This window comes from Typopeltis vanoorti, chromosome 1 (genome assembly GCF_054136105.1).
Source record: "Typopeltis vanoorti isolate ZY-2024b chromosome 1, IOZ_Tvanoo_1.0, whole genome shotgun sequence".
NCBI classification, from domain to species: domain Eukaryota; kingdom Metazoa; phylum Arthropoda; class Arachnida; order Uropygi; family Thelyphonidae; genus Typopeltis; species Typopeltis vanoorti.
Genome location: NC_143549.1, coordinates 182,316,729 through 182,388,817, shown reverse-complemented (window position 1 = coordinate 182,388,817; position 72,089 = coordinate 182,316,729). Strand labels below are relative to the sequence as shown.

Here is a 72,089-nt window from a genome sequence, read left to right as displayed (position 1 = left end):
AATGCTATTTATAGTTATTTTAATCAAATATTCAGTGCTTAATTTTGGATTTCTAGACTAATATATCGTGATTTGCAGATGCTGATCAGTTTGAGGACATGCTGTGATGAATTCCCAGAACATCTTGTAAGTTATTGTTCTTGACATGAATATTGTTATAAATGTTTCTGGACAACAATAAGATTTAACAATGACCTGGAATTTTGCCATCTGTAATAACATATAACTAACGAGAATGGGAATGGAAAATTATATAACAAAAAAAAAAAAAAAAATGTTTAATTTTTAATAATTACTAGTTTCAGAAAAGAGGAACTTATATCAGTTGTTATAGCTCTTTATTTATAGTATATCATAAGCATGCAGAAATGAAAAGTAGATTTTTTTTAATGTTCTAATGAGATTTGATATTAAGAAAATAATTGGAAAGGAAAACTATACAGCAACCTCTCTCTCTCAAAAAAATATTCATTTACGCTTGCTTAGTTGAAGAGTAAACAAAGGAGAAAAACGATTAGCATTTTTGTGGGTAAGATAATTTGAAGTTTTTTTTTTTTCCCACAAGAGAAATCAATCTTCAGGCCTCATGTAATGAAATATGCTTGATTTTGTAATTATTAAATTATTTTTAAAGCTACTCAGAAACATTAGCCATTTCAAGTGAAATTACTAAAAATGCAACAGAAGTCACAATTTTGCAACATGCATTATCCTTTCATCTCAAACATATATTAAAAGGATTATCTGAAAAAAATATTTTTCCAAAAGACAAAATTTTATTTTGTAAAAATTCATCAGTTAGAAATGCAATTTAATATTGTGAGTATATTTCAACACTTATTATAGAAACCGTAGAATTTTCCAATCTCAAAAAACAGAGCCAAAAAGTAAAATTTGTTCTTTTTCTATTGTCTGATGTGGAATCATACCTCCATGACCTAGCAAAACTTAAATCATGCAATGATATTTAAACTCAATTACAACTAATATATATATATATATATATATACATACATACATACAGTCTTGTCATAAATACTGTTACAACTTCTGCACTGCTCACAGAATTTTACAAGCCCAGTTCCATAAGTGGCACTGTGCACAGCCAACCATTGCACATTTATCAGCAGAGAGAGAGGTCTAGCTCTGTATAGCTTAACATGCAGTGGGGAGATTATGAGAACTATGTAGTTGTAATAACACTTCACAAGGTTGGAATGCAGCCATCTGTTATTTTCAACATGCTAAAAATACTTGGGATCAGTAGGATGTTTGTATATCAGATTATTAACTGTTATGACAATACAAAAATGCACCTGACTGTCAAAGAACATGCCGACCATGCTACGTTAGGATGCAGTAGCTTGCGAGGGACTGTGAAGACGCCTCGGCCATAATCCTGTGAGATACAGAGTGATGTTGCGAGAGTCTATTGTCGTTCTACTGGACACTTCCTAACACCACAACTTATGCAGCAGAGGATCATAAAATCAAAGGCACTCCTCTGGGAGGTACAAGAACAACAGACAGAGAGATATCCTCTTCACAGGTGAGAAAATGTACCATTGAAGAGTCATTTAACTGCCTAAATATATCCCTTGAATGGTTGCACAGCACCCAAGATGGTCATTACCCCACATCAATGATGGTTTGGTGTGTGTCTGTGGGGGGTGTCCAAGTTGCAAACTTGGACATCCCTCCAAATTTGCAACTGTCAAAACCTCTCCCAAGGTGTATCAAGACACCGTGCTCAAACCCGTGGTATGGCCCTGAACAACATCTTGTTTCATGGTAGACATCACAAGGTGAAGACCACACAACAGTGGTTGGAGGTGAATCTGCCCAACCATATTGGACTTCAAATTGTGGTAAAGCTTGAGAGAGTAGCCAGCAAGAAAAGACACCCAAACATTACCAGCCTGAAGGTGAATTTGGAGTAAGCAGTGGCAGCATTTCCAATGGATGATGTGCATGCTATCGATATGTGGCCTCACAGCCTTCAGGGCATGCGTGAAGGCAAAAGGGGGCATTTCAAACATCGAGTGCTGCTATATGCATGTTATACACATGGTTTGTACGTGCTAAAAGTTGTAACAACATTTATGGTTAGACCAAGTGTGTGTGTGTGTTGAATGAAGAATTTGTGAACCAGTATCTCAAATAAGTATTTTTAACTTGGCATTTATAAATATCAACCACATTATATTAGGAATAGGATGAAAGGCAGACAAAATTTTGCATGCATCACACAAAATTGTATGATATAAAATTACACAGATTATCAGAATGTGTCACACACACCAGTGCGATTGTTAAATAGGCATACTGTAAACAGAATTAGAGAAAATAGTACATAATTTTAACCACTTGAGTGTGCTCTTTCAAATGAGAGAATGTGCACTGCAATGACCATTAGTTTTATTAGATGCTGTTAGTAGCTCATGTGAAAAATAGAACAAGTGGTAATAAAATTTTATTTTAAATTGGACAAATGCACCTCAATTAAACCCTTAATTGCATGTGGTATATTTGATGCAAGCCTTCATTCAAGTTCGATTTCTGACAAAACCAATGATGGATTTTTGTTGCTCTTTCAAACAGCTGAGTTTCTTGCTGCCCCCATGCTGAAACAGTCAAGTGGTGGCCGTCAGCACAATCAGTTGTGCAGTAAGAAGTGATTTGACGTTCTGACCCCATGCAACTATTTATGTATTTTTTGAGTGATATTTTTTTTTCAATTTTGTACTTTTATGCACATTTTCTTGTTCTAGTAACAACATGTATTGACACCGAATTTGCCATTACCAAATTAAATTGAAGCATTTTTGTGCTGTTTAATTTATAATATTGTGATTTATGTCTATTTTTTTATGCATTTTTGTGGGTATTTATATTATTTTCTTGCAGCATACAAAATGTCATGTAAAAACTTGACAGAGGAAGAGGTAGAACCCAAATTGGTTAGAGGAAGTTCAGAGAATGAATTGGATGATAAATATTGGGTATTCATGAGAGTGAGACTGAGCAAGAAGTGGAGATAGAGGCTTGAGCTGCTATGGAAAAAATAAGTGTATCTGATGTAAAAAAGTACAGCATAGGTCAAACACATGTAGGGCAAGTTATATTATTTCAGAAACATATGGACCATGAAATATGGCTAAAACTACAAATTGCTTAGAAACCTTTGAATGCATTTTTGATGAAGTGTTTGACCTACTAGTTATAAATACAAACTTACATTTAGTATGTGTTGAATTTTTTCTTGACAATTATTCATAAGACTATTACACTTTTTTTATAATCTTTGTCAAGTAGCTTTATTTTATCCTCCTACATGTTTCGCCAATCTTTTTCTATTGGCATCTTCAGGGAATACAAACTAGTAAGCTAAAATGAAGGTTACAGACTAGGTTATAACTGATAATTCTAATTCATACAAAAATTGGTATTGTGCGTGTCTCGTTAACGTGATTTATTCGTTATGGCTCATTACGTAATTGTTATGAAAGTTCATTTCTTTGATGTTTAATGATCTGATAAAAGTTTTCCAAATTTCTGGTAAAATTAGACCTGGATTCTTGTTTAGGTTTTCAGTTTTACGGGCGACTGTAGCTGCTTCTTTAAAAGTTCTTGAATGGTAGTTATCTTCTATGTATGGCATAAGGCTCTTATCCCACTCAATATGATGGTTAATAGAGGCAAAGTGGCATGAAAGGCCTGAAATGTCTTGTCTGTTATTTCTGACATATCCTATGTGTTCTTTCTTTCTCGTTTCAAAGCTTCTTCACGTCTCTGATACTTATATTAAAAACTCAAAACATTTTATAGATAAAATAAAAAACATCCCTATTTTTGAAGAAGATATACTAGCAAGCCTGGACATCACATCTCTGTTTACTAACATTCCAGTGTTTGAAGTCATCAACATCTTAGACAACTTATTCCCAAATAACATCACTACTTTGTTCAATCACTGTTTAACTTCTATTTTATTTGGCAAAAAACGATCTACAAACAACTCACTGGATTAGCTATGGGCAGCCCCCTATCACCTGCTTGTGCTGACTTATTCATGGAAGATCTAGAGAAAAAAATCTTAACCCAGATCATTCCAAAACCGAAAATTTGGTACAGATATGTAGATGACATCTTTATCATTTGGGATCATACGAAAGAAGAACTAATGAATTACCTCAACCAAATCAATAGTTTCCACAATACCATCAAATTCACATTAGAAATGGAAAAAGATAAAAAACTGCCATTCCTTGACATTTTAATAAAGAAACAATCCAATAATAGTATCAACCTATCTGTATACTGAAAACCTACAAATACTGGACGTTACCTCCATTTCAACTCAGCTCATCACATAGCTCAGAAACTTAGCATTATCCATAGTCTCAAGAAAAGAGCTATACAGTATACGACAGACAAGGATGACCTACTAACGGAATTAACCACAATATCCAGAGAACTTTCTTTAAATGGTTACCCAAAAACTCTATAACAAGATTCTCTTTACTGATATACCACATCAACAACGTGATGACGTCCAATACATCAGTACAATTACAATCCCTTTTGTCAGCAACCTTTCCAAAAAATTAGCTAACCTTTTAAAACCACATAAGATCAGAGTGGCATTCAAACCAATCAACACTATTCGGAAATTTTTAAGATCACCGAAAGATCCTCACCCATTCTACAAGTACTCTGGAGTATGTAATATACCTTGCTCATGTGGTATTAGTTACGTAGGTCAGACCTCTAGAAGCTTTGAAACGAGAAAGAAAGAAAGAACACATAGGATATGTCAGAAATAACAGACAAGACATTTCAGGCCTTTCATGCCACTTTGCCTCTACTAACCATCATATTGAGTGGGATAAAAGCCTTATGCTATAAGGTTCTTATCCCACGCATAGAAGATAACTACCATTCAAGAACCTTTAAAGAAGCAGCTACAGTCGCCCGTAAAACTGAAAACCTAAACAAGAATCCAGGTCTAATTTTACCAGAAATTTGGAAAACTTTTATCAGATCATTAAACATCAAAGAAATGAACTTTCATAACAATTACGTAATGAGCCATAACGAATAAATCACGTTAACGAGACACGCACATTGTCACGCACAATACCATTTTTTGTATGAATTAGAATTATCAGTTATAACCTAGTCTGTAACCTTCATTTTAGCTTACTAGTTTGTATTCCCTGAAGATGCCAATAGAAAAAGATTGGCGAAACATGTAGGAGGATAAAATAAAGCTACTTGACAAAGATTATAAAAAAAAGTGTAATAGTCTTACATTTAGTATATTCATAGAAAATTTAGAAGAGAACATGATGCCAAAGTTGTAACCAAAGAAGAAATTGAAAACATTTGTTGGGTTATTGTTGCTGTCAGGAGTTCTAAGAGCTTTCCATATAAATTATAAAGATCTGTGGGCTATTGATGGTACAGGGGTCGAACTGTTTCATATGACCATGTCACAACAACAACGATTCTTATTTATTTTGAGAGTTCAGTGGTTTGACAATATCCATGACCGAGAATCACGAAAAGGACATGACAGGCTGGCGCCAATTTGCAAACTGGTTACACTACTTTCAGAAAATTATATTGCCCATCTGAGTTTTTGACAATTGATGAACAATTAGTTGCTTTTCATGGCAGATGTGTTTTTTTGCTAGTATCTGCCAAATAAGCTGAACAAATATGAGCTAAAAGTTTTTGCTATTGTGGATGTAAAAATGAATTATCTTTTTACATTTGAAATTTATGTCAGCACTCAACATGATTGACTTTTTCAAGATGGAAAATTTGGCAGAAGCAATAGTCAAGAGACTGATTACACCCATCACTGGCACTGGGCAAAACATCAAAGCTGATAACTGGTATGCTGGCATTATCTTTGCTCAGAGACCACAACCTGGCTTTGGTGGATACACTACACAAAAATAAAAAAGAAATACCATTCCAGTTTCAAACCAATAAAACACGAGAACCACACAGCATTTTATTTGGTTTCACCAGAGAATTGACTATGAGGTCTTATGTGCTCAAAAAGTCTAAAGCTGTAATTCTCATTTCTTCCATGCACAATGCCCATGAAATTGATGAAAAATGTCCTAAAAATAAGCCTGAAATAATAAAATATGTATGACATATAACCCTGGAAGATGCACTAATTATACAGAACATCTGCAATAAATGCATATGTTCTGTATAATTTTGGACTACCTAAGAGTTCTAACATGAGCAGATGGAACTTTCTAAAGAAATTATCTGTGAAATTGATCAGGCCATTTCAAAATAAGCATTTAGATATTCCACAAGTACTAAGGAAATGTTAAGAAACAGTTACTTGGTTATTCCAGAAACTCCACCACCAGAAGAACCAAGCACTTCTGGATATTACTGGGACTGCAGTGTAATATGTCCAAGATTGAAGGATCGTAAAATAAGGTCAAAGTGTGAAAAATGTCTGAGCATTTGATCCAATGAGCATTCTTCAGTAAGATGGAATTATTGTATGGAAAATTAAGACTGAATAAAAATGTTAATTAATATAAAAATAAAGCAATATTAATGTTTGTTTATTTCATTTTACTCACTAATCAACCTTATAATAAATAAAAACATTTCATGAAAAATTAAAGAAATATAACTTTAATTTTGGGGTCAAATAGGCCACATGTGACTAATTATGTGACAAAAAAGTGTGACTAATTAAGGATTAATGATTTTGAGATGGTAAGGATTAAACAGAAGACAATACATGGCCAGGAATGCCTGTTTCTGTTCAGACCAACAAAAATGGGATAAAGTCTGTGCGAGCTTGCCAACAGTGATCATCGAATCACCACTCAGATGACTGCAGAGAAATTAAATGTTGGAAAGGAAGCAGCACAAGAAATTTTTCTGACAAATACAGGGAAAAGAAAGATCTGTTTGTGACTTGTACCACATTCTTTCACCTCTGAACAGAGAGCATCATGTCGCCTGCTGTGAAAATTATGCTGAAATGGTTGACCAAGATTATATAATTTGAGCCTCAGAACAGGGAAGATTCTGCAGGAATGGAAAGAATGTATGATAATCCCACTGTACAAGGGTGGTGTAAAGACCAATGTAGCCCATCATCAAACAATCAATATCTCAGGAGTAGTGGTGGTGGTGGTGAAGATTTTGGAAAAGTTGGTTACGGCTCACATTCAGAAATAGGTTGACAGAATCTCTACTTTGCAATGAGCAGCATGGATTTACCAAGAGAAAAATCATGTTTTAGCAACTTGCTCACATTCTCTAATAATGTTACCATTAAGTTAGACAAGGGGAATAGATACACCATGATACTGTTGGATTTGGCTAAGACTTTTGACAGAAATACAGCATGGAAGAGTATTGCATAAACTGGAGAATATGGAATTAGATTATAAAATATGAGTGTGGGTAAGAGGGTGGCTGATATATCAAAAAGTGGTGTATGGGGGACGTGAGTCTGCTAGATTCAAGGTAATCAGTGGTGTACCACAAGGATCAGTGCTTGGTCCACTGTTATTCAATCTGTACATTAATGACATGGAGAAGGATTTGACAGGTGACATATAGCTAAATATTTGCTTATGATGCAGTACTTGCAGAATGATTTGAATAGGCCAGATTTGTGGGCATGGATGTCAGTAAATGTAAGTTAGGCACTTTGGCATGATCAGATATCCATTGTTGTATTATAATGATGGAATTATGCTTGAAGAAACTGATCAGGCTAGGGATCTTGGAGTGTTAGCAGATAGGATGTTGAAGTTCAGGGCCATGTAGCAATAATTGAAATGCTGAACTGAACCTTGACATGTAAAGATAAGGGAGTCATTATGTCTCTTTACAAGGCTTTGATAAGACCTCACGTGGACCACTGTGCACAGCTGGTCTCCTGGTTTCCACTGTGATTGTGATACAGTGGAGAATGTTAAAAATGATATCAGGATTGTGGAATACTGATTATGCTGAAGACGGATTGAGAATTTATAAACTGCAGACACTATCAAACAAGAGAAAGAGGGATGATATGATTGAAATTTACAAACTTCTGAAAGGATCATATAAGATTTCAGTTGATGGAATTTTTCATTTTATGGAGGGTAGGGAAAGGATGAGAGGGCATCCTTGGAAGTTGAGAATGAATGCCACCAAGAAGGGAGCAAGATCTAGATTTTTCTCTCATAGAGTGGTGCATGATTGGAATGGATTGCCATTGAATGCTGTGTGCAAGTAGCATGAATGATTTCAAGAACAAGTATGATAGCAGGTGCATGTAATATATGGTTTAATAATCCTTGATAAACCCCTGACTATCCAGAGATCTGTCTTAATAATAATAAAAAGATTGTACCATTTTGGATAGAATTATGAATGGTGAGGAATTCTGGTTCTTCCAATATAACTTGGAAGCAGAATGGCAAAGCATGGTAGAGCAAATTCTGACATCTCCAAGACAGCAAAAGTTTGAATGCAGAAGTGTCTGAGGTCAAAAAAATGACATTTTCTTTGACATTTGTGAAATTGCTCCTAAGGAATTTGATCTGAAAGGCCAAACAGTTAACAGTCAGTACTATCTTGGTGTCATGTAATGTGTGAATTAATGCATGAGAGGGAAGCAATAATGAAAAGCTGACTGTTGCTGTACTATAATGCACCTGCACATTGTGCATTATGTCAAAAAGTTTTTCACCTAAAAATCCACTAAAGTGCTTGCACATCTTCCACATTTGGCACTAGAACTTTTTTTCTTCTTCTGAAATTGAAAATAAAATTCAAAGGACACTGGTTTGACTCAGTGAAAGGTCCAGAAATGTGCGACTGCTGTGCTTAACAATATGCCTTTAGACAAATACTAATGGCACTTTAAAAATTTGTACAAACAATGGAAATGTACTGGAAGATCATCTTCCTGTAGTTGTACTTTATTTTTATATTAATTTTGTCTCATTATTAAACAGACACTATATACTCCCCCCCCTTCCTTCACTGTACTGTCTAATACTATTAGCATTAGTAGTATTAGACAGTAAATACTATTAGCACTTGTATCACCTTTCACAACAATAAAAAACCCGAGAAGGGAAAAAAACTGAAATGTTAGTGAAAATGATGACTGCAAATTCAAAAAGAATAATTCTTTTTTAAATAATGTTAGATACTTCTAATATTATAAAAGCAGTCTTTGAATTAGTAAAATTAATCAATATATGGTCATTAGAAAAACAAATTATCGAATTCCTTTCTGATCTCTTCATTTTTACATATATGTTCATCACAATATCCAAAAATGAATTTAAAATTTGAGAATTATTATTATTATTCGTGACACCTCCAAGGAGTCCGAAGACTCATCGCGGGAGGACACCTACAACTGTCTGAATGATTTTAAATAATTTTGTTCCAATTTCTTGGTTTTTCATTCCACAAAATATAGAACTGGAGCAAAATATTACCATAGTATGCTATGTTTTTTATGTTTGGAACATTAATTCTGAAAATATATATATATATATATATAGAAAGAGAGAGAGAGAGAGAGAAATATTCCATTCCTCTGAACTTTTGATTTCTATATCACGTTTTGCCAAATACAATAAACAAAGCTATCATCGTTATAAAATATGCTCTAGAGATAATGCTTGTGAATACACTACAGTCAACTCTCACTAGAGAAAACACCATTATAGCAAATTCACTCAATATAAACTACTAAAAAGCTCCCAAGCTAGACAACATCATTCTATAGGAAATTCAACACAAACTTTTCTGTTTATAACAAACTATTTCTGTGGTCTTTAAATTCTCTATATACATAGGGTAAGAATCAATCGAATGATAAGGTTTTTAAAAGATATATCAGGCAAAAGAAATAAATTATTTAAATCTGTACATAAAATTATACACAAACAATATAAAGACAATGGTTAAAATCATACATGAATTTTTTTTGTGGAAGATCCAACATTAAAAGGTTTGAACTGGTGCAGAATATTTTCAATGCATGTAGTGACTAGCTTAAATTCAGGAATTTTCAAATCTTCAGACATTAACTGCAAATTAAAATGCCCACAATTATATATAAAAATTCTAAGGAATTTCAAGTTTTGAGTAATAACGTTCTAACAATATTTTAATGAAAAAATTTAAATACAGATGTGTTTAGAATTTTGTTTCATTTAGCACAGTATCACCTGTATTTATTTATTTAGCATAGGCGATTTATCAGCAGTTAGTTTCTTCATATGAGATAGAACTTAAGATCTTTGCAATCAAAGGATATCTTTCAAATATAAATGTTAGTGGTTGCCAGCATGTTGTGCAAATATAAATGAAATAATATGATGACATACATATGTGAATGGTCTGAAGGAAGAATTAAGATGCTTGCAAATGACAGAAATGCTGGAAAAGGGTAACTTAATCAGAATAATATTGTGAACAGATGAAAGAGAAATATAATCCCATGTTATTAAATGTAAGATTTTACACCTTCAACAGATAAAGCCTGCAGACTAGCCTTGTGGAGCATACTGCACAAAGTCAATGAAGCAAGGGTTTGAAAAGAGCTGAGAGTAGACAAGGAATTGAAGTTCATCAAGGATTACTACAGTAATGAGGACAGTTTGATTTGAAAAGAAAGAAGAAAGTGATTCTGCCACTGTATAAAGCACTCATCAGAAACAATTGTGCACTACCCAAAGTGACGTGATTTTTTGTGATGAAGAAAATGGATACAATTAAAAGATGAATAAATAAACTAATATCAATACTACAGGACATTAGTTAAGAGGACAGCTGCATTTATGACTTGGATAACTATATACTGCATCTGTTGTGCTATATCAATCAACTGCTGACACAGGCATTTATCATAGGTATTAATGGTGAAGTGAACAGTTATGCAATCACCTCTATACTATATCAAGCATTGTTATTACAAACTACTGAAAAGTCCTGAACAAAGTCCCATACTCATAACAATGCTATTTTAGAGGAAATTCTCTAGAGCAAAATACATACATATATATCGTTGCTTTATATCTCTGGAAAGACCTCTCTTTAATATAACTGGCCAAAATTCTGTTTAGTGATGCTTTCTTGCTATCAAATAATCAATGTGATGTGAACAAGAACTTTACATCCTGAGTTGCACTTTCCTCCCCCTATGGATATATGTAGCACAGCACAAGATGGATATTGGGTCATATTCCTTATTCAAATATATTAAATATGGTGAGTAACTGCATAAATAACTTGGAAGTGTGATATTTAGTGAAATAAAATGTCAATTAATTGCAAGGTGATAAGTTTAGAGACAAAATGGATTTTTATCACCTTCAGCTGAAATATAAATTACGCTTTTGCCACCTTGAGCTAAAGGTGGCAAAAGTGACTCAGAAGATGGGATTACTATATTCAATTGTCACAACAATTTTAAGCCAATCAAAGAAGATAAACGCATTGGTTAATAACTAGCTATGTTATTACTTAAAAAAATGTGCTCAGTAACAAGATAGAGAAAATGGAGAAATACCTGGAATGATGATGTAAGGATAACATTACATACCAGTTATTCAAATGGCAATTCAAAGCTTTTTTTAGAGAAACAAAAAGAGGGATCGACAAAAAATTTCGTTGTTTTTATGGATGGGTCACATAATTTTTTAAAAAAAAAAAAAAAACATTCTAAAATTCATAGTACCATATTACTCGAACATAACTCACCCTCGCGTATATCTCGCACCCCGATTTTACTTTATAAAAAAATAAATTAAAGTTTTGCATATATACCTCACACATGTAAAAAGTTCAAAACTTTAATAATGAATGTTGTTATGGCCGTTTCAGATATTTTGGAATTCGGTTGAAGAGAATCAGCATTTCAACCCAACAATCGTCGGCTTGCCTTGATTGTTGAGTCACGTGATCTTTTGTTAATACCGAACCAATCATATACATGTCTTCACAGCTGTGCTCTCTCTCTCTCTCTCTACTGGTCTACCATTGCTGTCTGTTTTGGACTCTGCTTTCACTTCTCATTAGTCATTCATGAAGGATTGTTCAGAATGTATTTCAAGTCTTGTAAATCTGGTAATTCTTGCTTGAAATATGGAAAAATGTTCAAATTACAGTGCAGGTTTTAAACTCAAAGTTATTGATTTTTCAGAAAAATAAGACAATTGAGCAGCAGTGCATGAGTTTAATGTGCAATATTGGTGTAAACAGAAATGATAAAAGGACAAGAAATAGTGAAATTGTTCAATTTAATTGCAGAAGCATGGTCGCTAAAGATTCAAATATATTGCGTGAGGAAAGTAAGTGGCTGATTGCATAAATAACATTGATAATTAAAATTTAAATGCATTCCTTTTATAAATAATGTGAGCAATTATAAATTATAATGAATACTGAGGATTTAATTATAAACGTCAATGTTTTTTTCTGAAAAACTTTAGTTTACGAAAATCCCCACATATATCTTGCACCAAGTTTTTTTAACTTTAATTTTGGGGATAAAAAAGCATGGGTTCTATTTGTGTAAATATAGTATTCAGTTAATATTGTCTATTAGTGGTGATGGACAGGCAGCAACAGATCTTCCTGGGTAATAATTGAGTGAGGTCATTACTCTCTAAATTTGGTATTCAGCATTAACAAATCAAGACTATTTTGGAAACATCTGCTATCTAAATTTTTCATTTCACAAGAAATGAAATGAGCACCTGGTTTCAAGGTAGTGAAGGATCATTTCACTTTATTTGTGTGGAAATGCACCTAGAGATTTGAAACTTATGAATCCTTGTTTATTGCTTAGATACTTGGTAGGCCACAAAATGTTTCTGCGAATCTTATTTACCAGTGATATCGCAACACAACAGAAAGGCTTAGTTAACAATGGACCTATTATTGACTGGTTTATTAATCATTTTGCTCCTGTTATAAAGCATTATTGTTAACAAAACAACTTAGAATCTATGGCTTTAATGCTGTTAAATAATGCTCAAAGTCATTCACAAAATCTTGGTCCAGTTAAAACATGCTTCCCAGGCAGAAATTACGTTTTTGTTGACTTTGTTGTAGTTAGGAAATTCATTCATGATGAATTCTTTTAACATTTTTCAGGAGAACATTCTTATTACTGAATTACTGCTTCAAGTCTGCTGAAATTTCAGCACAATCACACACTTGTGTCTGAAGGAAAAGGAATGCTTTTCCTTCAGACACAAGGCTGTATTGCATGGTTGATTCGATCAAATTTGGATAATTTCTTGGTTTCCATGAAACTTTTCAACTCACTCAGAACAAAAAAACAAGAGAAAGCAGAGCGGGAAAGAAGAAGAAAAGACACTACAGCAATATCTCAAATAGCATGGTTAATGCATGCCAAAAATATTGGGTACTAACTGAAATTTCACTGAGTGGCATTATTAATGCCACTCAGTTTCAATATAATGCATTCCAAACATTTCTGGTAGCCATTTATGTTTCTTAGGTCCTTTACAATTCCTTTTCTTACTCATAATTGTGTACAAAGAGATAAAAAGTTGCGCATAACCACATCTTTGCTGCTGTAATACTGGACCAGGGCTAGGTATATATCAATGTAATAAACAAGAACAAAAATACTCAAGAAATTTTTGTAATGCTCAGAAATGCAATGTGCCTTAATGAATAACTTTAAGATAAATGTAATCAACACACCAATTACAAAAATGTGCTATAATGCATTTTACATTAATTACAAGTCATGTTATACTGAAACCTGAGCTGTTTGGAACAGCATTATGTAAGGTAGTACTGTAATTTATTTCATTAATAAATTCATCTAAGTTGCAGCAAAGAAATACAGGTGTCCCAGATGGAATGTAAGGCTCTAGCCTTTTAAGTCTTCCAAGCAGCTGTTTTTCAAGCCCAAACATCTCCTACTTTGCTTGGCTAACTCTTTTTAAACAGAGGATGTGTTTAAGTATATAGCACCAAGCATTAAAACAAACTTCTTGAACGGCAGGCAATTTCAAGAAGAGCATGGACAAATTTCAAAAATAAAAACCTGGATAATATCATATTTGCAAATACTGTTTGAGGAAATGAGGTAGTAACTGCCACAGAGGAGAATATTTTCAGAAAACTAAACAAAATCATGGGAAATGAAACCCAAACAAATGAAAATGTTTTGGGAGAAATCTGAAGAAAAGAGCTAATAATAATTGCTAACACATGCTTGAATTTATACTCCAGTCTACAACAAACTATTATTACTACCAGACTCCAGCAAAGAAAAAAAAAGTTGTGCATACATACAAAGGATACGAAATAGGAAGTATTGTCTAGTTCAGAACAGGATATGAATATCACATCAAGTGAAAAGTATAAATATTATTAGGAAAAAGTGACTGTTTAATAACGAGACTCAAATTGTAAAACTGAAAGAAAACATCCAAATTCTGAAGTATCTCCAACACATTTAGAAGTACTCTAGAATTTATGCAAAATATAGTTGTGCAGTAAATAAGAAAGTTTTTCACTTGCATGAATAATAACAAATGGAAGTCATAATAAAACATTATAGACAAATTATTGTAACATTTTATAGGAAATATTTGTGAGAGCATTTTCGTTCATTTGTTAAACTTGGAAATTCATATCTGCTGATTTAAAAGCAGCAACACTCTTTCAGCATATGATTTTTTTAGACATGCCTTTAATTTATTTTTGAAAGGCTGCATCTAAAAAATTCCAAAAAGTTTTTTTTTTTTTCCATTACAGCTATGTATGCTTTTCATAGGTTATTGGAATATTTTATGAATTAGCTAGTTTTAATACAAAAATTTTAAATTATAACTCAACAAGTTCAGAGTTGCAACAGTTTAGATTGTTTTTTACCTGCTGTGTAGTATTAACGTGAAAATTTGAAAAATGCCAAGCAAGATAGGTTGATACCAGAATAGGTTTGATTTGTTCAAATTCTTAAGAAGTCTCGTTTGAATCAGAAGTTTTGAATTTGTTGTTACTTTAATTTATTATTATTGTCATGTTTAAAACTTAGAGGTTGTAAAACAAGAGCAGAGTGGTTTGTTTGCAAGTGTTAAGCATGAATACAACACCAAAAGCATACAACAGTAAGGATTGTATGCTTTCATTGGTTATTTGTGTGTGTAGTGGGGAATACGTTCTAATGGGTAGCTGTTAGGCTGGGACCAAGTTCAAAGTTCACTTGACAAGCAACTTCCTATTCACAACACCTTAAATATTCAAGTTTCCTAGATTACCCTTAAAAGAATACCCCCAAACTTAAGCTGCTTGAGGTACCATTGTATGCTGCTGATGTTCTCAGCTGATTTGTTTGCTTGCAGGATAAAAGTCCAGAGTTATCTAGGATTTAAAAACCTCATCTTCTATGAGACAGGCTAACTTACCTTCAGCTGAAAAGAATTGAACCCAGGTGTTTTCTGCCCAAGTCAAAATTCTGCTTTCAAAACTGCTATAGAGATATCTGCAATGCACTTTCATTGCTTTAGATGTGAAAGAGGAGACTAAGATCAGAATGGGCACTTAATAATTGATGCATGTTTTATACAGTTAATTTGACTTGTGGAATCAGGAAGGTCAGTCTATAGTTTCTGGGATGTCAGTGATTTGGAGAGAACCAACAGATCACATAACAAGTCATTACTTGTGTTAACTCTTATATCTGGATTTCTCATGAAAAAAGGATATCTTGCCACAACTTGAAATCTGCCATCTGACTAGTGATATCAATCAGACGTATTTAAGAACCTGCTCCATAATTGCAATACCTGGATTTTGTACTTGATGAATGATAAATATGCAGTTGCCAACAAACTTCACCTAACTGAACAGAAAAAAATTAAAGGATTTTGTTAGATATTTGAGTTTATCTGAAAACGGTCGCTCTCTAGCTCCAGGTGAGACAATAAATGGAATTTGCTTTCATCCATGATATAGATGGATTTTTTTTTAGTAAAGTGAATTAATTTATGAGCCAAAAAAACTGATACTTGTTTGTGAGAAGACATCCATACTTCTCATGCATGCAATAAGTATGAAGGAGACCTTTGAAAATATGTATTTTAACAGACACAACGAAGCATAAGGACTACCACTGGAATATTTGCAGTGATTTTAATGTAATTGCATTACTGACAGATATTAAGGATTTACAAAATACGTTGCTTTACAATGACAATATTATGTCAAGAAAATATGACCTTTCTGAAGAGTTCAATTTTACACCAAATGAGAGAACATAAAACACATGCCTTTCAGTGACCACCAAGAATATATTTCTACATCATGTATATTAAATTTAGAGGATCTCAAGAAAAACTGTTAAAGCAGTGAACAAAAATGAATCTGCATTTCAGTATCTAACTACAAGATTTTCAAAAATTAATAAAGTTATATTTATTGCACCTCAGATTAGGAAAGTATTAAAAAGAGAAAGAATATGAAAAAGAGTCACTAAACAGAACTGGAATCCTAGCAATTGTTCAGAAACAATGTTCAAGTGATTATGAGCAACAATAAAGCTGAAAATGATAAAGAACTGATTGATCAAATTATAACCAGGTATATCCACATTTTTTTTTTGGGGGGGGGGGGGGGGAGATAGAAAGCAGAACGTCATTGAAGATAAAATCCTTATCAAGGTAAATGGTTCTAGTAGAACAATGGTAATGAAGCAACATTTTTAAATGTATGTGTATTTTTTAACAATTTATTTTCTTATTTATTGTAATATAATAAAATATGATGCAGTTCCAAAAAGTTGTTTACATTCATTTTACAAGGTAATTGTCTAACTGACATTTATTATTATCATCTTCAAATCTGAACAATACTTTGCCAGACTTATGTCCTGGCATATTTGCAACAAATAACCCTAATATGCTGAGTAAAAAAAAAAAAAAGTTCCATTTTAAAATTCTACTCCCTAAAATACATAGGACTCAGTAGCAAAATTGTTGACCAGTGTATTTATAATACTGTAAATTCAACATATACAATTTATTTGCATCTAGTTTTAAAATGAAAAGGTAAGCTTTATCTATTATAATACCAAGGCCATATTATAACTAGATGACAATGGTGATTTAAAAAAAAAAATCAAAACTTTATCATTAAATCCTACACATCATTATATAATATGATTTAATGAAAATGTTAAGATAAAATCCATCTAACTGGTTGACTTGCTTTTACCTTTCTGACAAAACAAAGTGGGCTAACAAGTATCCATCTGTTTTATCAATGTCCTGTTTGTATACTGTCAGTAGAATCCAACAGCTATACTGCAGCTCCCTACCCCCACTAAACTATTTAATGTTAATATATATGCCAGGTATCCAACATATACACTCTTAATTAAAATATGGGAAAGGTTGTTTGGACTCAAAAATCCAGACCGGAATACTTACATGACTTTACACTTGGCAGTGATGCAAGCTATAATGAAATCTGGCATTTGCCAATATTGTCTATATTTTTAATCTTCCCACTCAATGAGATACTGCACTTTTCCACTAAGAGTTATTCGTTTTGCCAGAACATTACATTTTTTCCCATTTGCATTGCAGTGTCTAGTACCAATGTAGGAGTTAACTGATGATTTAAGATCATTAAGAGGACTATTTCTTTTTCTACAATGAATTCTGTTTCCTAATTTCTCTTTACTTAGTTCTGTGGAGAGATTGTTCCTTTCTGAAATATTTTCTGATTCACTACCTGTATCCAAGCTACCTTCGCTTGTCTGCTCATTAGGCAACATGCCTCTAAGATTCCGACGCTTCCCACGATATCTTCTTCGGATCTCTCCATTTTTGGAAATTCTGATGTCCATAGCACTGAGTTTCTTTTTAAGTGAGCACGACTGCTGTGTGTTTTTCTGATTATAGTCAATATTCCAGAACGGATGGTTTAGTCCCTCGAAATTTACAGGATGTGGAATGATAGAATCTAGAGTACTATGAGAAGTATCTGTATTTCCTATGAATTCTGATTTCAGTGCTGGCCTTAAGGTTGGCATTACTGAATTTTCACGATGTAAATGACTTTCACTATCTTGTGACTTTCTTGTTCTACCCTAAAAAAATAAAAAATAAAATAAAAAAATAAGTGTTTTTGAAAAATTTTATTCACATACATGTGTATATTACTGAAATAATATGTTGTTAGACATTTTTTGAATTGAGAGATCCATCCTGGCAAATTTGAAATTGGACAATGAGACTGATTTGTGCTTATGCTCCATGGAAAGTAGGGAAGAAGAGGAATTTGGGTAATTAGAGAGGATAACTAATAAAGTAATAATAAAATCATGAAAGCTTGATCTAGTTGGAGACATATCAAACTAGGAAAATTTAATCCCAGACAGAGGTTTGGGAAATTTTAAAGAAAAGGGCATGACTAATAATAGATGATGTTTTATTAATGCTATTCTGGTTGAAGATACATCTTTCATATTGAAACGAATTTAAATTTGAGCACTTATTCAGAGTGTCGAAGTGCTATTATATCACCCTAACTTGAACTGGAAGGACTATGTTCCCTTAACTAAAATTTGGGAAAGTCTAATCCTTGTTAACAATAAACTTTTTTTAAACATGTGTATATGTATTAACCTCATATATACTACACTATATCACTTTAGCATAGAGCTGTCATCTCTTTTGAAACCTACTGTTATTCTACCTTTATGAATTGTCACTTCAAGGTTCCAGATTAAAATATTTAGCCACAAATTGTTTTTCAGTCACAAGTGCTGTTCAAAAAATTTGTTTAAACCTTGCACGCACACAAATCCTACTGATTGTTAGATAGTAAAGTATTAGTTCTAAGATACAAGAGTGTAGAGGGGATCTGGAGACATACAGGCTGAAACAAGGAACACAAATGACTTTAAATTTAGATTATACCAATGATATTAAGAGAAAAACAAGGTTGCAGCTTATCCAAATTTATATTTAATACATACATACATACATACACAGATGATATACAATCATGGGAAAAAAAGGTTACTACTCACATTATGCTGATGATAGCAAGAACAAGGGACACAAGGAAAAACTTCAAAATTTGTTTTTTTAAACCTTAGCAATATTGCAGTAATATGAAAATTTCAATATCTACAACAATTTTTTATGACATAGATATGGATAATTTTAGGATATGGGTTGATCACCTGGAAACCCTGTTCTAGAAAAAGGCTAACAATAGCCTTTCAAGTCACTTTGGCTTCCAAATAAGTAAGATGTGATCTCACAAAATGCAATGAAATTCATCTACCAACTAAATCCATTTACAAACATCCATACTCGCAGTGGGATTCAAATCTGCAACCTAACAGAGTGGAAATGTGCAATCCATTCAGTCAATCAGGATGGGCAAAAGTAAGTTTTCATAAAAACTAAGTTGGAACTAAAACAATTGATAATTGTGTCCTTGAAGAAGTTCTACTATTTAGGACACTGAAAATATACGTGGACTAATAAGAACTTTATCATAATCAAATTCTTGACATGTAACTGCAAAAGTGTGTACAGGATATTATTATAGCATATATGAAAAAGTTACATCAGTACTAACTTCCTATCAACAATTTTCTTTCAAATTAACATGTAATCTATGAAGCCTCCAATATTATCAGATGTTACATTTCTGTCTTCTAAGGCACTTTCTTATATCAATCTACCAAGATCTTGGTAGATTGATATAAGAAAGAAAGATCTTGGTAGATTGATATAAGAAAGAAAGATCTTGGTCTTCCTCTGAGTCTTTTTCCTGCCAACCTAGAAAGAAATACTTGTCTTACTAACCTTCCCTTCTGTTTAAGTGACAATAAAACACCTGAGATTAGCTCTGTGAACACATTCCTGAATGCTAACAGTGTCAATAATAGCACCGGCCTGGTTGGCAGAGTGGTTAGTGTATCTGCTTTCCAGCCAAAAGGCTATAGGGTTTGAATCCCACTGTGGGAATGGATGTTTGTGATTGTCTGTGAAAATACTGGTAGTGGTGGCAGGCAGTAGATGATGTTGGTGTAGTTGCGATTCGTTGTAGTTAGTAGATTGAGTGGTGGAGACAGAGTTGTAGAGTAGGTGCCCTCCCTTGATGAGTCTTTGGACTCCATGGAGGTGTCACGTAATAATAATAATTTCCTAACTAATATCCTCATTTTTCAATAAGATATGATATTGCCATTGATGCTATCTTTTCACTTTCCCCTAATCTTTCTCAGAACTCTCATATTTGCGGCCTCTAATCTTTCATCAAAGCTGGTTTTCTAAGCCAGCTCTCAAATCATTAAGTTGAAATTGATTTAAATGCTGTCTCGTATGCACTAGTGGAGTGTTTTGACTAATTTCTCTCACTCTTGTTCCATATACATTTATTCAGTTGACTTCCTACCATACTAGCTTTACTAATTCTGTTGTCTATTTCCACATTTAATTTGCCATCTTCACTAAAAGTTGTGCCTAAATAGCTGAAATGTTTTACTCATTCTATAGGTTCTCTATTCAAGATGCAGTTGATGGTTTCAATGTTTCTGCTTATTTTCATATCAATTTACTACAGCAGTTACTCAGTTTAGTCAGAGAATCCCAGAGATTTATATTAGATTAATTTAGGAATATAACATTATCAGTATAAAATAAAGAGCTGAGATTAACATCTCCAATTTTGATATCAAGTTTAATGCCACTTTTCTTCACAATGTAATCCATATAGATGATTAATAACAGTGCAGATAATGTGTAATTTCTTATCTCACAAGGAATGACAGATTTCACAACAAACCATCTTCCTGTACCTCACTGAATTCTAATTGCTGACTTTACAAGTCAAATATAGACTATATATATTGCTCAATATAATGTCCATTCACACCACAGAACTGTCACATTTGAATAGCTTTTCTGCTGGCACCTTGCCATATTATGCCTTTTCCAGATCTACAAAATTTAAATACAGATCTATGTTATATTTCCGTGATTTCTGAACTATTTGTTTTAAAGTGAAAATCTGATCCTGACAAACCGTTATTTGACCTGAATCCAGCTTGTTCTTCTCCAAGCTTCCCTTTCACAATTTTCTTAACCTTTTTTCAAATATACTTGCATAAATCTTACCTGGAACAGTGAATAGAGAAATTTCTTTGTAATTCATGTTCAGTTTTATTTCCTTTTTTACACCATGAGACCTCTATTCAAATCATCTGGAATTTGATCCTCTTACCCAGGCCTCAGAATTATGCAGTGTGTAGCCACTGTAAAACTTTTATACTCCATATTTGAGCATTTCTTGTTGAATATCATGTACTCAAGCTGTCTTTCCACATTTCAGATTTTTGATGGCTTTTTCTATCATAGTGCTGTCGCTGCTTGTTTCATTTAGCAAACCTTTCAAAATAATTATTCCAGACAACTAGAATATCTTTATCTTCATTCCTTTTATAGTATCCTTTCCTCCATTTCTAAGATTTTTCAATAGCTGCAAGAATATTTTGCCACTTTCTTGATATTTATTATGTTCTTACCAATTCTTCTTGCGACTTATTTAGCTTTCTTATTGTTTTCTAGTTCTCTGAGCACAAGCTGACTTATTTGCCATGAACTTTTGGTATGCGTTCTTCTTTTCCTTGACTGCCTCTAACTTTCTGAGTTTATTTACCATGGAGTTCTGATTTTTCTGCTTTGCAGACAACCTCATGACATGCCTTTCTGGGTGTATTAATTAATGTTTTCTTCAGAGTCTGACCCTGAAACTCTAATCTTTGGTTCTAGTTTTCAAACTTTCAGTTTTTCCTAAATAATAATGTTTGTGTATTTGAATCTGCTTTCCCTATTATCTGCATACTCTTGTATTCTGGACCAGTGAGACATATTTCTTGCATCTTCACTCCATGTGAAAGTGGCTCGTTTGATTTGTTTTAAAACTTTCTTACACACTCCTCTTTTCAATATGTATTGAAATTAATTAATATGTATTAATAGTTTTGCACTTTTCTCTGAATTTTCACAAAACAGACTAGGAAACCATTACCAGACATATAGAAATGTTTTGCTATTCTTTTTTCATTATGTCAGCTGCCTTTTATAATCAAAAAATCCCCATACTTCTTCCTTCTACTAAGGAAGAAGTGGAGGAATTTGTGTCAATGGTACGCCTTATTTCGGAACATACAGACAAATAACCTACTATCCCTCATTATGATACTTACCCATATCACTGTACTTACCGCCTGCCATTCAAGAAGATTATCCTCATATTAAATGTTGAATATTATAGCTACTTCATTTCCCTGATCATTGTCTGAATATAACATGTTGAATTTGTTGCTAAGAAAGACCTCACCTGTTCTTATCTTTTTTGTTTTAGTAACATCACATCAATCTGGTACTTATTCAACTCTTCTGCTCATTACTTTTCTTTTCCATTCATGATTCTTATGCTGATGGTGCCAATCTTGAACTCATCTGATATTGAGCTGGGATTTGTTCCAGCTACTGGATGTCATCATGTTGTACCATCATTTTGTATTTAGTTTAGTCATGTAAGGATATTATTTGGTCAGCTCAATCCCAAATTGTCAGTGCATCCTTATGCATTCAGTATCCAGGTAGATACTTACTAATGGAGTGCACCATGAGAAGGTGAAGATTGAACATTAGGTCAGAAACTCTGACTGGTTTCTCTGCATTCTTTAAAAGGCCGTGTAGAGGTCTCCTCTTAGTTATTCAGCTTTGACCCTTAAGGACCACAATCCCCATAGCATGAACTTTAAAAGGTAAAACCAAAAATAAATGGTCCTATAAAGTAATAGTTGCACCAATATCAATGCTGGTTGAGAAACAGGCTCTTACGAAAGAAAGAAAAGAAATCTTAATAATAAATGAACTGCACAAATGAAGATGTTAGAGAAAAGAGTTGAATGTATATACTTCCTAAATGATAAAACACTAGAATATAAAAATAAATAAAATTACATTTTTTTGCCTTATACCATAATTTCACATCTAGCATTGTATTAATTTAAAACAATCAAATTCCTTTGTTTTCAATGTTTCCATTGACATAATGCTAAATCAAATTAATGTTGTGAATCAGTTGTAAAGACATGGTTGAAAGCAACAAAATTGTGTAGCTATAGTGAAATCAGGAGATAAAAACTGAGTGGGAAGATAAGTCAAGGTAAAATAGAAATGCAATAGCATACAAAATTTTGACTGTCACACTTTTACAATGCACATTGTAACTTTGAAAAAATGATAATAAATACCCAATATTTTATAGCCATTAAAATAAAATAAAAAATAATGATACTTTCAGCAGTCAGTCAAATTTATAACTACCCAACTCCAGTTATAGAGGGAGGCTATTTAAGTAATGAATAGCCAGCCTGCATTAGTCTGCATAAGGGAAAGGACTGACAGTGAAAAAGCAGCATCCTAATTGGAGACTTAATAGTCATTAGGCCTCTGTTTAATTAGGAAGTTGACTTGTTCATAACACTTACGAAAATCACTGTTTCTCCTCTTCTGAAGCTGACTAATGAAGGGTAGCTGTTCATCATTTGTTTGCTGATGATGCAAAACTGAGGATAAAAAGTAATGTAGATATTATGGAGGATGATTTAAAAATTGGCATTATAGGCAAAGGATGATTGTCAGTTTAACTGTCAGTTAAAATTTTGTGAGATTGTTAAAAGTGCATAACTCAAAGGCTATGCACTTTGAGTTGAAAAGGTTACATGCTATGTACCACACTGATGGTAATGGATTGCAGGAAATTAATGACTCGAGGGACTTGGGGTTGTAATGGTGGATAGAGAATTGACGTTCAGAAGGCATATTGCAAAAGCTGGTAAAACAGTTCGAAGGATTACTTGGATGTTGAAAAAACATGCTGACAAGTAAAGATAAAGAAGTTATTATCCTTTATAAGGCTATGATTCAGATTTGATCACTGGGATTTCCAAGGATCAGGAGAGAATTCAAAGACGAGTAACCAAACTGGTGAGAGGTCTATGGAATGCTATAAGAGCATTCCATAGAGGATAGGATGAAGGTGTGAGTTGCAAAGTTTAGATGATAGACAGAAAAGAAAGGACAAGAGAAACTTATAAGTTATTAAAGGGATTCTATGAGAGTACAATAAAGGAAATCTTTTAATACATAATGAATAGGGAGAGAGAAAAATGGAGGTCATTCCTACAACTTGTGTAAGAGTGTGGTTAATATGGGTGTGCAGACTAGATTTTTTGTTTGAGAGTGGTGAGTGAGTGAATGGAATGAATTCCTAGAATTAGTTGTGAAGAGAAGAGATTATGAAGAGAGAATGATTCTGTGTTCATCTGGTTTGGACATATTAAGCATGTGTAAAGATGTCTGCATAAGTAAGGAACTAGATAAGATCCGAGATCTGCAAGTTGTTGAACTGTATCATGCTGACCACAGATAAGAGTATAAAAAAGAGAATGCATGCAACTTATGTCCATACACAAATGCTAGGAGTATCAAGAAACAAAGGAATAGAGTTTGTTGCCTTAGTTAATATATTGGGACCTCATGTTGTAGACATTAGCGAGACCTGGCTATCAGAAGCAGACATACTAACTGGTATCGAGTGCGAAAGGTACAGTATTCTTAGGAAGGATAGAGAGGAGCAGATGTGCTGCTAATGATATCAGATGACTTGAATCCAGTTAAGAGTTGAAACCTACGACTGCAATAGTAGTAACAGCTTTTTATGTGGCAGTGAGTTTGAAGCCATCTGGGATGAGGTGGAATCTAACAAGATAAAATACATAGTGGGATTTTGTTACAGACCTAGAGGATCAGTTGCTAGTGATGAAGAAATGCATCACCAAATAAATACGATGGATACGAAAAGAGTAATCATAATGGGGGGGACTAATTATCTGAACATTAATTGGGTAGCTATGAAATCGCATGAGAAAAATGAAACAGCTCAATAAATGAATTTATTGAGCTGTTGCATGACTTCCTCAAGCAGCATGTGAGAGAAGGAACTCGTGTTAGATTTGATTATAGTGTCAGAGGAGGTTTCAGTTAAATACTTAAGTATTCTGCTTCAGGTTGGTGACGGTGATCATGTGGTACTCACTTGGGAAGTAAGTTTATGAATGGTCATTTCAAGAAAGGTTACATGCTGAATACAAAGCAGGAAATTATGACCACCTGAGAAGTATGCTGCATTCTGTGCCATTTGGTATCAGTTGTTGGATGGGAAGGATATCAACACTGCATGGGAAGTGTTTAAAAAATACATAAATGATGTGACATCAGAATGTGTCTGATGAGTTTGAATAGGCTGGAATTGTGGCATGTGAAAATGGCTGGATTTAATTAAATCAGTTCAATGTTAATAAATGTAAGGTCATGCATTTTTGTGTGATCAGATATCCAATAGATATCTGTTAACACAGATATCTATCATATTTCTAGAAGAAACTGATCAGGCTAGGGATCTTAGTTTTAGTAGACAGGAAGTTTGAAGTTCAAGGGTCATGTAGCAAAAATTGCAAGTACAACTCAGAAAATAATTGCAATGATGAAATGAACCTTGACATGCAAAGATAAGGAAGTCACTTTGCCTCTTTACAAGGTCTTGATAAGACCTCACTTGGAACATTGCATGCAGGAATGGTCTCCTGGTTTCTGTGGCAATTCTGATATAGTTGAGAGAGTCAAAAATGATATCAGAATTGTGGAATCCTGATTATGAAGATAGATTGAAAATTTGTAGATTGCAGACACTAGCAAACAGGAGAACTGAGACTTACAAACTTCTGAAAAAGTTATATAGAATTTCAGTAGATGGAATTTTTCATTTTATGAAGGGTGGAGAAAGGAGCAAGGGCTAGATTTTTCTCTCATAGTGGTGCATGATTAGAATGGATTGCCATTGGATGTTGTGTGCACCAGTAGCATGAATGAATTCAAGAACAGGTATGACAGCTGGTGTGAATAACATGGTCTTCCTTGATGGCTTGACTTCTTGGAGGTCTCTCTTAATAACAATAATAATAATTATAAAAATCAAGCGGATATTAAATCCAGCATTATTTCAAAGCCGGACACAGAAACTATAAAAGTTTTGTATGAAATTTGACCAGAGAACTTACGGGAATACACTCGCCGGCATTTATGAGTTGCCCTAGCCGGACCTTATAGGAGACATGATCGCTATTCCCAAGCGTCCATATATTCACCTCCTATTGGCCCATTTTGATAAGGTTTCACTGGCCTGACAGCTGTTTCAAACTGGCTGGTTTTTGTCCGAGAGCAAAAACTCTCAATACTAAGGAACTTGAAACGTTGGAGAGGTGTATTTTTCGTATATGGATGCTTGGGCATAGCGATCATGTCTCCTATAAGGTCCAGCTAGGGCAAACTTGTAAATGCCCGCGAGTATATTCCTGTAAGCTTTCTGGCCTGACATCTGTTTCAAACTTTCATATTTCATACGAAACTTTTATAGTTTCTGTATTCGGCTTTGAAATAATGCTGGATTTAACATCCACCTGATTTTTATAATTTTTGCATCACTGAACTGAAGCCTTTTGCCTGTTTTAGTAAATACTAATAATAATTTTCATTTTATGTATGTGTAAGGTAATTTTTTTTTTACTGTTTAGAAGAGGTTGCAAAATTTTGCATGTTTTGGATATGCTAAAATAGGTCCAAAATATCTGCAAAGGAAAAAGCAGAAGACTATTTAAAAGAGTACTGCAAATGACTGATTCAAAAAGTTCCAGACCTGAACTTTCACAAGCACTAGAAGTCAAAAGTACATATGTGATAATAGATTGATTGATTTATGGTTTTTTCCCAGAAAGGCAGCAAAGGTCATGTTATGCCAAAGCAAAGTTCCAGCAGTATACAAAGTAATAATAAAGTAATAAATTAGTAAATAATGTTCTGTATAAAACAATTAAAAAAATTATAAATTAAGCAATGCAGTATCTACACAAAAACAGAATTAATAATCAAATATGCTTATATAAATTAATTCTTTATAAAAAGTTAAAAATGCTATGCAATAGTCTGATAAGATTTGCCTGAGCTCATATGGCTCAGCTAAATTAGCTAAAAATTTCATTCCTCTCTCGTGTGAAGTGATAGCACTCCACCAGAATATGACAAATGGCGAGAAAAATGTTGCATTTTTCACACAAAGGCAGGTCATTACCTTCCTCCCCCCCAGTAAATAAGAATGTGTAAGATAAATGTAACCTATGTGGAGTCTAGCAAGAACAACTTCCTCTTTTCTGTTTCCATGTTGACTAGACTGCCAATGCTTCCTGCCATTGGGTAATTAGCTTTGATCTCATAAGCTGTTTGAACTGTGTATATGGAACTGTCAAACATAACATGAAAAGAGTATGAGCTGATCAAAGATCTGCAATCTCATTTCCTTTCTTTCCAATGTTGTTGGGAATCCAGCACAACTGAACATCAAAATTAAGGGTCTTCAGTATGTACAATAGTTGTAAAACTCCACAAAGCACTGAACGTGGATTATACAGGAGACGAGATGGCCTGTAAAGAACTCAATGAGTGTATAAATTACATACTTTTGGTAGCATTTTTCTTTTATATGCATAAGCTGAATGGCATGCAACTCTGCTGTATAGTTACTGCAATCAAGTGGGATCTGGTGGGACATAGTAACGTCAGGAAATGCAGCAGCACAATCAAAAGAGATCTCAGATCTTTAACCATCAGTATAGATGAGAAGGAAATTAGAGTATACTGCACTGTGTGCATTAAATAACTGCATGTAGACGGTTGGTGGAGTATGACATTTCCTTAGCTGGCATAATGAGAGGATGCAGGATGGAGTGCAAAGCTGCCACGAAGGAATGCTGTTATGTTTGTGAAGGTAATCTCAACATTCATACCCAAGGAACAAATGACAGTCTGACGTGTGTGATATTGAGCTTCCCAATGCAGAAAAAAGACACTAGTCTACATTTCCTAAAAATAGTCTCTGGAAGAGACCACTTTTAGGACACAGTAGAGATAACTGTTTTAATCTAAATGATAGAGCAGGTTCGTTTGCTTCAACATAAAGACATTGAAAAGATGATGCATCAAAAAATCCAGTAGCTATTCATATACCCGGATGACAGAAAGGGTCCAACCATTGGAGTGTGTTCTGCTATGCAGAAATGTAAACTTGGGACCATAATCATGCATTGACTGTATAAGTTCATGATAAAGGCAGAGCAAGGAACATAGATCAGCCATTCTAGAGGATAGAGTGCAACGGATATTTAATGCTTTCTTGCACTTGTCCCTAAGTTGATGAATGTGTGTTAGGAATGTAAGCTTCATGTCCAAGATGAGTCCCAAGAACTTGGCCTCTGGTGCTACTGGAATAATACTTTGTCCCACTGGGAAGTTGCAATTGATTGCAAATTAGATTAAACTTGGATAAAGGATGAAACTATAATTTCTTGGCAAGTATAAGCAAAGGAAGTTTGCAAATGAAATACATTCACAAATAGATGGCTTATTTTTAAGTGATATCCTTGCCATAATTTTTTTAAAGTGCTCAATGAATGGGACAATTTTTGGAGTTGTATTAGGAATGAGATCACAGGTTGTGCAACTGTTGTGCTCCATAGAGTTCACAATCATAAAGTTTAGGAATGGTAAAATTATGAAATGGTGGAATAGTCATACAAGTTTGAACTGCTGTTGATATTTTCTTAACTGTTGATATTTTCTTGGCATAAGAGGATTTCAAGATAAGTATGGTGGTGGCAAACTACCTTTTTGCATCATGATGTGATATAGTTTGTTCTGTTTTAACTTTTTGTATTTCTTTTTCATCCTTTCAATTTTGACATGCATGAGAATAAGCTGGATGATCTCCCTGACATTTGGCACATTTAGCCTTTTTGGCAGCGCAAGATTTACTACCACATCAGGCACAGGTAGTAGAGCCACAACAGGAAGTTTGGGCACGTACATATATCTGACATTTAAAGCATTTCAGTGGATTAGGGATGTAGAGACTAACAAGACAGTATGGGGGGGGGGGAAGGGGAAGAAAATTGGAAAGTTCTGATAAACACCTAGAACAAAAATAACACTAAAGCAAACCCTTTAATTCCCATGTTTCATCAAATTGTAATAATTTGTTCTTTTTCTTGAACAAAAATGATTTTTTGAAAATATTTTTGTTCTAGGTGTCTATCAGAACTTTTCAAGCTTCCCCAATGATGTATCTACAGTCAGTAGTGGATAGTTGTCCCTCCCCCTCAAAATAATAATAATAGAAAAAATAAAAGTTAGGTGGCAAATATATGAAATTTTGTACTTTTGAATTTTTCTGCCTGTTAAAGGGCTAAAGGATGATAAATAATAACTTTTTATTTATTTTAAAATTTTTTATCAGCTTTTTTTTTTTTTTTTTTTTTTTACTTGCACTACACTCAAATAATGAAAACACAAAAAGTCACACAAAAAAGTTATTTTTGAAACACCTCATTCTTACATGATTCAATAACAAATGAAGTTAAGGAGCAACCAGGTGAAACTTCCTATCTCAGGAATGCAATCAGTTTTCGTGACCTTGAAACTGTCAACAGTGCCGGCATTGGTAATGCGGTTTAATTTAAAGCGTAGATAGCACGCGCTGTTCAAAATACAAAATACGAAGCTTGTCAACTAACGCCAACATTGGTATTGTGGCATTATTTAAAGCGAAGATAGTGCACGCTGTTCAAAATACGTATTAAAACGTAATAATTGTTTTGAAAAAATTTTCACTTAAAACAATCAAGATTTTTATGATGTTTACTGAAAACATTAATCTATTTTAAAACACTATAGGAAAATGGCTTGGCTTGGGGGTCCCCCAAAGCTTGAGGCCTCTAGGCACATACCTCATTGCCTTAATGGGTAATCTGCCACTGTCTACAGTATCAGTATTTGGTTGGGACCTTTTTATTATTATCATCTGAGACCTCCAGGGAGGCTGTAAATTATCCAACCCAGCTATCATACCTTCGTTTAAATTCATTTACACTAGATGCACTCACTACCTCTAAGGGCAAATTATCCCACTCGCTCACTGCTGTCTGGAAGAAAAACGTAGCCCTTACCCCTTTCTTGACTGAGAACAACCTTAACTTCCATGGATGCCCCAGTGTTCTCTCCCCACCTTCCATATAACGAAAAATTTCATCATTTGAAATGCTATAACACCCATTCAAAAGTTTATAGACCTCTATCATATGACCCCTCTTTCTCCTGTTAACCAGAGTCTGCAATCCATACTCGCAATCTATCCTCATAATCTAAATCCCATAAACTGGATATAATCTTTGTAGCTTTTCTTTGCACCCTTTCCACAGCTTCTTTATCCCCTTGGATCCCGGGAGACCAAATCTGTGCACAGTAATCCGGGTGTGGTCTTATCAAAGCCTTATAAAGAGGCAAAATTACTTCCTTATCTTTACATGTCAAGGTTCGCTTGTAAGGATAAGGAAGTAATTTACGTTGAAGCGAACCTTGACATGTCAAGGTTCGCTTCAACATAGCAATTATCCTCTGAGTTGTATTTGCAACTTTTGCTATGTGACCTTTGAACTTTAAATTCTTATCCACCAATACACCAAGATCCCTTGCCTCTTCAGTTACTTGTAGCATAATCCCGCTAATATAATATGCCACTGGAACTCTAATCACGACAAAGTGCATAACTTTACACTTACTAACATTAAACTGACAGCCATTTTCGTATAGTCAAATTATTTTGTAATTGCTGAATTCACTAGCATCCCTGATTGCCCTGCCTATCTTCGCATCATCAGCAAACAATTGCAAATCTGTGGCCACTGAACCCTGAGGTACACCACTGATTATCTTAAATCTGGCAGATTCACACCCACTGTATACCACTTTTTGATATGTCTGTCAACCATCCTCTGATCCAAGTCAATAGATTATATTCCAATCCCATATTCTCCAGTTTACGCAACAGTCTATCGTGTGGTATCCTATCAAATGCCTTAGAAAAATCCAACATTATCATAGTATATCCATCCCTTTATCCAACTCGGCCATAACATTGTTATAAAATATGAGCAAATTGCTAAAACATGACCTTTCTTTTGTAAACCCATGCTGTTCCCTTGTTAGGGACTGAAATATTTAAGGATTCATGAAGAATTCACACTGAAGAGATATTTTGTTCAGTACCAGAGCTCCTCCATCCATCACGGGGCCACACATGGTTGACCAGTAAGTATGCATGTTATACCAGCTTTACAACAAGCCTTGAGCCCCATCGCTGGTTCATGGAGTAGGAGACTTACTGCAACACTGTTTGACTCTTGTAGGCAAGCCCACTAGCTGACTGATTCTGGCAGATCCATCCAGGATGCCTGTCTTGCTGAAGCAGAGGCCAAAGTAGTGCAAGACTACCAGGATTCTCCTTTCCAGATGCATCGGATCACAATGATGGTAGTTTGGAAGACAGGACATGAAAAAGGAGAAGTAAAGTGAAAAATATGGGAAGAAAAGTAAAGAAAAAGAGGAAGAATGAAAAGGGCCAGTACTATCGCTGGGAAGTTCCCTCCAACATGAATAGGCCCCATGGAGAAAGGATAATAGACACTATTGAATGAACTCAGCACTCTAAGGGAAGCTGTATGCCATGATCTTCATCAGTTTGGCAAGTGCAACAGAAGTTAAAATGTTACGTATGACCCGATGAAGCTCATACAAAGAAATGCATGCACTCTTTGGAATGAATGTTTCACAAAATTTCTATTTGCAATGAAAGAAGGGCCTCCTTCAATAATTTCTTTGCAAAATCAGTGAATCAACTTTGGTGAAAGAACACGTCCTGTCATGATCAAGTCATACTTTGTTTGGTTAAATTTTAAGGATATCAAATTTGAGCAAGTTCCACAGACATGCCACCAGTGGTGCTAACCTAGATGGTGAATGGAAAACATACCTACTTTTCAACCAATAAGCTGCAAGTTTGAATATGATCTATTGACATGGATGTTTATTTCCAAGTATGAAATCACCACCTTGCTTATTGGAGACCTAAAAAAAAGCATTTGGTTTCAACAGCAGGGTTACTGGATTATCTAACCCTCAGCTTCCCACTCCCCATATAATCTAAAATAGTGTTATCTGATTATCTTGTGCTCCAATTGACAGCAACATTTCCTATATGGACAGAGCTTCAAATTTTACAAATAGGGATGTCTCCAAAGGCCAGTCCTACTATGAGAGAGAGAAAGAGATCAAACTTGAAGAAAGATGGGTGAAGACAATAGAATATAATGGCTTATACTTTGTAATAGTTTTCATTTGTAATTTTGCATAATAATAAAAATGCTAACTTTTTGAAAACCTTTATATCACTCTTGTACTTTATCATATTTCTTTTTATGTGAGTTATTAGTAATAATAAAGGTTATGATTTAATATACCAGTTTAGGAGGTTCTTCTGCTTTTGGCTTCTCTTCTAATTCAAATGTCAGATTATTTTCTTCATTGCTTCCTGCTTTCCTCAGTTTCTTTCTTGGAATTACACTAAGGATAAACATTATTGTTAAAAAAACTCGTAAGTCATGTCTTTTGCTGATATACAGAAGGAGCAAAAACTGAGGAAGTATACATACCAACTATTCTCATTTCCTATGGCTTTGCTACTTACTTCTACAGGGTGGTTCAAAATTCCACGTACAAACTTTGAGGGGAGGTAGAGAACATCAAAATCAACCATATTCACATAGGAAAGCATGACCGGAAATGCCACCTGAAAGCGATAGGTGGCATAGTTCGTCAGTGCTCCAGACGAGCAATTGGGGCTTCCCCATTCAAGCTTTTGATGTCGTACGAAGAACATGTGTCGTTTTATGAATGCTGAGATGAGAGACATGCACCTCGTTTACGGGTTAGCTGACAATAATGGACGAGCCGCTGTACGAATGTATCGCGAAAGGTACCCAAACAGATGTGTACCACATCACCAATTATTTGCGCGTTTGCATCAGAATTTGTGTAACTATGGATCGTTCAGGGATCACAGGCATGATAGTGGGCGTACACGATTGACACGAAATCCCACCACGGAAGAGGAGGTGTTGCATGCGATGGACAGCAGAGGCAACAGCACACGTGCCATTGCCTCTGCTGAGTATCTCAATCCAGTGTATTGCGTGTTTTGCACTCTGAGTCCTTACATCCAGTTACTGATGGCTGAAGATTAGCCTCGATGTGTGGAATTCAAGCAGTGGTTTCTGCAGAAAAGTGCCGTGGACCAGGATTTTCCAATTTGTGTTTTGTTCATGGTTGAAGCTTCATTTACCCGTGAAGGGATCTTCAATCATCACAATGCTCATGTGTGGGCCCATGAGAACCCACACGCTGTGCAATCACATGCTGCACAACAACGCTTCGCTATTAATGTATGGTCAGGTATCGTTGCTGACTGTTTAGTTGGCTGATACCTGTTACCACCCCGACTGGACTCCCAGAAGTTTCGGACCTTTCTGGAAGAAGTTCTGTCAGATTTACTGAACAATGTTCCAATGACTGTGTGTCGGCAGATGTGATTCCAACACGACGGAGCTCCAGCCCATTGTGGCATTTCTGTGCATCAGTATTTGGACAGGTCCTTTAGGGCTCAATGGATTGGGTGTGGTGGACCCCACGCTCACCAGATTTATCAAGCATTGATTTCTTTCTGTGAGGGACCCTTAAAGCCATGGTGTACGAAACGCCTGTTGCTTCTGACATGGACCTCATGGCAAGAATTGGCATCGCTGCTGCTAATATCCAGGAAACTCCAGGGATTTTCGAAAATGTATGGCAATCAATGCATCGCTGGTGTCAGGCATACATCAACTGCTAATGGTCGTAACTTTGAGCACCTGATGTGAAATCATATTATGTATCTAACTACTGTTGAACTGTTCAGTTACGCCTAATCAAGTTTTTACACTACTTACTGCCTTGTGTTATTTCTGTATCTTTGTGTCCCTGTCAGTACCTTCCGGTGGCATTTCCGGTCATGCTTTCCTATGTGAATATGGTTAATTTTGATGTTCTCTACCTTCCCTCAAAGTTTGTACATGGAATTTTGAACCACCCTGTATAAGCAACCTCAGAGTACATTAATCCATTAAGAATTTTTTTTTTTTTTTTTTTTATAAAGTTTTTACAAAAACTTAGAATTTCAATGATTTAACATCAGCATCTCTCTTCCACGCATAGGGTGGAAAACGTGGAAGAGAGATTTGCATTATATAAGTGAAATAATGTTGCTGTGTATCCTTTGCATTCTTAGTATTTCTTATTCTAGGAAAATTTTTGGGGTCTTACTTAACTCATGTTTAACTAGGTTAATTTTTTCTCCTGCCCCAAAAGTTAGCATATGCAGTATTTAATACCAAAACTTGATAGATCTATCAATGATAATTTTTGGAATAGGTGGGATATTAACTTAGTTAAACATATCAGTTAGGAATTGCAGTCTCTTCCCAATAGATGGAAATACAAAAGTACTAAACAATGCATTTTGAACAAAACTGAATCTTCAAGCGGATATTTATGGCATGGAAAAACAACAACAACAACAAGGAAACTGGTAAGCCTCCTCTGTGGCTTTACATTGCCTTTCTTAAAACTGCAATCTCTGTATGGGATAAAAGACAAGTGGGTTATTAAACATTGCCAAGAAAGTATACAAAGGCACAAAAATTAAATTGATAGCACTGTAAAGAAAAACTCAAAGTTTCATTGCATGTGTGCTTGAGAAATAATTTCAACTTCTTCTATTAAAAACATAGCATAGATGTGCTGGAGTTCTAAATCAATGAAATCTGTGACAACTGCTCAGTGAAACTTCAGAAAACATTTATAAACACTAGTTTGCATCTATAACAGGAGTTGTTCATGTAAACTGAATATGAGTGAAGAAATGATTGATCATTTGGTCTGGTAGTCTTAACTGTGAAAATGAAATCAAAGGAATTAAACGTAACAGCTAGCTGTTACGTTTAATTCACCACAAAAAAAAAAAAAAACTACGTTTAAATATCTTTGAAAGTGACAGTGCCACATGTCTAGCTTTGCCAGAAGATAGGAGCAAATGACAAAATGGAATGTTTGTGTCAAAAATGTATTTCAGTAACAATGTAACCTTTCATCTTTCTATTGGGGAAGTCAACAAGCTTAATGTCTGTGAATGAGGGAATGAAAATCCTCATGCCATGGGTTGACTATGTAAGGAATAATATGAAAATAAATGTTTATTGTGATGACTTATAATAGACCAACTAGAGTGCATGGACTCTAGTTGGTCTATCTTTGGGGAAGAACAAAGTAGATGGAATCCACTCTATCATGACATAGTGGACTACATGCAGACAAATTACACAATTAAACATTTTGACTTCTGTAATCCCTAGATTTCACAAAGATTACTACAAAAAGATGTTTTATTCCTCAAAGATGGATCGAATTTAACTTAAATTCCATCAATCCAGAAACTCTGGACAACATGAAGGAAGGAAAAACATGGTTGCAAAAATTATTTTAAAGTATTCAAGGGAAACACATCGAACTTTCACATTGCTCTTTGCAACTGATGAGTTTAATCTTTATATGCTTATTACTTTCTTGCCTGTAAATGTTTGAAACCACTCATCACTGATTATCAGAGTATGTGTGTGTATCTATTCTATATATATAAAAAGATCAGCCGAAACTTGAACCGTTTTTATGTCACTTTTTTTTGTCTTACCAGCCCAAAACTCGGGGGGGGGGGGGGGACACCAAGCCCCCCCCCCCCCCCCCCAGTGTGTGTGTGTGTGTGTATACATAATGTATACGTTAGGACCAAAGTTCGAAATCCAGCCAGTTTGCATATTGGCCAAACCGATCAACCAAAGTCCAAAAATAAGATGCATCAAATCTGTTCTTTCAGACTTTGGCAGCCCAATTCTAGTAATGGTCAGAGTAAGAAGTTACTGTTTTTGTTAATAACCTCATTTTGAAATATTTTGGCGAGAGCTTTAGGTTAATTTTGTACAATAAACATTTTTTTTTGTATCAAAATCTAAAAGAAAAATGATACTATAGTTGAATGAATATGAAACTATACTTGTACTTATTACAATATGACAATTATGATGAGCACTTTTTAAATGAAACAAAAATTGTTTGACTTCTTAGAAAACTAAGTTTTTTTGAACATTCTAAAAATGATAAAACATCTGTTTGTTGAACACTTTTGAGTGCAGCTTCTCTGAGCATAACTATGTCTACTACTGACTGAGTGAATGGATGCGATGTGGCTAAGGGTCTTTCTTCTCTGTACACTGACCCCAGCTTTATAAACGTCTCTCACTGATAAGCGAAAATTCACTTCTAGCAAACAAATTTTGAAGCACGTCCTATGCTAACTTGTAAGAACTATAATAACTAAAACATTTTTTTTGAATGTTAGTCAAGCGGGTTTTAATTTATTGTTTATAGCTTACCAATTGTATTCATTGAAGATGCTGATAGCAAAAATCGGCGAAACATGTAGGGCAATAAATTAAAACTCACTTGACTAACATTCAAAAAAGTGTTTTAATTATTATACAAGTAGTCAAGGAAGAAAATCACTTGTAAGAACCATCTTTGACTTTTATAACTACCACAAATACAATGGATCACTGTGGCCACCCAACAAATTTCTTAAGCATTTTTTCAGCTTGAATATGCAAAGCAGTGTGAGCTAATGTTCTTTTCCTATGAATTATTTGTTTTTACAAAGAGTACATAAAGTTTAGATACATTCAGCTGCAGAAAGTTTGCAAGAAAACTGCCAATGGCAGGACATGATTGACCAAATCCTAAAAACTGGCCAAGCCAAAGAAACAAAAGTCCAGCATGTATTCTGGACTTTGGCAACTTGGAAATGAAAGGAATCAACTATATGAATGAACTATTTTGAATAAAGATGATGAATATAATGAAAAAAGGAAAAGTTGCATCAACCTTTAGTTTGCTGACCACTAGGAAGAGAAGCACTGGAATAGTGTCTTTTACCAATTTAGATCAAAGATTGTAATCAACAAATTCCTCTTTATTGCTAGTTTGGGCATTTCAAAAATCAAATAGGACCATGTTGTGGTGATTCTACAAGTGACTAACTTTACTATAGGTTTACTAACTTTTGACCACACAAAAAAAATTGGCATCCCTTATGCACTCATCTAAAGATCAGTTATAATCCCAGATCCTCGTTGTGTTCACTAAGTTCCCCGGAGATACAGTCTTACTTATTATGGCCAAATTACTGAAACATCTTACATTATTATAATTTTCAGACATAAAGACTATGTTCAGTACAACTACTTCATTCCCATAATTCTTAATGTCTTAAAGTGAAAATATACTTCTGATAACTCCTATTTGGCATGAAACCAACTTGTTGTTCTCCAAGTTTCTCTTTCGTAATTTTTCTTGGCATCTTCTCAAGTATACTTGAAAAGAGATTCAGAACCCTCAGTAGGGAAATTTTGGCTGTAATTCTCACATTCTGTTTGATTTCTTTTTTTTTTCATATATTGGTACTATGAGAACTACTTCAATCATCCAGAAATGAAGTTTTTCTAAATGATGCACTGCATCCACTTTTATGTACTCAACTTTCACTATAGTAAACACCATTATTACAAATTTACTCACTATAACAAACTACGAAAAAAATTCTTACCATAACTTCATGGGTATAATGCTACATAAAAAGAAATTCACTACAGTACACTATTCCATGGTCTAGCTTGAGTTTACAATAGTGAAAATTACCTTCACATTTCAAACTTTCTGACTGAATGTCATCTATTCCAGCTGCTTTCCATTTAAGTGTTTTTTTCTCCCCCCATACTTTAGACATCAATATGTACTTCTGATTTTATTTCTCCTGAATAATTTCTATGATAGTCCTGTCACTGCTTGTTTCATTTAACCATTTTTCAAAGTAATTACTGCAGATGTCCATAATATCTTTATCTGGCCTTATCTCTGATTCCTTTTAAAGTAATCTTTCCTTCATTTCCTTTGTTCAAGTCTCCTGAATATTTTGTCACCTTCCTGATATTTATCTATTCTATATTCCTACCAAATTCTTTCAGGGATTTTGATTACCTTCTTTTACACAGCAAAGCATTCTTACATTTTTCTCTATATTTTCTTAGCATTAGGAAGTTTTACAATGCATTCTTCTTTTCCAGGATTGCCTCTAATTTCTTCAGCCTTCCATTGGTTCATATTTTTCAGATCTGACATTTCGTTTTATTTTTTAATACTGATTCACACAAAATACATTTATTGACTTTTTTTTTTATATTTTTATATGTAAAACCATACAAGAGTAGTATAAGAACCCATAAATGATCACTGCGGTACATAGAGTACAACAGATAAGGCTTGGGAAAAAAGTTTATTCAGATTTTTCTTGAAGATTGGGGTTTGTAGTTGTTTGGGAATACTTCATGAGAAAGGCTATTCCTGAGGAGAGAGATAAGACAATGAAAGAAGAATAAGGAAAACAGGCTAAGTATGTTTGCAGCTGTACTGAATTTACAGCTGCAAATGAGCCTGTTAAAACAAGCTGCTCTTGTTTTAACAGGCTCAATCAGTTTTGCAGAGACCATGGAAGTACCTATAGAAAAGACAGAGCTGAAACAATGCACTTGTAAGATAGAGGTTGAAATAAGTCTATAAGGGAGGGATCAATTATGAATCAAATTTCACTCTTCTGGACAGCACTGAGGTGCACTACCCCAAACAAACATTCTAAAGATTTGTAGAGTCAGTAACTGAGTAGGTGAAAAACAACATCTTGAGTGGAAAAGAATACTTTTTTTAATACTATAAAATTTCTGAACAAGTCATGATGTTCCTAAATTTGTTTCAAGTGGGAAAGAAAAAGCTAATCTATTTTGGAGTAGTAGTATAATGGAGTAGTCCCTTTATCACAACTAGGCAAAAAAAGTTAAAATGAAATGAGGTTTTATTAAAGGATATTAATTCATGTACCTGTGTAAAAATTTGAAGGTAAAGATGGTAAAAATGTGACAGAAGACTTGATCAGAGCTAAGATGGTATACAGTTAAAAGTGATGAACACATACCAACAACTGATTACTGAAAATACATTTAGACAAACGAAAAACATAAAACCAATGATGAAAAAATAAACACCAAAAATATGAATTGCACAAATTCTGGATTTGAAGGAAATGATTATAAAGAGAATAAAACATGCTATTTATTTATTTTATTTTTTTGAATGAAAATATTAAATGAGTTAGCCAGGGATCAATCAATGTCAGATTTTGCCACTGAATGTCCAAGGGTTCGTTCTTACTTCAAGGTTCATTTTTTCTCCAAGAATATTTGTAAATCCGAGTCTACAGTTCACCCGTGAAAGCTGTTGGACTGATTCTTTTTAAAACTTTTGTACATATTTTCTTTTTCAATATGATATTCATTTTTATCCTGTTCAAGAATAAATAGTGACCACTTCCTATTTCAAGTTCTGTGCATAGTTGGGTGCAAAAACATCAGTATTGACAGTAACACTCACACACATCTTTATAGCAAAAGACAGATTCTGTTCAGAATAGGCTAGTTATTACTACCATGTACTTAGGTACAACAGTGAAAGAGGATGGAGAGGCTGAGAAGGAAGTGGGATGCAGGATACAAGCTGGATGGAGGAACTGGAGAGAGATGGCTGGAGTGCTATGTGATAAGAGGGTGCCAGTTAATTTAAAGGGAAAAATCTACAGGACAGTGGTGAGACCAGCTATGATGTATGCTATGGAAACTGTGGCCCTGATGAAAAATAACATCAGCAAGATAGAGGTAGCAGAGATGAGAATGCTTAGGTGAAAGTGTGGTATGACCAGAAAGGATCATCTGAGAAATGACTATGTAAAGGGAATGGTGAAAGTCACAAACTTAGGAGTGAAGATATAGGAGGCAAGGTTGAGATGGTTTGGTCATGTGATGAGGAGGGAGAACAAGTGTGGGAAGAAAGGTCATGCAGATGGTTGTGCAAGGGAGGAGGACCTGAGGATGAAGAACTTGGATGTGGATACAGCCCAGGACAGGAGGATGTGGAAGAGACTCATTAGAAACAGAGATCCTACTTAAGTAGGATAAGCTGCAGAAGAAGCAGCAGCTATATTTTCTAATATCTTCCTTGGAACCTTCTGTGGGACCACAGACACTAATGTCTCCCTTTGTTCAACCCCTTCCATTTTGATGTGTGTGTACACACATCTGATCTGTAACGACTTCTAAAAGTCGTTACAGATCAGAATGATTATTTTTAGTCAGCTATGGCCATGAAGAATTCTCCTAACTCGAACAAGTATGGTTCATTAATTTGCCAAAAATTTGGGAAACTGTCATGTTAAGATTCTTACATAGCTATAATACTTATTTTACAACATTAGAAGGTACCAAAATAGGACTTTAAATCTTTTGTCCATTACAATTTGAATTGTTTCACTTACTCATTGTTGCATGTAAACTATAACATGATGCTTTATGCTCTGAAGATGCTGGTAGAAATCCAGCAAAATATAAGCCAGTTAATAAATATCTTTTTTATAAAATAGTTTATTAGGTGTTGTTAATATCATTAAAATAAGTTATAAATGATTTTCCACACCTAAGCGTGTCTATTAGATTCTACTCTTCCTATTTATATTTTTATTATTAATCACTAAAGGTAAGGACTGATGTAATCTTGAGACAGCATGCATGCCTGAACATAACGGGCCGACAGAACCAAGTGGTTCACATCTCACTGTGGGCACAACAAAATTTTCATAACAAAGGACAATAATTTTAATTATCCATATTAAAAGTAGATATCACCTTTCAGTAAGTGCTGCAAAGAAATATTTTACCAATAATTATAAATAATAGAAACAAAATTATCTCTGCATGAATTCCCAGTTTACTATAATAATATCAAATAGTTTTTGATGAGCTCAAATTTTTCAAGTAACAAAAGAAATACGAAATGAACATTTCAACAATAACAATAAAAAAAAACGTACTCTCTGACTGGTACAATACTTTTTTTTTTCCTTCCTTTACACTTAAAATCTTTTAACATTTGGCCACTAATTGGAATACCAGGAGGAAGAGTAATAACAGGTGCTGGAGGAGGTGCACGGATTCGCAATCCCCAGAGAGATGTCCTCTTCTTTATTTCCTTACCACATTTAAACCTGTAATTAAATATTTGAACATTATTCAACAAAACATTCCCAAATACTCAGTTATGCTGCATACTATCAGTTGCTTTATGTGAAAAGTAAGTTTGAACTATATGACAAAAATGTTAACTGAAGTCATCATAAAAGCATGTTTATCCCTTATACTCGGGAACAGCAAATGTTTCAGAATAAAAGTCAAACTAGAAGTTATAATGGATTTTGCAGGACTGAAGAGAGCACGGAGTCTCCATAGCTCAGTTGGTATAAACAAGCCTTTTAATATGAATTCTGTCTATGATGTGAGGAACCTTTATCATGTGTTTTCAATCAAATAGTGAATTAACTGGTCTCACAGACAGGTTGAGAGGATTTTTTCACAGTTTTTTTGTTCCTCAAAACAGGCAAACTGGCTCCATGAGCACACAGTTCTACAGGAATAAATACTTGCTCTTACGGGATGCAGCAGAGGAGTGGCAAGTGGCTGCATTAACTGCTTAAAATTAGGGAATGCAATCTGTTTTAGTTGAAATAAGCATTTAACTAACACGTGGAAAGGCTTGTGTTGGCAGTATACATGTTAGTTTATTTTCATGGTATTGATTACAACACAGAATGATAAGAAAATAATTAATATCTAATGATACCAGTTGGTATCATATTATATAATTAGATCCAGCATCTTCAGAGCATAAGAACAGTTTGTCACAGTACATAAAACAACAATTTGGTATAACAGTGGGACTAGCTTAAAAAAATTGTAATTGGCAACACAAGGAAAAATCTTACTCTGGTGCCATCTATGTTGGAAAAAGATAGAAAACAAGTATTAATTAGATCTTAAAATGACTGTCTCCTAGATTTTTGATACAGCCATATTTGTTGAGGATTGTTTTTTTTTTGTTTGTTTGAGGAAGTATGTTTTAAAGCTGCTGTTGATTCCAAAAACAATCTCTCTGATGATTTCTGTGTAGCACTTTTATTTTCATCCATTTGATCCTGTGTGAAGGAGTATCCAAAGCATAGTCTGCTAGACCCGACTTGCCATAATGATAGTGCCAGATGTATTTTTTATATTCACCAATTTTTTTTATGTCCCACTGTTATACCAAATTGTTGTTTCATGTACTGTGACAAACTGTTCTTGTGTTCTAAACTACCAGCAAAATATCAGCTAGTAAGTTAATAAATATTACTTTCAAATAAACAAAAATGAATAACAACCTAAATTATTCATTATATGCTGGAACAACTTATTACACGTGTTCAATGACAACTATGAATCCTGCTCATAACAAAGCAGAAAATGTATCCACAATAGTATTGCTACATTTCCAATTCTATCATGCTAACCTGTATCTCAAGTGCTATACAGGATACCATAATAGTATTATACGACTCAGGTTATTGGCTTCTTATCAACGATTTTCTTCCAAATTAATCTGTTAATTTGTCATATGTCACATATTGTCATATCTTATATTTCAGTATCCTAATCAACACACCTAGATCTTGATTTTCCTCTAAATTACATCATCATCATCAAATTGCTGCCATGTACCCTCAAGGGGTGTACAGGATATGATAGTACTACATGAAAAAAATTACATCCTTTTTCATGTAGTACTATGAAACTAACTTCCTATCTACAATTTTCCTCCAAATCAGTCTGTTACTTGTCAAGACTAACATTATCAGATCTTATATTTCTATCATCTAAGGCACTTTGTAACGTATCAATCCACCTATATCTTGGTCTTCCACTGGGTCGTTTTGCTGCCAACCTGGCAGAGAATACTTGTTTTGCTAATCTTTCTCCGCCGATTCTGTTTACGTGACCATACTACCTGAGATTAGCTCTGCTAACACATTCCTGGATGTTGACAATGTCAAGTTCTTTCCTAATATCCTCGTTTTTAATATGATATTGCCATTGATGCCATCTGTTCACGCCTATAATCTTTCTCAGGACTCTCATATCTGCGGTCTCTAGTCTCTGGTCAAGTGTTTTACTTCTGACCCAGCTCTCAGATCCATAAGTTAAAACTAGTTTGAACACTGTCTTGCATACAGCTAATTTAGTGTTCCGACTAATTTCTCTCTTATTCCATATGAATTTATTCAATTGACTTCCCACCATACCAGCTTTGCTAATTCTGTTGTCTATTTCAATACTGAATTTACCATCTTCACTAAAAATTGTGCCTAAGTAGCTGAAATGTTTTACTCGTTACACATCTTCCCTGTTCACAACACAGTTGACATTTTCAACAATTCTACCTATTTTCATTGTCTTTGTCTTTTTAATGCTGACATTCATACCATATCTATTACAACAGTTATTCAATTTAGTCAGAGAATCTTGCAGACTTGTAGCAGATTTATTTAGAAGTATAACATCATCCGCATAAAGCAAAGAGCTGACATTAACATCTCCAATTTTGATATCATGTTTAATACCACTTTCCTTCATAATGTGATCCATATAGATAATGAATAACAGAGGGGATAATGTACATCCTTGTCTCACACCAGATTTAACATTAAACCATCTTCCTGTACTTCCTTCAATTCTAACTGCTGACTTACAACTCAAATAAAGACTAAGTATTGCTTGATATAATGCCCCATTGACACCATATAACTGTAGCGTATTGAATAGTTTCTCTTTTGGCACCTTGTCATATGCCTTTTTTCCAAATCGACAAAACTTAAATACAGATCTCTGTTATATTCCCATGCTTTCTCAACTATTTGTCGTAAAGTGAAGATCTGATCCTGACAGCCTCTATTTGCCCTGAATCCAGCTTGTTCTTCACCCAGCTTTTCTTCCACAATTCTTCTCAATAGTTTCTCAAGTATACTTGCATAGATCTTGCCAGGAACACTTAGTAGGGAAATACCTCTGTAATTCTCACATTCAGTTTTATTTCCCTTTTTATATATGGGTACTATGACAGCTTTACTCCAATCATTGGGAATTCGTCCCTCTGTCCAGGCTTTCTGAACTATGCAGTGCAGCCACTGTAAGACTTTTATACCACCATATTTCAGCATTTCTGGTCGAATATCATCTAGTCTTGCTGACTTTCCACATTTTAAGCCTTTGAAGGCTTTTTCTACTTCAAGTATGGATATGTATTTCTGACTGCATGCCTGGCCAGTGTTTTTTTACCACTGTGCTGTCATCACTGCTTGTTTTTATTTAGCAGTTTTTCAAAGTAATTACTCCATACGTCAAGGATATCTTTTTCTCCCGTTTTCATGTCACCTTTATCATCTCTAACTCTTTTAACAGCACTCTTTCTTCCATTCCTAAGCTTCTTCAACAACCTCTAGAATATTTTGCCACCTTCTTGATATCTATTTTCTATATTCTTGTCAAAGTCCTCCTATGACTTTTGTTTCGCTAGTTTTACACAGTGTTTAGCATTCTTGCATTTGTCTCTGTATTCTCTAAGAGCACAAGCTGACTTATTTGCCAGGAACTTTTGATATGCTTTCTTCCTTTCCTTCACTGTCTCTTTAACTTCCTGTGTCCACCATGGAGTTCTAATTTTTCTATCCTTGCAGACAACTTCACCACATGCCTGTCTAGCTGAATCAATCAGGGCTTTCTTCAAGGCTTGCCACTGAATCTCCAAGGTTTTATTCCTGTTCTCAAACTCTTTCATTTTTTCTTCAATAATCTTTGTGTATTTTAGTCTACAGTTCACATCTGAGAGCTGCTCAACTTTTATTCGCTTTAAAACTTTCTTACATGTTATTCTTTTCAATATGAAATTCAATTTTATCCTGCTCAAGACTAAATAGTGATCACGTCCAATTTCAAATCCTCTGTACACTCTGGTGTCCTGCACCAGAGAGAAAACATCACTATCAACAATAACATAGTCAATGAGACTTTTCTTATTCCTTGGCCTCTTCTCTCCATGTGAATTTGTGCACATTTTTATGTTGGAACATGGTGTTAGTAATAACCAGTCCATGTCCTGAGCAGAAATCCAACAGATATTTGCCATTATTATTAGCTTTGCTCTTTTCTCCAAATGTTCCCAAAATATTTTTTTATGTCTGACAATCATTTCCTACTCTGCTATTTAGATCCTCAACAAGGACCAACTTTTCCTTTTTCATTGTGTCAGTTGCTTTTTCTAAAGTATCAAAAAATTCCTCCACTTCTACCTTAGTAGAACCTTCTGTGGGACCATAGGCACAAATAAGTCTCATTGTCCAGTTCCCCATTCTTATATTTGCCCACATTACTCTACTTGAGACTGACTGCCATCCAAGAAGATTAGCCTCGTATTTTGTATATGTTGCCCCGTATATGTTGAATACTATGGCTAATCCTTCTTTTCCTTGTCATTGCCTGAATATAACATTTTGTATTTATTGCTCAGAAAGATCTCACCAGTTTTTGTCTTTTTCTGTTTCAGTCACCCCTATTATGTTAATCTGGTACTTATTTAATTCCTCAGCTAGCTCCATTTCTTTGCCATTCAGGCTTCTTATGTTGATAGTACTGATCTTTAACTCTGGCGATGTTGAGTTGGGGTGTTTTCAGATTTGTTCTCTCTAAATTACTTGGTTTGCTAATTTTTCTTCTACCATTTTGTTTACTTTTGTTTACTCTCACATACACACTTGCATGCTAAAAATGTCAAACTACTTTCTAATATCTTCACATTTTTTAATATTTCTATCATTAATGCCATCTGCTCATTCCTCTAATTTTTCTCTTATCTACATTTTCTAGTTGATCAATAAGTTAAAGTGACTTAAAAACATCTTGCACACTAGTAGTAATCAATGATTTTATAGTATAATACACAACATAAGGGAACAACATAAATGAAGTATTTATTAGATTATATTTCACTGATTTTATACCCAGTATCTTCAGAGTACAAAACGTTTGTTACAGCATGCAAGAACTAATTATCAACTATTAGTGGGAGCAGTTTAAAAGTGTAATAGATAAAATAACTAAAACCTAATTTGGCACTCTCTACTGATGGATAAAAAAGAAGTTGACAACTTTTATGTTGGAGTTAGTCTTGAAATAAACGTCTCTCTGATGATGACTTCTATGGCACTTTGGTTTTTTCCCCCATCTAATTGGGAGATAGATGGATAAATTTATTCAAATGGCTCTGAGCCATACCAGCTTTACTTATTCTCATTCTAATATCTGTTTCAATATTCTTTCAAAAGCCAAAAATTTAAATTTTAACCACACATGAAAATATTTCAGTTTTGAAGCTAAGATCGAAGAAAATGAAATGTTTTGACAAGTTTCAACAGAACAGTGAACTGGAAAAAAAAAAAAAAAAACTATTATAACTTTTTTTTTGAGAAGTGCAAAGAAGTCTGATAACAGATGCTTGAATGCCGATAATACGTGGTATGATTTAATGCCAAAAAGTGCCTAAAGATTTTAACTTGTACGATATGAAGTTTCACATTCAAATCAGTAAACTTTTTTAGATTTGCTAGTTCTTTTATTTGAAAATATGGCCTCGACCATAGATGGCAACATTATCAGCAAGATTTTTTTTTCTAAGTTGGACATCTGTCATAATCTGGCATCCATGTGAAATTGCAAGTCATTCTATCAAGTACAGGTAACCTCCGTATAATGCGGATGTTAGGTTCCATAGAAATGCCCCATTATATAAATCGCGTTATGCGAGACTCAGATCACATAGAAAAAGTAGGGTTAGGTTCCGAAATTTTTTTTTTAAAGATTATATAAACAATGACATATCCAACAAAAATATATTTTTATTTAATTCAGGTAATTCATGTAAGTTAAGAAAACATCTAAACTATGAAACAAATACATAGTATCCAATTATAAAAATTATTATAAATTGTATGTAAACTTCATTGCACATAATGCATAAATGTTTTAGGCAAAATGAAATAAATTATATATATTTTAATCGTCATCACTTTCTTCAAAACTAACATTTTGTAGATGTTCTTTATTTACGAGTGGCCGGACGTCGTCATCACTTGGAATCTCTTGGATATCATTTGTATAATTCTCATTGCATACTTAGCTGATTTAGTTATCAAGAAGTCAATAATAAGACCTTACTTATCACTATGCTGCAATTTTTTATTAAATTCATAATACAGAGCTAAACATATATCCAATTGTCTCGAAAATTTTCTGGAGTGTTTCATTGAAAGATCATTATCCATAAAATAACTTCCTAACTTTCTTGTCAAGTTCAATCCTTGTACTAATTTCTTTAAACCGAATTCTTTAACAGATTCATAGCAATCAGAATCTCCGGTAGAACTATCCTCGCCATTTGGTTCGACGTCATCTATTAATTGTACCAGCTCTTCCTCATTTAAATCCATTTCCCGATCAATTAATTCACTAATTTAATTTTCAACCATACCGCAAAAGCGCTCTAAGTGGCCATTACTATAAAAATAAATTTTTTACATAAAAAAAAGTATTACATCTTGTATGTAACTCACCAAAAAATAAAGTGCTCAGCTTGAGATTAACATACATGATTTTTAATGTGCTTTCCTGGCAAAAAAAGAAGACAACTTTCAACAATACACTTCATACTGTAAACAATTGACATACATGTGTGCTAAAGGGTATTTCCCCTAATATAAAATAGCCACTTATAACTATGGGGTGCTTAAGGGTCAAAGCTGTATAACTGAGAGGAGACCTCCACATAGCATTTAAAGGAATGCGGAGAACCAACCAGAGTTTCTGACCTAATGTCCAATCCTCACTTTCTCGTGGTGCACCCTGTTGGGTATCTACCTGGATACTGAACAAATGAGGATGGGCTGGCAGTGTGGGATTTAGCCAACCAAATTGTATTCTCATTGGCTTAAACCAATATACAAAATGATGGTACAACACGACAAAATTTCATGCCGGCTGGAGCGTCGCCAGGTAAAACAGAGCCCCCCATTGTTTTCACCAGGGAACCAGGGCGAACAGCGAAAAGTCAGCTACCGGAACAAATCTGAAAACACACCCAAAATCAACATCACAGTTAAAGTTCAGTACTACAAACATAAGAAGCCTGAATGGCAAAGAAATGGAGCTAGATGAGGAATTAGAAAAGTACCAGATCGACATTAATAGGGGTGACCGAAACAAAAAAGACAAAAATAGAGTAATGTAGGCAAATATGAGAATGGGGAACTGGACAATGACACTTATTTGTGCCTATGGTCCCACAGAAGGTTCTACTAAGGTAGAAGTGGAGGAATTTTTTGATACTTTAGAAAAAGCAACTGACACAATGAAAAAGGAAAAATTGGTCCTTGTTGGGGATCTAAATAGCAGAGTAGGAAATGATTGTCAGACGTACAAAAATATTTTGGGAAAATTTGGAGAAAACAGTAACGCTAATAATAATGGCAAATATCTGTTGGATTTCTGCTCAGGACATGGACTGGTTATTACTAACACCATGTTCCAACATAAAAATGTGCACAAATTCACATGGAGAGAAGAGGCCAAGGAATAAGAAAAGTCTCATTGACTATGCTATTGTTGATAGTGATGTTTTCTCCCTGGTGCAGGACACCAGAGTGTACAGAGGATTTGAAATTGGACGTGATCACTATTTAGTCTTGAGCAGGATAAAATTGAATTTCATATTGAAAAGAATAACATATAAGAAAGTTTTAAAGCGAATAAAAGTTGAGCAGCTCTCAGATGTGAACTGTAGACTAAAATACACAAAGATTATTGAAGAAAAAAATGAAAGAGTTTGAGAACAGGAATCAAACCTTGGAGATTCAGTGGCAAGCCCTGAAAAAAACACTGATTCAGCCAGAGGCATGTGGTTTAGGCGTCTGCAAAGATAGCAAAATCAGAACTCCATGGTGGACGCAGGAAGTTAAAGAGGCAGTGAAGGAAAAGAAGAAAGCATATCAAAAGCTCCTGGCAAATAAGTCAGCTTGTGCTCTTAGAGAATACAGAGACAAATGTAAGAAAGCCAAACACTGTGTAAAACTAGCTAAACAAGTCATGGGAGGACTTTGGCAAGAACACAGAAAATAAATATCCAGAAGGTGGCAAAATATTCTGGAGGTTGTTGAAGAAGTTTAGAAATGGAGGAAAGAGTACTGTAAAAAGAGTCCGAGATGATAATGGTGACATGAAAATTGGAAGAAAAGATATCCTTGAATTATGAGTAATAACTTCGAAAAATTGCTAAATGAAACAAGCAGTGATAGCATTGTGGTAAACAACACTCAACAAGCATACAGTCAGGAATACATATCCATACTTGAAGTAGAAAAAGCCTTCAAAGGCTTGAAATGTGGAAAGGCAGCAGGAGTAGATAATATTCGACAAGAAATGCTGAAATATGGTGGTATAAAAGTCTTACAGTGGCTACGCTGCATAGTTCAGAAGGCATGGACAGAGGGACAAATTCCCTCTGTCCAGGATGATTGGAATAGTGCTCTCATAGTACCCATACATAAAAAGGTAAATAAAACAATGTGAGAATTACAGAAGTATTTCCCTACTGAGTGTTCCTGGTATGATTTATGCAAGTATGCTTGAAAAACAGTTGAGAAGAATTGTTGAAGAAAAGTTGGTGAAGAACAAGCTGGATTCGGGCCAAATAGAAGCCGTCAGGATCAGATCTTCACTTTACAACAAATAGTTCAGAAATCATGGGAATATAACAAAGATCTGTCAATCTGGAAAAGGCTTATGAGAAGGTGCCAAGAGAGAAGCTATTCAATATGCTACAATATATGATGTCAATGGGGCATTATATCAAGCAATACTTCATCTTTATTTGAGTTGTTGGTCAGCAGTTAGAATTGAAGGAAGTACAGGAAGATGGTTTAATGTTAAATCTGATGTGAGAAGGATGTACATTATCCCCTCTGTTATTCATTATCTATATGGATCACATTATGAAGGAAAGTGGTATTATACATGATATCAAAATTGGAGATGTTAATGTCAGCTCTTTGCTTTATGAGGACGATGTTATGCTTCTAAATGAATCCGATACAAGTCTGCAAGATTCCCTGACTAAATTGAATAACTGTTGTAATAGATATGGTATGAAGGTCAGCAATAAAAAGACAAAGACAATGAAAACAGGCAGAATCATTGAAAATGTCAACTGCGTTGTGAACGTAGAATATGTGGATCAAGCAAAACATTTCAGCTACTTAGGCACGATTTTTAAATATGGAAATAGACAATAGAATCAATAAAGCTGGTATGGTAGGAAGTCAACTGAATAAATTCATATGGAATAAGAGTCTCACGAGAATCTTAAACTACACATACACTTGTAATATTTTGTTTGGACGATTTAATTATACTCAGCATACAAGCTATGTAAAACAGGTATATGCGAACTGCTTGCAACAAAACTATCTGGATACTTTTGATATATATATATATATATACACACACACACAACCACACATATACACACAGTCATATCCCGACTTAAGCGGTTTCTTATATGTACGTATTCCCGTGCCGCTTCACCACTAGTATGTTTCTGGCGCCAGCCGCATTCACCAATGTCGCACATGCTGTGAACAAGCACTGACGTGTTCCATGTGGTCTCCATTCATACACGATTTTTATAGTCTACAAACCTTGCGATTGTTTAATGTTATGTCTTGATAAAAATTTTATCACATAAAAAATAATAATGTCGTCTAAAAGCAAGAAGTCCGATTTCTTTTACAGCTAGCAAGAAAAGAAAAACATTGACTTTGAAAACAAAACTGAACATTATTAAGGATTTTGAAGGTGGAATGAAAATTTGTGAGCTAGCAAAGAAGTTCGATCTACAGGAATCCACAGTAAGAACAATCATAAAAGAAAGGTTTGCAGATTTTGGAGGAAATAGATTCTAACGAGGAACAAATTGTAGCCACAAGAGAAAGAATAAAAAAACATCATGAAGTCAGACGAATCTATTAGATTTTATGAAACCATCGACATTGAAAATAACTTTGATTATATTTCTTAAAAAATATAGGCGTTCTTGTAAATCTTTGGTCCCAATTAACTAATATTTTGTATGTTTGTATATATAAATTACATGCAAAATCATACCGAGTTACACAAATTCAACTTACGTGCTTTTTGTTGGTCCCACCTACCGTGTAACTTCAGGGTATGACCGTATATATATTAAGAAAACTTTCTCTTGCTATCTGCTAACTTTGTAGAAATATGCCATATCTTAGAACACAATTCTCACAAAACTCAATTCAATATTTCAATGGTGTTTAAATGAACTGGCACCCAGTCCTTTCATGCCTGGGACTGATATTGAAAAAAAGCCAATATAATGGAATTAATAATATATAATTATATTAAACTATAAATTTAAGAAAAACTTAAAAAATAATAATAATAAAAAAAACATATATTCAAAAGCTTCCTCACCTGCTACTGTGGTTCAAAAGAACAGTGTTCAGTTTTACTTTTCTGTTTTCTTCTTTGGTTAATGCTATCTAAAAATATTCAACAAAAACATATTAAATTATATGATAAATTATTATAGATAATATACAAATTAAATCTCATTACAAAAATAAATATTTCTTTTGCTAAAAACTAGTTTGAAAAAAGGAAAACATACACAGAAATAGGTGTTTGCAGGCCTGGTATCATCTTCAATTACAAAAAAATATCCCCAGTGATTTTCACTTACTTTTTCTGCCTTCCAATCCTTTCCAATAACAAGCTCTCTTGAGAACAGCCACATTAGTAGGTACTTTTCCATGTTAAACCATAATAAAAATAGTTCATTATAGTGAATTTCTTTTAGCTTAGGGCTTGGCCATAAGTTTTCACTAGTTTGTTAAAAGGAGTGACTTTGTCATAATGGTGTCTGCTATGGAAAGAGCTATGTTGAAGGCAGAGGGAAAAATATTCTAATTCTGCTGCTAGCACAATAATGTTACAAAGGAAATATATAACTAATAAAGCACATATAAAGATTACAAGAAAGAGGCAGAGCTTTAATACCATTCAGTTAGCAGGATTTTATTATACTGGAAATTAGTCAAATTTAAAGTAAAAAAAAAAAATCTATATTTAACGGCAGAAATATTTATGCTTTTTGCTACCCAGATGTAATCTAGACATTAATTAGAACACACACACACACACACAACAAATTAATAATTAATATAATACTGAGTATGAAAAAATAACTGGCTCTGCAAGCTAAAGACAATCCAAAAGAATTCTATTGTTATGCTGCAAGTAAGAAAGAATGAATATGAAAGAATAACTACTGAATGTATAGGGTATGAAAGTGACCTGATCATCACCATCATCATTAAATTCCTAACATTTACCCTCAAGGGATGTACAGGATATGATAGCACTACATGAAAAATTTACACTGTTACTAACTTGTAAATTTTTCATGTTGATGCAGAAGTGATTGTTCAACTAATGGGCATAATTGTACCATTTTTGCTAAAAGCTATCAACCTGATGTATGCTACACTGCCCTCACTGTAATTTCTTCACTGAATGAAGAAACTCAGAAATATGAGACGGAGGTACTAGAGCTAGTGCACAAACCGAATAAGAATTTGATAATAAGGACTGATGGAATATCAGCATGGATGCTAAAAAGCGTTAGGCCGAACTGGCTATTTCTTTGAACATATAATTTGAGTCTCAGCATAGGGCATATCCCACAGGAGTGGAAAGAATGTATGGCAATCCCAATGCACAAGGGTGGTGTAAAGACTGATGTATCCAATTATTGGCTAATTATTATCTGGTGTGGTGGAGATTTTGGAAAAGTTGGTTAGGGCTCACACACAGAAATGGGTTGACAGGGAATCTATACTTTGCAAACGAACAGCATGGGCTTACTAAAGGAAGGTAACATTTCAGCAACTTGCTCACACTCTATGACGACATTACTATTGAGTTAGACAAGGAGAATATGACACTTTTTGAATTTTGTAAGGCCTTTGACAGAATACAGCACAGAAGAGAAGAGCGTTGCATAAATTAGAAAATATGGAATTGAATTATAAAGGAGGGTAAAAGGAGGAGAGAGTGCAAATGAGTGTTAAGAATGGATGCTGTCAAGAAGAAGATGAGATACTTTTCTCTCATAGTGGTGCATAATTGAAATAGATTGCCATTGGGTGTTGTGCGTGCAAAAGTAGTGCAAATGAATTCAAGAACAAGTATGACAGCTGGTGCAGGTAGTATGTGATGTGGCCTCCCTCAATGAATCCCTGACTTCATGGAGGTCTCTCTTAACAACAATAAATAATAATAATATTCTCACTGATACTTTTTGTGAAATAAAGCATTTCATAAGATCTCATTTGATAAAATACATAACAAACAAGTAAATAATAAGTGAGATTAAAAAAAAAAAAAAAATCTGAACTAATTTGCATAATTTTTTCAAGATATCCTGGAGATTGTTTATCCCTAAGTTTACATGAGGAATACAGCCTTGATAAAAGAAAAATATTGTTAACTATATCAAACATTTAAAAGATAATTTATTAGAATACAATGATTCTCAAATATTTTGACACATTTGGGTGATGAGTAATAAAACCTCTACCAGTCAAATGTAGATCCTGCACTCATTGGTGTATAGCCTGTTGACAGGGGATAGAGCAAATTCAGAAAGTATTCCAAGTGCAAAGGGGTATTTTTTTTGCAGTGGGAATAATGCAAACTTTACTAGATCCATTAACCACATTCACATCAATATGGATAAATTGCATCACTCCTCATACACTTCATATCATTATATATTTCAATCTATGTAGTATGTGAAACATACTAAGAAAATTTAAAGCCTCAGAAATGCTCTATACCTCCACAAACCAAGGTTTAATCCTACACACAGTCTGATCTGCATTCACAAAAAATCTAACAACTGCAGACCTTGCATGCTTCATGCCACAGCACTTGAGAGCAATAACTAGCAATGTTCAAATGTTTGCACATTAGTTAATGGAATGTTGTTTTTTGTTTTTTCTGTCACTGTTCATATGTAATTAATTTTTTCTAGTTTTTTTTTAAATACAAGTCTGATGACTTACAAAATTTGCCAGATTAAAGTATTTAATAAATCCATTTATGTTTAGAAATGTGGTCTCCATAACTGAATAAACATAATTTTCTTATCTAGTGACACCTGGAGTATCCATAACTACAGAATAACACATATGCCACAGTAAATAACTTTTTTTTTAATTATTATGTAAATATTTCGTCTTATGTATCATAAGACATCAGTACAATTATCAAACAATAGTAACTGAATTCAAAAAACAGAAGTGTGCGCATGCTTACATTGAAATCCCTCTACGTATACAGTCGATGTTCGTGGATTAAACCTAGTGGGCAGAAATTAAAATTAATTAAATTAAATTAAAATATAAATTTAATAAATCTGAGGATAACAATCTCCCAAACTTTTGGAATAGTGAGACAGTCGTTCCAATTAAGATTAGGGCCATGAAGTAAGGCTTTAGCACTTTCTTTATATAAACATTCATGTTTTATATATGGATCTATGTATGATAGCAGCTTAGCATTTTTTCATTGGATCCTGTGGTTAGCATTTTAATTCCAAGTTGAGCAAGGGATTTGTGAGGTTTGATAAGACAGATGTGGTCTTGATGTTCAGAAATACATTTATTTATAGATGTTCCTGTTTGTTCATAGTAAGACAAGTTACACAAACATGGTACTTCGTATATGCCAGGTAGCATCATTGGCGAGAGTTTGTCTTTTGGAGAAGGTAGCAAATTGCTACTTCAAGTGGCTTTAGTGTGGACTTATTCGTAAACACGACAATAGATCCCCATAATCTTCATGCAGATTATTGTATTCAATTCGGTTTCTTCTTTCAGATTTCTCTCTGATGAGTAAATAGAATCAATTTTTTGAATAAAAGCATTTCAGAAAGTAATTCTTATAAATTTGAATAACTGTGTTAAGTTTTAGCAAGATCTTAACGAATTCAATAGATGTGAAGATAATGACCTAAATTTTAACTTTAAATCGTAACTTAAAATAATGATGGTAAAGAACAAATACAGAAAGTAAAAATACAGAAATGTTAAGCCAGTAAAGTCGTTTGAGGATTATGCTTATGAATGGTTGAATGCTACATTTTGAATATACACTTTGTGTTTGATACAACAGGAGTTCATTGTATATATCAAAAGTAAGAGATCATAATCACATTTTATAATCACAACGGGCATGAAAATCTGATAGAATATATATTGCATACCTTTTTAATATATGTTTTTGAAACCGAAAACAAATAGTTAAGGAAACTGTGCAATAACAATCATGTTATGCAGGCCTGGTGGGAGGAGTGGTTAGCGTATCAGCTCAAAGATTGCATAAAAAATTTCTCAACAGGCTTCCTTTCGAATCCCACTACAGGCAAAGATGTTTAGGAGAAAGAGATTCAATACATTTGCACGTAAAAACTTTATGTGGAAAATGTACTGAATCGAAATACATTTCTGGATTTCTACAAAGGGAATGAAGTTGAAGTTCATGGTTTGGTTATTGATGGGGTTATCTGAATCAAACTGAATTCAGTGGTTGCAAATAGTGAATTGCTTTACCGTTACAGCTGTTCATGTAAGAAGTGACAAAAGAGGACACTTCTTCATAACTATAATGCGAGCGTATTTATGTGTGTGCGCATGTATTAACTAAATATCGTTATATAAAGTTCAAATTTTATCTCTAACACCAAAATTACCTAATGAGTACTTAACCTCTTCTCGTGTGATGTATTTTACGTATGCAATTTACTATCAAGTTATATCTTATTTGTTTAACGTTAGGTTAGAGAGCCTCAGTAGCTCAGTCAGTATAGACAAAGCCCCTTGGTCGGAAAGACCTGGGCTCGATTCCCCATCCAAGATGTGAGGAACCTTTATCTAGTATCTTTCAACTAAAGGTGAGTTTAGCTGGCGTCATATGAAGGTAGGAGGTTTTTTCACCTGTAAACTCAGGTTTTTCATCCCCCAGAACACATATGGATCACAATCATGAATACGTGCCCATAGAACAGTATTCCTGGTGAGATTTTTACAGGGTAGTTCACCATTGCTTTCCTGCCCGGATAAACATTGGGGGGGTGGGCAGGAAAGCAATGGTGAACTACCCTGTAAAAATCTCACCAGGAATACTTTGTGAGCAATGCTTACAAAGATAAGACAAATTCACCTACAGTCATTTCTGACTGTAGGTGAAAAGGAAAATCAGAATCAGCAAATTGTGAATTTGGTTGATGGATTTACACGTAGCAATGAGTTGATATTTTTTCATAATTTTTGCCACACATTCAGAGATGCCCTTTAATATATGGTCTAGAAATCCTGTGGGCTTCTTCTTGTCTAGGTTAATTTGTAGGAGAGTGGTTAATTATCTATTTAGTAAAGCAATTTCTTTGACAATTTCCAATTCTTGTTTCAGAGATTCTTCAGAAGAACAAATCTTGTGCACTCTGGATACTAAATATCATATGATGCCATATTTTTGATGGATGGTGAGCTGATGTATTGCGGATATAATGATCTGAAAAAGTTGGGTTTTGGTAGACAGAAGTGGATCCATCTTGCTTATGCTGGATGTGTATATCAAGAAAGGAAATATCTTTTGATTCTTTTTCTAGTGTGAATTTGATACAAGGATGTAGGATGCTGATTTTTTGTAGGAAATTTTTTACCGTGGTGACATACATGTTGTTCTATAGTTAAACATGATAATCATTCCTGGCATATCTGTGGAGATTTTCAAGCAATCACGGTTCTTAGTTTACAATTGGGTCAACTTAATATGAGAAAGTCAATTTATCAAAGAACAACAGATACCTTGACCAGTACTGGTTTTAGGACACACACACCCCACCACTCAACCTTGTCCAGAAAAGCTCTGCTTACTGACAGTGTGTACTAAATTTAGTTTAACAAGAAAATTTGTTAAAGCCATAGATCAAAAATTTCAGACATCAGTAAGGTAATGAATTTTATGCAGATGATTTAGGAATGTTTTTTCATTTTAACAAATATTAAAATATTCAGTAACGTTTTTTGAAGGAGTGTGATTTATTTAAAGCATGACAAAAGAAATGCTCACTTTACGTGAAGATCACTCAGATCTTCACTTTACGACAAATAGTCGAGAAAGCATGGGAATATAACAAAGATCTGTATTTAAGTTTTGTCGATTTGGAAAAGGCATATGACAAGGTGCCAAGAGAGAAGCTATTCAATACACTGCAGTTATATGGTGTCAATGGGGCATTATATCAAGCAATACTTAGTCTTTATTTGAGTTGTAAGTCAGCAGTTAGAATTGAAGGAAGTACAGGAAGATGGTTTAATGTTAAATCTGGTGTGAGACAAGGATGTACATTATCCCCTCTGTTATTCATTATCTATATGGATCACATTATGAAGGAAAGTGGTATTAAACATGATATCAAAATTGGAGATGTTAATGTCAGCTCTTTGCTTTATGCGGATGATGTTATACTTCTAAATAAATCCGCTACAAGTCTGCAAGATTCTCTGACTAAATTGAATAGCTGTTGTAATAGATATGGTATGAAGGTCAGCAATAAAAAGACAAAGACAATGAAAATAGGCAGAATCACTGAAAATGGCAACTGTGTAGCGAATGGAGAACCTGTGGAACAAGTTAAACATTTCAGCTACTTAGGCACAATTTTTACTGAAGATGGTAAATTAAATATAGAAATACACAACAGAATCAGCAAAGCTGGTATGGTGGGAAGTCAATTGAATAAATTCATATGGAATAAGAGAGAAATTAGTTGGAACACTAAATTAGCTGTATACAAGACAGTGTTCAAACCAGTTTTAACTTATGGATCTGAGAGCTGGGTCAGAAGTAAAACACTCGACCAAAGACTAGAGACCACAGATATGAGTCCTGAGAAAGATTATAGGCGTGAACAGATGGCATCAATGGCAATATCATATTAAAAACGATTATATTAGGAAAGAACTTGACATTGTCAGCATCCAGGAATGCATTAGCAGAGCTAATCTCAGGTGGTATGGTCACTTAAACAGAATGGGCGAGGAAAGATTAGCAAAACAAGTGTTCTCTGCCAGGTTGGCAGCAAAACGACCCAGTGGAAGACCAAGATATAGGTGGATTGATACGGTACAAAGTGCCTTAGACGATAGAAATATAAGATCTGATAATGTTGGAGCCTTGACAAGTAACAGACTGATTTGGAGGAAAATTATAGATAGGAAATTAATAATGATGTAAATTTTTCATGTAGTACTATCATATCCTGTACACCCCTTGAGGGTACATAGCAGGAATTTGATGATGATGATGAAAGAAATGCTTCCTGACAAAATATCTGGTGGGATGAAAGGTTGCACCAGATGGAGACTGATTAAACAACTGATGCAAAAAGGTTCAATTAAATTCAAGTAAAGAATATATTAATTTTTTTTTTATAAACTGTAATAATAGTAAACTCACCTCTCCTTGAAGTTGTAGTAAAGGCCAATTTTTATGTATGAAAGTCATAATTGTAGTATCTATATCGAAATACTTCTTATTGTGCTGTATAGTCAGATTGAATAAGACTAGATGTGCTATATCTGTCCTGTAAATATAACATCAGTTATATTTACAAAATACAGAACCATATATTAATATGTTATAAAGAAGTTTGGAAAATGTAAAATTACTAATGAAAACAGCAAACATTACAAGAGTAAAAGAGTGGTGCAAAATAAAAAAAAATATTTATCTTTCATTTTTTTTTCTCACATCTCTTAGCAATTCATAAATCAACAACAAAACAGGAAGACTGTGGTTTTAATATATACTGCATCATAATACAATTAGAATATCAAACTCCAAAGCAAATAAGGGAACTATATTGATTTACATTGATTATAATGAAGTAAATGAAAATATAGTTACCTCATTTATTATTAAAAAAAAAAAATACAATAAATTCGGTACTGTGGGTTGGTTAAAGGATTAGATAAAGAAAAAAAAACCTACTCTAGAGATCCAAAATGGTTTTGGATATCTAGAGCTATTTCAGGTCACTATAAAACTCAAGTTTCAAAGAAGGTAATGAAATTCACCTACAACAGAAGTCTCACACATACCATGATGAGATTCAAAGCTACAGCATCTTAGTGGTAAATAGAGATGTTACCCACTCAGCCATCAGTAGTTCAAAAAACGTCCATTGTTTTGCACATTGGCGCCATGATGCATAATAGTGCATAAGAAAACGAATATTAAGCACGATATACCTTTACAGTTAATCAAGCAAACACTCAAATATAATGATGGAAAAAGAATGATTTACTGTAGTCCTTCCCTTATCTATGGTCAACCCCAGGTCTGAAAATATTAAATAGAAAATTCCAGAAATAACAATTTATAATTATATCGGCAAAGTGGATATTAGATACTTAACTACTTAAGTAGTGCAAGCTAAGACAACTCGGGGATGCTGAGGATTGTATTCTTGTAAGCTCTCAAATCAACTTATGAAACTTTCATAGGTTCTACAAACATTCGGCTTTGAAATAATGTTGGATCTAATATCAGTTTGCTTATGTCATTTTGCATTGCCGAAATGAAGCCGTATGGCTCTTTCTTTTAGCAATAAACAATTCATAACTTTTAAATTGTGTGATGTTCTGAGTAGTTCTCAGTAATCAGATTGATTGTGTTCAAGAAACCCTTATTTTATTAATAATGATGCTGCAATTCAGATGCCAAACAGAAGCTAAAGTGCTTCCTTTTAATTGAAAAAGGTGAAAGTTCTCGACTTAATAAAATAAATAATAATAAAAAACTGTATTGCTAAGATTCCATTCAAATTCAGATAATTTTTATTACAGTATGTTGTTATAATTGTTCTATTTATATTAGTTATTGTTGTTAATCTCTTATTGTGTCTAATTTATAAATTAAACTTTATCATAGGTATGTATGTATAAGAAAAATCTATAATTTGTTACTATCCGTGGTTTCAGCTATCTGCGGAGTGTCTTGGAACATATCCCCTGCAGATAAGGGGATACTACTGTAATTATCACTAAATACTTGCAAAAATATCTTATCTTTCGGCATCAAAAATCACATGTATTATCTTCTGCCCTCTCATGGCAGTTTTGATATAAAACAAGTAAAACATTTCGGCTATTTAGGCACAATTTTCAGTGAAGATGGCAAATTAAATAGGGAGAAAGATAAAATTAGCAAAGCTGGTAGGAAGTCAACTGAATAAATTTTTATGGAATAAGAGAGAAATTAGTTAAAACACTAAACTAGTTGTATACAACACACAGTTCAAATTAATTTTTAACTTATTGATCTGAGAGCTGGGTTACAAATAAACCACTTGATCAAAGGCTTGAGGATACAGACAAGAGAGGATTCTAACAAAGATTAGGGGAGTGAACAGATGGAATCAATAGCAACATCATATTAAAAACAAATATATTTGGAGGGAACTTGGCACTGTTAGCATTCAGGAATGTATTAGCACAGCTAATCTCAATTAGTATGATCATTTAATCAGAATGGGAGAGAGAAGGTGTTCTTTATCAGTATGACAGGGAAAAAGACCCAGATTGAAGTGGATTAATACAGTAAGAAGTGCCTTAGAAGACAGAAATATAAGATATGATAATACTGGGATCTTGACATAACAGATTAATTTGGAGCAAAACTTTTCATAGGAAGCTATTAATGATTAACTTTTTCATGTAGTCATAATATCCTATACATCCACCTGAGAGAATATACGTCAGGAATCGGATGATGAATATGAAGGGAATTTTGGAATAGTTTAAGGTTGATGGACTGTATTTTAATGAGTTTGGTGTTGGACATTTGAAACAACTATTATTTGCAGAGAATGCACAGAGTTAAGATGAAAAGACAGGAGGAAGGATGGATATGACTGGTGTTGATAATAGTAAAAGATTTGTGTCCACCAAGAGTGAAGGTGGAAAATGGTAGTATATGTGAAGATTCTGAAGTTGTATGGTGTGAGTCTGAAATTAATAGAATAGCATAATAGAATCTCATGTTTTTTTTAAAAAAAAAAACATGAGATTCTATTATGCTTAAAATATTCTATTATGATTAAAATTAGTTTTAATCCTTTCCCAGTGCTGTAAGTATTCCATTAAACCTTCAACATCATATCCTCACAGCACTTAAACCTCAACACATGGAGTATAATAGAATGTTGTTATATTGCAAGAAATATACGAGGGTTGTTCGAAAAATTTGGTAAAAAAATAAGTTAAACATATTTTTTTTGGAAAAAATCACCTTTATTTCTCATAAAGACATCACCTATATCTCTCAAAAATCATCTTCATAGTCTCCATCGAAGTCTACACATTTGGTCCAGCGAGTTTCAATTTTTTCACCCCATCTAAAAAGTAGGATTTGTCAAATTGTGCAAAATAGTCATTGACAGGCTTGATGACATCCTTGCTTGAAAAAATTTTTTTTCTCAACAAGCCAAATTTTTAAGTTTGGGAACAAGAAGAAGTCACACGGGACCAAGTCCAGAGAATACGGAGGATGTGGACCTAATTCAAAATTCAATTCGTATAATTTTGCCATTGCGAATGGCCGATGTGTTGGACAGTGCACTATCTTGATGAAAGAGCACTTTTTTGTGCCAATCTTGGCCATTTTCCCCTTCAGTTCTTCTTTTAAATGGTCCAACAATGACGCATAATAGACTCCTGTTATTGTCTAACTCTTTTCCAAACAGTCTATCATGATAATTCCTTGGGAATCCCAAAAAACAGTGGCCATCATCTTCCCAGCTAACAAAACAGTTTTCGCATTTTTTGGTGTTCTTTCACCAGGCATTGTCCACTGTTTTGACTGCTGCTTGGACTCAGGTGTGTAGTGGTGGATCCAAGTTTCATTCTATAGTCATGAATTGAATCAATGGAAAAAATCCTGCAAATTGTTAAACATCGTCAAACACTGTGTTGAGATGTCTTTTGCATGCGTTTTTGATCAACAGTCAACAATCGCGACACTCATCACATCACGCACACGGTTTTTTCATGTGCAATTTCTCGTGCAGGATATTACACCCGTTCAGTTGAGATGCCTACAATCTCATGTACATTCACTCGACGGTCTTCCATAACGATACCATGGATTTTGCCAATCATTTCCTTCGTAGCGACCTCAGTCGGGCATCCAGAGCGCACTTCATCTTCGATGGACTTACGACCATATTTAAACTCATTTATCCAAAAATAAATAATCATTAATGCTGGTACATAGTCCTCATGAACTGCATCTAACTCGGCTTCGATCTGCGGCTGTTCACTTCTTCAAATAAATGTGGTTTTTCACTGCACAAAACTCTTATTTCTCCATTTTTATGAAAAATGCGAATACAGTCATTTTAAATGTTTGCAAAACGAGAATTAAGTGTCGCACGTGGCTAAAATTTTGCCAGGGGTGGTGAAAAAGATGATACATCCTGACACTGTATGAATGAACGAATTGTGTCACCGTCTATTGGAAATTTACCAAACTTTTCAAACAACCCTCGTAGAAGGCACTATGAAATGTTTAGGCAAATTGATTTGAAATGTAAAAGGAGTGATCCCAGTGAGAGATTTTAATGATAAGAATGTGGACTGGATAGAGGAGATTGAATTTGTTGAATTTCTGAAGGATAACTATCTTAACATGTGATAGAAGCAACACAAGGTTTCGGAGTGTTAGATTTAGTGATATCTTACAGGATTTGGCAGTAATTGAGGTATCAACACTGCCAATAGTTTTGTGAGAGTAATCAAGAGGTACTAGTTTGGGAGTCAGCAGGAAAAGGTTATTGTGAAGAAGGGATATATATGAAATTATAAGGTGGGTGACTATGAGGAGCTATGTAGCCAACTAGTATCAACCACCATAGGTTGATGAGGTGTGTGGAAAAGATGCTAACAGAGCATGGGAACTGACCAGAAAGCACCTGATACAAGCAGTGCACAAGTATATTATTATTATACGGGCACCGCCATGGAGTCCAAAGACTCATCACAGGAGACCCAATTTATCCATACAATCTATCATGCTTCTCCTTGAACCCATTAACAGACCAAGCACTCACGACTGACTCTGGCAACCCATTCCACTCATTCACAACTCTCTAAGCAAAAAATATAGACCTCACACCCCTACGAACCACACCTTTATTCAACTTCCAGGGATGATCCTTTGTTCTGGTCCCCCTAACCAAGTGCTGAAACATTTCCCCTGCAAATATCCTATAAAACCCTTTCAGCAACTTAAATGTTTCTATCATATCCCCTTCTTGTTCTCCTATCAACCAACTTCTGCAATCCACACATCTTTAATCTAGCCTCATAGGGAACATTCCACAGGCCACTCACCTCTGAATCTTCTCCACCATATCCTGATCCCCAGTAATCTAGATGTGGGTGTATCAAGGCCTTATAAAGAGAAATAATGATTTCCTTATCTCTACTTGTTAATGTATAGAGAGATAAGACTATTTCCTAGAGTACAGTGCCATTGTGATGCACGGCTTGTAATCTATTTAACCCAAAATGCATAAGTTTACATTTCTTGAGATTAAACTGACACCCATTAATTTTTGCCCATACTGACAGTCTATTTAAATCATCCTGCAAGCAGTAGTGCAATATACATAAGAAATTTGTTAAGTTTTCATTCTTTCAATTATCTTATAATCTAAACAGAAATCAGAAATGCTGATATTTCTTTTGTAGGCTGATAGTATTGTTATCAAAATTCTGCTGAATCACTGCAAAGGATCACATAATGCTTAATTTATAGTAAATCACAACTTCAGATTTATTTCTGAAAAATTGTAAATTATCTTCTGATACAATCATCTTGAAAAAAACTAGCTTATCATAAATTATCATACAAAAACTCAGGGAAGGAGGAGGGGTTGCAAACTACAAATATTTCAATTTCAAATCTGTTTACAAGAGAATTAATAACACATTTCACTCTGGGAGCATATACCTATATATACACACCTATATCTCTATATATATTTGTACAACAGCAAAAGTGCAGATACTTCAAAAATGCCATACTGTATCAAAACTTTTTGTGCTGTATATTTTTCTTCATTACATTTTCTTTTTGATCCTTTCAGAACCAAATTTTATTCACATTTCTTCCTTTTTTTCCCCCTCTTTCCTTCAAAACAAAGTGCACAATGCCAAGCAAACACTGAAAATAATTATAAGCATAACATTTATATTGGTACTGCTTTAGATGAATGTTATGCAGAAAGTCTGGCTCATACCCAATTTATTTCATAGCATATTTTCATTCATAATGAATGATTCTTGGAAATAGAGGAGGAAAACTAGGGATCAAATTATTGCAGATAATACATTATTATAAATGCCATGGTATTGGATTTCTGTAAATCAGAGCTGCACAAATGCAGAAATTCTTAAAGTGATTTTTAACTAGAATTATGAATAAACAGCAAACTATTCAAAACATACATATTAATTTATGAAATAGCTGTTTTGTGAAAGTATCTTCAATAAAGTTCTTTAAAAAAAAAATAAATAAAATATATTTAAAAAAATGCATGGTCATTTAAATATAATTAGGCAAAGTTATTAAAAAAATGATTGTTTTTTTCTAGGCTGATTAATTACAAGATTTACATGAAGTAAATGATTATAATTTTTTTTTTTTTGATGAATGGCCATTTCCTTCCCTAAAATAGTATATTCCGATATAAAATTTAAGAGATATAAAAGTTTCTCTTACTTTGTCCTGTCCTTAAAACCAACCAACCAATAACTATAAGTTAAAAGGAATATAAATATAAAAATGTATTCTATATGTTCAAGTCTAATATCTTTATTTAAAATTCCAGCACACTTCATACACTATAATTATAAAACTAAGTGTCTCATGCTGCTTAATAGTACCAGCTCTGAGATGCAGCTACAAAATGGAATTTAGTTAAGAACCTCAGCCATCAATTATCTCCATTAAGAGATGTAAAAGATCATCACATGTGTTAATGGAGGTAATTCATGATGCGTGCTTCTTTAACTATATATCTCCCGGATTTATTACCAGGAGTGATAAAAAGCATCGATAGCAAAGCAAAGTACATTAATTTAAAATGCTTGCTTAATAATTGTGTGCAGTGTAATTTAAAAAAAAAAAAAAAACAGTTATCTTTGCAAAGACAAGCTGAAAACCAGATCGCATTACTGGCATGATATTATGAAAAGATAGCCTGACTCATGTGGTATAGTTCGCCCACCATTTGTAGATCCTTCCTTGGCATTTTGCCAAGAATAGTCGATTCATGCTGAAGTGGGAGAAAGAAATGAAGGATGTACGAATTGGTCGCCAACATGCGAAATCACGTGCTTTCTTGTCTGTCACTGTAGAGTACTAGCTTGATTTTTGTTGTCGCTTTTTTGCATTTTTTTTTATTATTATTAATTTGTATGATGGATCCAGTACAGTAAACAAGTTCTGTTGTTAAACGTTTCAGTAGCTCTTGCAAAAGAATATTGAATAATGTGCTGACATTCTGCGAAAAAGAATCGTCAGAAGGCCATCTTCTTGTTCCCCTTTCTCAAGTCATAAAACGTGCAAGTGCAGGCATATCGGGGTTGACTGTTAAAAGGATTCGTAGGGAATCAAAAGGTAAAGGTAAGCCAAAATTTAAATCTCCTAAAAAAAAAAAAGTGCCAGAGAAAGAAACCATCGAAACCGTAGCTTTGAATGATTTTGATGTAGACGTTATAAGAAGAACTATTCGAGAATTTTACGTGGTCGAGAAAAGAGTGCCAACTGTTCTGAAATTGATTCCTGTGCTTAAAGAAAAAAAATGATTTTCTTTGGAAAAGAGAAACTTTACGGAAAATACTTCACGAAATCGGATTTTGTTTTAAAAAGTCCCAGAATAAAAGGAAACTTATCATGGAGCGAAGTGACATTTTATCTAGAACGCAGTATTTGAGAGCAATAAGACGTTTCAGGGAGGAGAAAAGACTGATTGTGTATCTAGATGAAACTTGGATTGATAGTAATTTAACTTATGGAAAATGTTGGCAGTCTAAAGAAGAATGTGGAGTGCTACAAACCGGAAATGCTTCGCAGCGCATAATAATTTTGTGTGCGGGTGGAGAAATGGGTTTTTTACCGAATTCAAACTTACTATACAAAGCCAATTCAACTATTGGAGATTACCAAGGGCAAATGAATTCTACGATCTTCAAAAAGTGGGCAGAAGAAAAACTGATTCCAAACCTTCCTAAAAATGCTGTTGTTATAATTGATAACGCTTCATATCACTCTATTCGATTAAACAAAGTTCCAAATTGGTCTAATAAGAAGCAAGTTCTTATGGATTGGGCTCTCTGCAAATAACATTTCTCATTCCCCAGATATGCGAAAAATTGAATTGCTTAATTTGGTCAAAAGAAACTCTCCTACAACTAAACTATTTAAATTCGACACGATGCTCAAAGAGCATGGATTTCTAGCTTTGAGGCTACCACCATATCATTGCAATATTAATGCTATTGAGTATGTTTGGGCAGAAGTGAAAAGTTTCATTCGCCATCGCAACGTAACTGGGGATATTGACATGTCGAAACTTTTTAAGCTTTCAGAACAGGCGATTGAAAGTATTACAGTTCAAAACTAGGGAAAATATTGCTCTAATGTCACTTCATTGGAAAATATATATTGGGACAGAAACGGAATTATCGAAGAATTATGCGAACCTTTGGTGATCAGTTTAAGTGATAGCGATTCAGACACCGATTCAGATGACACTGAAGATTAAAAGAATTTGACAATGGCATTTTTTCCAACATTTTTTTTGCATGGGTTTGTTAAAAGAGTCACAACAAGTCATAAATAATTAATCAGTTTAGGACATTAAAGTGTCTCAGTTCTCTCAACTGTAAGTTTAGAATATCTAAGTTCATTTGAAATAATTTCTGTTTTTCTGTGTAATTATTTTTATTTTATAGAAAACTTTCTTAAAAATAAACTGTTACATTTTTGTTTTATGCTATACCTTTTTTTAATTTTGTTAACACTCTACGTACATTTTTCCAACTGTTATACAAGCAAAATAGTTACACTTTAAAAACAGCAACATCCGTAAAAGAAAAGCTAAATTTTCCAACCTGTAATAGTAAACAAACTCATCCCAGAAGACAGACTGATTACCCTATTATCGGAATGGATTCTCCTTTTTTTTATGACATGCGCAAAAGTGTCGATGGACCTCTAATCGGTGGGCGAACTATAGTGGTGCCCATTTTCTGTGATTTTTGGAAACTATTATTTCTCTTTTATAATGAATTTTTTTATGGCTAAATTATATATATATACCTTGTCATGTTGTACCATCATTTTGTATTTTTTGTAAATTGGGAGAAAACATAGAATAAATATCAAGAAGGTGGTAAGATATTCTGGAGGTTGTTGAAGAAACTTAGAAATCGACATGAAAATGGGAGAAAAAGATATCATTGAAGTATGGAGTAATTACTTCGAAAAATTGCAAATTAAACAAGCAGTGATAGCACAGTGGTAAAAATCAAAAAAAATCACTGACAGGCATACAGTCAGGAATACATATCCATACTTGAAGTAGAAAAAGCCATCAAAGGCTTGAAATGTGGAAAGGCAGCAGGAATAGATGATATTCGACCAGAAATGCTGAAGTATAGTGGTATAAAAGTCATACAGTGGCTGCACTGCATAGTTCAGAAAGCCTAGAGGGATGAATTCCTGATGATTGGAGTAGAGTTCTCATAGTACCCATATATAAAAGAGGGAAATAAAACTAAATGTGAGAATTAGAGGTATTTCCCTACTGAGTGTTCCTGGCAAGATTTATGCAAGTATACTTGAGAAATGGTTGAGAAGAATTGTGGAAGAAAAGCTTGGTGAAGAACAAGCTGTATTCAGGTCAAATGGAGGCTGTCAGGATAAGATCTTTACTTTACGATATATAGTTGAGAAAGCATGGGAATATAACAAATATCTATATTTAAGTTTTGTCGATCTGGAAAAGGCATATGACAAGGTGAAAAGAGAGAAGCTATTCAATACGCTACAGTTATATGGTATCAATGGAGAATTATATCAAGCAATACTTAGTCTTTATTTGAGTTGTAAGTCAGCAGTTAGAATTGAAGGAAGTACAGGAAGATGGCTTAATGTTAAATCTGGTGTGAGACAAGGATGTACATTATCCCCTCTGTTATTCATTATCTATATGGATCACTTTAGGTAGGAAAGTGGTATTAAACATGATATCAAAATTGGAGATGTTAATGTCAGCTCTTTTCTTTATGCGGACAATGTTATACTTATAAATAAATCCACTAAAAGTTTGCCAGATTCCCTGACTAAATTGAATAACTGTTGTAATAGATATGGTATGAAGATCAGCAATAAAAGGACAAAGACAATGAAAATAGCAGAATCACTGAAAATGTTAACTGTGTTGTGAACGGAGAACCTGTGGAACATGTAAAACATTTCTGTCACTTAGGCACGATTTTTAGCGAAGATGGTAAATTAAATATGGAAATAGACAACAGAATCAACAAAGCTGGTATGGTAGGAAGTCAACTGAATAAATTCATATGGAATAAAAGAGAAATATGTCAGAACACTAAATTAGCTGTATACAAGAAAGTGTTCAAACCAGTTTTAAATTATGGATCTGAGAGCTGGGTCAAAAGTAAAACACTTGACCAAAGACTAGAGACCGCAGATATGAGAGTACTGAGAAAGATTAGAGGTGTGAACAGATGGCATCAATGGCAATATCATATTAAAAATGAGGATATTAGGAAAGAACTTGACATTGTCAGCATCCAGGAATGTGTTAGCAGAGCTAATCTCAGGTGGTATGGTCAGTTAAATAGAATGGGTGAGGAAAGATTAGCAAAACAAGTGTTCTCTGCCAGGTTGGCAGCAAAACGACCCAGAGGAAGACCAAGATATAGGCGGATCGATACGGTACAAAGTGCCTTAGACGATAGAAATATAAGATCTGATAATGCTGGAGTCTTGACAAGTAACAGACTGATTTGGAGGGAAATTGCAGATAGGAAGTTAGTAATGACGTAAATTTTTCATGTAGTACTATCATATCCTGTACACCCCACGAGGGTACATGACAGGAATTTGATGATGATATATAGACCTTTCATTATGGACAATAAAGGAAAGGAAATGCAAATTACGCCTTTTAGTTTTGTGAAGTGTAAAACTGAGGGCAAAGGTAAGGGACCAGATAATATTATAAACATTGGTGAAATTAGTTATGCTGTGTCATCTGAACACAAAAGAACGTTTTTCAAGACAAATGGCTCAAGGAATTCAATGGGTTGTCCTGGGAACGCTCATAGAAACTCTAGATTATACAAGGTTTTCAAAATCTTTACTTCAATTTTCACAAAAAAAGTGTTTTGATAGACTTGTTCAGAAATCACTGAGAAACATATGCTGCTTTCCAAAGAAAGATCGACTCTGAAAAGGCTGGAACCCTGAAGTGCCTTTTTAAAACAGCCTACTATAAAGCTAAATTAAATAAACCATTTACTGATTTCAAAAACTTTATATGCCCAGTAGTAGAACAAGTATAAAAGTGACATGAAAGATAAATGATTTGTGTCAGTTACTGCTGATGTTGTTAAACAAAAATTAGTTAAGGAAATCAAAAACTTCAGTAGCAATTCTTCTTCGTCTAGATATTTTTACAGATATTGCAAATGAGAAGAAACTCTTCCATTATATGAGATGAATAGATAAAAATTGGAGAAAACATTTAATTACAAAATTCCTCCAGAAAGCTCAGCTGTTATCTATATTTTGATAGATAAGAATATGAAATGAACAAGCTCTTCTTGTTACAAGAGACTGGAAGTGGAACAGAAGAAGCATATATACAATGACCAACCATCCTGGATTTCCCACATTAATAAATATCCTGGAAAACATCAGGATTTTGAAAATAGTTCCATTTATAAGATGGTAGTTATTTTTTTTTAAATCTAGTGAGAAAATTGAAGCATTTCATACGCTTTGTCAGTTTGCAGGTATGAACCTGAAGCAGTGTTTATGATTACAGTGTTTTTCATACAAATATAACTTGTCCTTTGAATTAAGTTGTCATCAACTATTTGTGATAATTTATTTCAAAAGGTGAATAGTGTTATCAACACAGTTGCATAATTTTTTCTTGTATTTGTTTTGTTGATTAACTCTTCCATTAACTACAGAATGATTTGATCTTTAAATAATTTAGAAGGAAAAAATGTCTAGTGAATTTGTTCCCCCAATCCTTAAATTCTTTGCTAAATAAAACTAAACAATATCAATATACAAAGGAATGGTTTGTTGAACAATTCATTAAGTTCAACACTAACTTTGGGTCATATAACTATGGAGAAAGCAGTTCAGTGAGCTAAATCACTTCAGATGGATTACAGTAAAAAGTGGAATTGACTGGAAAGATGTAGAGGAGACATTAATTTTTTGCAAGAAAATATTTTGACAAAAGAGAGTTATTGGACAAAGAGTGATCCACCGAAATATCATATTTTTATTTTTTGGTGTGAGAAAATTGTTATGTTCTGGATTGCATGAGTAAAAAAAATGGTTACCCAAAGGATGTAACATGTTTCAAATATATCTATTATTATTATAATAATACAATATATACATATACACTGTTTAGAAAGAAGTCAACAGACACCATAGTGTGAGAAACAAACAGCCATGGTGCCCACCTTAATAAGATGTAGGACCTCCTTTGGCTGTGATGACTGCGGGAATCTTATGGGAATGCTTTCCACAAATGTATGATAGCAATCAATGGTAATTTTGGACCATTCTTCTGTAGGCTTGCTTGTAATGAGGTCCCATACTGTTATAGGGCAGAAGTCTCTTGATCTCACCCAATGCTCCAGTTCATCTCACATGTGTTCAATAAGGTTGGGATCAGGATTCTGTGGAGGCCAGTCAAATCTACAAACCACATAGTTGCAGCAGCAGCTTATGATATGGTGCATTGTCTTGCTGAAAGAGACAATGATCAGTTCCATAGAAATGCCACAAAGCAGGAAGCATTATATTATCCAGTACATTCAGATACCTCTCAGAGTTCAATGTTCATGGCAACACAAACAGAGGTCAAGGCCAAACCAGGACCATACCATCACAACCACCATATCTGAATTTCATAGTTGGGTTTAAGCACACTGGTAAGAGATGTTCACTAGACATCTGCCACACCTGTCCATCTGGTCAGTACAGTAGAGGGTGTAGAGTGATGAGTCGCTCCATGACAAAGATTTTACATCCCACTGTACAAGTTCTTTGCTCCAACAGCTGCATGTTGGCTCAGATAATGTGGGGATTGCATATTGTGGTCCTACCATGGTAACTAATGTCGTGAGCCTTCGCTCTGAATCTTATTGCGCAGATTGGTATTCTGGTTGATGTCCAGAACTTTGCATTCAACATGTCAGCAAACGAATAGCATTTTGTTACATATTTTCCTTCATAGCACTTTACAGTCATGTTCAGTGAGTGTGGTGGG

The 72,089-nt window shown here is 34.1% G+C and overlaps 1 protein-coding gene across 1 annotated transcript; it reads right to left on the bottom strand.

Moving 5' to 3' along the window:
* Positions 1-17,000: 17,000 nt before the first annotated feature.
* Positions 17,001-41,255, bottom strand: LOC150110686 (uncharacterized). Its single transcript, XM_090395638.1, has 3 exons — positions 41,212-41,255; positions 32,564-32,666; positions 17,001-18,154 (listed from the first exon to the last, which is right to left on the bottom strand). Exon 3 carries the CDS (start codon positions 18,095-18,097, stop codon positions 17,558-17,560), a length of 540 nt encoding a protein of 179 aa, XP_090251764.1. The 5' UTR covers positions 18,098-18,154; positions 32,564-32,666; positions 41,212-41,255; the 3' UTR covers positions 17,001-17,557.
* Between the last annotated feature and the right edge of the window lie 30,834 nt (positions 41,256-72,089).

Excerpts from the sequence above, each read along its gene's own strand:
- LOC150110686 (XM_090395638.1), bottom strand. The coding sequence starts at position 18,097 with ATGCCAACCTTAAGGCCAGCACTGAAATCAGAATTCATAGGAAATACA.